Source organism: Triturus cristatus, chromosome 10 (assembly GCF_964204655.1).
Source record: "Triturus cristatus chromosome 10, aTriCri1.1, whole genome shotgun sequence".
Lineage (NCBI taxonomy): Eukaryota > Metazoa > Chordata > Amphibia > Caudata > Salamandridae > Triturus > Triturus cristatus.
In genome coordinates this window covers 1,178,323,853-1,178,395,941 of record NC_140593.1, presented here as the reverse complement: position 1 = coordinate 1,178,395,941, position 72,089 = coordinate 1,178,323,853, and the positions used below count along the sequence as shown (strand labels likewise).

Genomic DNA, 72,089 nt, shown 5'->3' with positions numbered 1-72,089 from the left:
ATGTACACCCCAGTACGTTCGAGTCCTACCCCCACCCCTGTACGTGTCGTACCACCGTGTATGTACACCCCAGTACGTTCGAGTAGTACCCCCACCCCTGTACGTGTCGTACCACCGTGTATGTACACCCCTGTAGGTTCGAGTCGTACCCCCACCCTTGTACGTGTGGTACCACCGTGTATGTACACCCCTGTACATTCGAGTCATACCCCCACCCCTGTACGTGTCGTACCACCGTGTATGTACACCCCTGTATGTTCGAGTCGTACCCCCACCCCTGTACGTGTCGTACCACCGTGTATGTACACCCCTGTACGTTCGAGTCATACCCCCACCCCTGTACGTGTCGTACCACCGTGTATGTACACCCCAGTACGTTCGAGTCCTACCCCCACCCCTGTACGTGTCGTACCACTGTGTATGTACACCCCAGTACGTTCGAGTAGTACCCCCACCCCTGTACGTGTCGTACCACCGTGTATGTACACCCCTGTACGTTCGAGTCATACCCCCACCCCTGTACGTGTCGTACCACCGTGTATGTACACCCCTGTACGTTCGAGTCGTACCCCCACCCCTGTACGTGTCGTACCACCGTGCATGTACACCCCAGTACGTTCGAGTCCTACCCCCACCCCTGTACGTGTCGTACCACCGTGTATGTACACCCCAGTACGTTCGAGTAGTACCCCCACCCCTGTACGTGTCGTACCACCGTGTATGTACACCCCTGTACATTCGAGTCGTACCCCCACCCCTGTACGTGTCGTACCACCGTGTATGTACACCCCAGTACGTTCGAGTCCTACCCCCACCCCTGTACGTGTCGTACCCCGTGTACCTACACCCGTGTACGTCAGAGTCGTACCCCCACCTGCGTATGCATGGAGCGTACCCCCACCACAACATCCTAAGGACGGAGCGCACCCCAGGCCCCAACATCACAACCGAATGTACGACTCGTACCAAGCCACACACAAGGACAGCACTGTACAACAAAATGGCCCATGTACACACCGTATACACGTCAAAAAACGCACGTACACAACCAGGACAAACCAAAACGACACAAGAATACACCATTCGAATGGCACAAAGCCACAAAACATGTCCAACAACTACCAAAACAACACATTCACTGACCTGCAATAGCCAAAAACAAACAGAGGCCCAAAACACCACCACTCCTTATAACACACCCACCCAAAGTTCAAACACAGCCACACCCACCAATGGACCAATAAAAAGGGCCCACACACACAAACCATGAGCCTTTGCAACGGACTCACTGCTGCCAGACCCCACAGACAACCTACAGCACCAAACTAGAAGCTTCACCGCACCTTACACTTGCACACCTTCACACAACCACCTTCTCAAACACACCCTCATCACATTCACACACACACCTGCACAACCACACCCACAACCATCCACACACACCCCCCCCACCATCCACACCCACACCCCTCACCATGCCCACTAACAAGAATCCAAAGTTCAGTAACCGAGAGTTGGAGGTCCTTGTCGATGAAATCCTCAGAGTCGAGCCACAGCTCTTTGGAACCTTGGTCAGACAGACCAGCATGTCAGAAAGAACAGCCATGTGGCAGACCATTGTCGATGCTGTGAATGCTGTTGCGGACACCAGAAGGAACAAGCAGGAATGCCAAGCCAGGTGGTACGATCTGCGGAGGAGGGTCCGAGCCAAGATGCTGGATGAACACAACCAGGTCAACGTCACTGGAGGAGGGCCGTCCCGCAGACCCGTACACTACCATCCCTGGGAGGAGAGGGTGATGGCCATACTGCCGGTGGAGGCAGTCGAAGGATTAGGAGGACTCCGAGACCCGGGTGAGTACACAAACAACGCACCTCACATGGGGGGAACGTCATCCACAACCAAAATCACAAACAGGCACGCAACCACCCCAAGCTATCGCATGACTCAACCACACTCCATGAACACGCACATGCCACTGCCGCCACCATGCCCCATGCACCCAGCTGGACAATGTCAAGTCACAGGCCACAGAAGACACCAACACATGACACGGTAACCCGGATGGCGGAAGGGTGGGCCCCAAAATTCACATAGTGCAACTCAGAAGAAGCAGACAACAATGCCCTCTGCCCATATGGCCTAGGTCACAGCCAGACAAACAGTGTGTCCCCACACAGGAAAGACTCGCCAGCAAATGGCGGACGCCTTGCATCAACACATGGGGGTGAAGGCACTGTTTTGCACATGACAGCAGCTAATGAACAGCCAACATTGTGAAAGAGTGGCAGCACACACCACCACAGCAGCAGCGCAGAGACACACACTACACCCAATGGGTGCCTGGAGATCAGAAACAAACTCACATCAACAAGCCAAGGGCCATTCAAAGATCTGCTAACAGTGTGTGCCCAGGAAGCTGGGCTGAGGTGACAGAGGGGGACACACAGAGGGAGGGAGAGGGGGACAGAGAGGGAGGGAGAGGGGGACAGAGAGGGAGGGAGAGGGGGACAGAGAGGGAGGGAGACACAGGAAGACGGACAGAGGGAGGAGGCTGACACACAGAGGGAGGGAGAGGGGGACAGAGAGGGAGGGAGAGGGGGACAGAGAGGGAGGGAGACACAGGAAGACGGACAGAGGGAGGAGGCTGACACACAGAGGGAGGGAGAGGGGGACAGAGAGGGAGGGAGAGGGGGACAGAGAGGGAGGGAGACACAGGAAGACGGACAGAGGGAGGAGGCTGACACACAGAGGGAGGGAGAGGGGGACAGAGAGGGAGGGAGAGGGGGACAGAGAGGGAGGGCGACACAGGGAGAGCAATTCAGTCCTTTGGTGTGTGGGAATGTCTGCTCGTCAGCAGGTGGACTGCGTGCATGTAGACAAGGGTGGCCAGTGCCAGCACCCCCCCTCTCCTCCATGGCAAAACACAGGGCCATGTCACAACCTGTGCACGAGCACAACGACAGCTACCTGCATCATTGAAGTGTGTGTAACTACTTCATGTGCCCACGTACAGTGCAACACGGAAGGCGCCAATGCACGGCTCGCCACACCTGCCCACTCCACTGCTGACTGCAGTCACACTTGACGCAGCAAGTAAGACTGTGCCACACATAGTTAAAGGCGCCAAACCTGTGCCCAAGGGACACACCCATGCACAAGTGCACTGTGAGTGGAATGCCAGACAGATCCAAATTCCCAGAGGAAATGTTCCAACTTTGAAACTGATGTAACATGGATGTTGCATGGACCAAAATTAACATTGTCTCTCTCACACACAGGTCAACCTCGTGGTCCACCCCCCAACACTGGGGGGGAAGACTCACAGGACCCGGCTCTGCGGGAGGCCGATCCCACCGGCAGCGACGACTCTCACCACTCTGTGGACGACCCCGACCAACCTGGCCCCTCTGGTGTCCAACGACCTGCAGCACCTGCGTCAGGTACAACGGGGCCAACCACCACCCCCACTCCTGCCACATCCCAGGAGACACCCAGGATCCCTGCCCCACCACCACAAAGCAGCCAGGCTGGCCAGGACGGACACGGTGTCCCGGGCACCCAGGAGGAGGCAGGCGACAACGCCAATGCCACCCCTCAGGGGTCCCGGAGACCCGATGTGCCCACAAGGGCAGGCCAGGTGCAAGTGGGCAGGGGTGGTGGGAGTGGAGGACGGCGGAGGCGCCAGCCTGACCAGTTGGCTGGGGACCCGGTATATTCCCATGTCTGAAACATCCTGGACACATACCGGCAGGACACCACGGGCCTGGCCCAGGATACCTGTGCAGCGGTTGCAGGTGTGGTGCCAGTCCCGCCGTCAAATCCAGAATCAACCGTTGGGGGAAGCGGTAGCACCGGATACAATCATTCTCCCGCATGGCAGCCAAGTCCGGAATTGCTCGGGGAAGAGGCGCCGCTCTGCAGGAATTTGGAAATGACAAGGAGGAGTGAGTGCACCACAACAACAAATAATTTGTCCTGAGCATATGTTAATCTGTCTATACACATATGCGACATACGGAGTGAGGTATGTGCCACATGCCCTGGACACGTATGGCTGGCAGGTGACACTCCTCCCAAGACCCAGCGACACACGCAGATTGAGAACCTCCACATGCCATGACATGGGATTAGCTGTGTCCCAGTGCAAGTGAACAGCCAGACGCAAGACAGGAGTGACATACACCCACACATCAGCAGAAGTAGGATGTCGATTGCAGAGACTGGTAGCGGAACACTAGAGCCACAGGTCACATGACATCACACTAGGACAGGCCACACACATTGCCATGAAGGTGCACATGTGATGACTCACCACACATTCATAGAGAGGATGCAGACATGTCCTTGTTACGCTACTCCGTGTCCCATGCATGCATACGCACGTCACATCCGATACCACATGTGGCCTGGTGTGCGTAACAGTGTGCCATGGCCATCTACACACAGACACATGTTGGTTGCTGCAACGGCTGCAGCTTTTGAGGGAGCTCAAACATCTACCTAATATGAACCCCCCACACATACATGACATAGTCACATCGTGCACCGTGGGTAGTGACATGTCAGGTGTGGTAACCCCTGTACCGGGCCTCAGGGGACACTTCCATGAGTTGGTGCCCGTGCCATGCCAGTGACGCTCATGCCAAGTGTGCAGTACGACATGCACACATGTCAGAGGAGTCAAGGGCATGCCTGGCACACATTGCACCATCACACATTACATATGTACACATCTCATCATACATCTGGTGCCTTCTCCACTCAGGAGTATTGTGCCACATCACACCGTTTCACACCTGTGCCCCACACATGTAGTACTGCCCAGACAATGCCTTGATGTCCATCCATGGACAAGTATATCAGCCCTATCCCTTCCTGTGTGCTGCCTGTCACCACTGTGATGTGTGAAAAACACCGTACTTCTGCTAAGAGGGCCTGTGTACCTTCCCGTATCACTATGGGAGTGCTGCCGTATGTGTACCCATCGTGATGGTGAGCGTACAGGCGTGTGTACGAGCCGTACCACTACGAGTACGCATACGCAAGAACACTCATAGTGGTACGGCCCGTACACACGCCTGTACGCTCCCTATCACTATGGGTGTCCAAGCGTATGCGTACTCGTAGTGATAGTGAGCGTACAGGCGTGTGTACGTGGTATGCGTTGTAAAGGTAGTATGCGATGTAATGGAATGCGTTGTAAAGGTAGTTTTTAAAAATGCGTTGTAGTGTCATGCGATGTAATGGAATGCGTTGTAGTGGATGTTGCGTGGTAAAAAATGCGTTGTAAGTGCATACATCCCTGGGCACTGCTGGGAGTGATAGGCACCCACCCCTCCTGTCTCTGGGCACTGCTGGGAGGACTCAGCACACACCCCTCCTGTCTCTGGGCACTGCTGGGAGGACTCTGCACACACCCCTCCTGTGTCTGGGCACTGCTGGGAGGACTCTGCACCCACCCCTCCTGTCACTGGGCTCTGCTGGGAGGACTTTGCACACACCCCTCCTGTCTCCGGGCACTGCTGGGAGGACTCTGCACACACCCCTCCTGCGTCTGGGCACTGCTGGGAGTGATAGGCACCCACCCCTCCTGTCTCTGGGCACTGCTGGGAGGACTCTGCACACACCCCTCCTGTGTCTGGGCTCCTGTGTCTGGGCACTGCTGGGAGGACTCTGCACCCACCCCCCCTATGTCTGGGCACTGCTGGGAGGACTCTGCACATACCCCTCCTGCCTCTGGGCTCTGCTGGGAGGACTCTGCACACACCCCTCCTATTTAACAATATGTACGCTTTGTCCATACACGTGTGTGGGTTCGCTCCATGGGGGTACGGGTCGTACTTACGCTGTTGGGGTGGGGGGTACGCTCAATGCATACGGGTGGGGGGACGTGTCGTACTTACACTGTTGGCATGGGGGTACGCTCCATGCATACGCGGGTGGGGGGACGTGTCGTGCGTATAATGTTGGCATGGGGGGTATGCTCCTTGCATACACGGGTGGGGGTACGTGTCATACTTACACTGTTGGGGTGGGGGGTACGCTCCATACGTACACGTATGAGGGTACGGGTCGTACGTACACTGTTGGGGTGGGGGTTCACTCCATACGAACGCGGGTGAGGGTACGGGTCGTACTTACACTGTTGGGGTGGGGGTTCGCTCCATACGTCTGCGGGTGAGGGTACGGGTTGTACTTACACTGTTGGGGTGGGGGTTCGCTCCATACATCCGCGGGTGAGGGTACGGGTTGTACTTACACTGTTGGGGTGGGGGTACGCTCCATACGTACGCGGGTGGGGGTACGGGTCGTACTTACACTGTTGGGGTGGGGGGTACGCTCCTTGCATACGCGGGTGGGGGTACGTGTCATACTTACACTGTTGGGGTGGGGGGTACGCTCCATACGTCCACGTGTGAGGGTACGGGTCGTACATACACTATTGGGGTGGGGGTTCACTCCATACGAACGCGGGTGAGGGTACGGGTCGTACTTACACTGTTGGGGTGGGGGTTCGCTCCATACGTCCGCGGGTGATGGTACGGGTCGTACTTACACTGTTGGGGTGGGAGTACGCTCCATACGTACGCGGGTGGGGGTACGGGTCGTACTTACACTGTTGGGGTGGGGGGTACGCTCCTTGCATACGCGGGTGGGGGTACGTGTCGTACTTACACTGTTGGGGTTGGGGGTACGCTCCATGCATACGGGGTGGGGGTACGGTCCGTACATATCCGTCCCCACGCTATGTGATGCTTGTGCGGCCCGTACCCAGGCCTTTGCCACATGGGTACGAGCCGTCCCGCCATTGTTGGGGTGACGTAGGTGTGGGCGTGGTACGACTCGTACCTACGCTCTTAAGGCGTGGGTACGGGACGTACCTGTCTGGTTGTGTTGCCGGTTCGCGTCAACAAGAACTTCCGTTGTGGCGGTCGCTGGCTTAGCTGGACACGCCCCCACCCCCTCGTAGTGACCAGGACCTGAGGGTCAGGTATGTCCAGGGCATGTGTGCTGTGTGACTATGGTGGGGGTTTTGTGGCCTGCCCCTGGTCCTGCCCCCCCCCCTTTCCCCCCTCCCTTTGTTGTTCTGACCTTCTGCGGCGTCTGCGTCGTAACCTGTAGAGGAGGTCGACTGCTATGAGGGCCGGGATGACACGTAGGTTCGGGTCCATGTCTGTCCGTCGCGTACGGGTACTCCTTGTTCGCGTCGTCCTGTCTGTCCGTCGCGTACTGGTACTCCTTGTTCGCGTCGTCCTGATTTCCCGGCAGTTTTTGGCTGCCGGAAAATATTCACCGTGCGGGATGACGTCGGTGCGAATCGTAATTCCTGGTTCGTGAATGGCAGGCTGCGAGCGTCCCGACGTCAGGTCGGCGCTTTCCCGGATCGCATTTGTATGTTTATTTTCGTCGGTCGGGGTTTTGTACGATTCGTACGGAAATGGTGTTTCCGTGCGAATCGTAATTCCATGTTGGTAGATTTTGACGACCGGGTACGCGTCGGACGGAGAATATGCTCCGTCTGACGGTTCGTACCTGGTTTTTACAGGATCGTGATCGGCGCCATAGTGTTTCATACATGAACTGAACTTAAACAATGGAAATGGTAAAGTGATCAATCCATGGATAAGCCACACTGAGCTGAGTTCGATTCGGCCACAGACAATGGTAAAGGTTCCAACTTTTCAATATGCAATAATGAGTATGTCGCATCTTTCATGGACATGAACTGTTGTTTATCAGTCAGATTAAACAGCAGGAATAAAGACGATGTGTTCATGTAGTCCCAGGGAACTTTCCCAGCCTTCAATGTTTGTAAAGTCCATGCAAACTGCATTATAGAACGCAATTGATTTTGACCATGGTATAAAACAGACATATCATCCTGTACAATATCCACAACAGATGAAACAATATTATCTAATGTGTCAGTTCTGGATGAAAGGGTGTTAATGCTATTATCAATGACGGCAAGCACTTTTTCCAAATTTGCTTGATCAATAGCTCTTAATCTAGAAGCAGCTTTAATTTGAGATAATTTCCAAACCTCGATGTAAACAGCATACACCCATCTTTTGGACCTGCCACCCACTGGGCCTTTAACGAAATGATTCAAATCTACTTTATCATTTAATTTGGATAAATGAAGTTTAACAGATGCCAAGATGGAGTGTTGCAGCCAGTTTTGACATAATTTACCTATGGAATGAGTAGTGACTGAATGGGAAGATTCAAATCGGGGGTCTACCCTAACCAGAAAACGATGTTGACAGGAATCTGAACTTTTCTGACATAATAGCCATCCTTCAGGATCTAAGTTGGAAATATTGAAGGATGTATTAGTAATGAATGACTGCAATTCATCAAGGAACAGATCTGTGTGATTATCCCAGGTCGGATAAGCACCCAGATCAGGAATAGAAGGGGAATTCATCATTTTAGAAGTAGCCAATCAGAAGCAGGTGGTCTGAAAAGTGGTAGAGTTAAAAAAAAACATGTGGTTCGGGATAAGGCATGCATGATGCAAAGCCTCAGAACCTTGTACCTGCCAGGTTTTAGAACCCCAAACAGATTTAAGATCAATGGTATCTTTCCACAGCTCATAGCCCCCTACAGCTAGTTCACCCATAAAGGACTTGGAATACAACGATTTAGTATGGGTCAGTCTAACTTTGGAAGCTGGCTCATCAGCTGTTTTGAAATAAAAGGCTTCAGGTTTAGACACAATGAAATCAGTAAAATATGTACATTTTTTGACTAGAGTTTTGGAGCTGCCTTCAATGGGAGTTGGACAATGTTCCCATTGTGTAAAGTTAACAATATTCCTAAATGTGTTCACCTTATGCAGGAAATGATTGCCATAGTATTGGTAGCAAAACAACTCTCCATAATTTGCTGTGTCTAAATACAAATCTTCAGCATCAAAAGCAGCATAATATTTCAAATCAGAAAAAAGAGCCTCTACGGCTTGGATATCCCAATCATCAGAGCGTATGTTTTGTTTCACAACATCCCCCATAGAAACACGAAGTACATTGGGGACATTAATCACCTCTGTGGGACCATGAATTTGAAATTTTACAGCATCCCATACAATCCCATCCAACACAGGCCAGGCAGTAATATTAGCAAAAGTCTGGTCTCTCTTCATGATATGTGACGTGGAGTGGAGTGCCAAAGTTCCATCAATTAATCTAATTGCAGATCTTTCAGTTAGATAGTGTCCATTTACTAGATGAAAAAATACAACCACAAATCCAATTGACATAAACAAAAAAATAGATATGAGCACCAGCCAAATGTAAGTCCAAGGGGGAATTAAAAAATGTCTTTTAAACCAAACAGCAAAAATAGAAATTTTCGATGGGGCATTCGATGTTGTAGAGTTAGTTTCAAATGAAAAACGTGACTGGTCAACTGCACTTCATTGCACACCAGGTAACAACACATCTGTGGCATAGGTATAGTCAGTGTCTTCAACGGGACCACCAGCCGGTGGAGTCAATAAAGGATTAGTAACTGTATGCATCTCGATAGCAATGTCAGGCCTGTTGGTATTTGCCAGAGCCAAAACAGAATTTCTCAGCTTTGCTGGACAAGAGACCACTGGAGTCATACTAAGAAGAATCGGCAACTCATTGTAGTTTGACATTGTCAATGGAGATGTACCTGTTATCCTTGCGACCAGGAAGTGGAGGTAAAATGACTGTTCTTGTACCCTGCACACCAAGCACTTGAACTGGAGCACGATAAGAGGGGCCAAACTCCTTCTTGTTATCCACCTTCTCATGGACCAGGTCACCAACTCGAGGTAGCAAGCCAACTACCGGAATCTGAAGTGCAGCATCAGTTGTGGAGGGCAAGTTTTCCTTTGCAAGACTGTCTTCGGTCTCTTGTAGATTCTGTAATACAGCAGAATGATCATTTACGTCAAAGGGTGCGGCCGCCGCCGCCATGTCTAGACCATCAAGGTCCAGGACAAACATCTTTATGCCAACGAGCATTTCGTATGGGGTCCACCCACCCAGAGACCTTCTAGGGAGATTATTAAGTGCACGTTGAACGCAATACAAATGGGTCAACCAGTTCCTGCCAGTATTTCAAACCCTAGCTGTCAGGGATTGCTTTAAGCCACGGTTCATTCGCTCCACAACACTATTGCTCTCAGGCCGGTATGGAGACGAAAATTTGACTTGGACCCCAAAAGATCTCATGGTACCCTTGTACGCCTTAGAGGCGAATGCTGGACCCCGGTCAGAATGGAGGGTACCACATGCAAAAATTCCCACAAAGACACGCAAATCCCTGATGACAGTTCGAGCATCAGCACTCCGTTGTGGTCAGACTCATAGAAAACGTGTGCACAAATCCACTGCAGCTAAGATGTACTTATACGTAGTATCGGAGGAGAAAGGACCGCAGGGACCTAAATAAACACACCCAAGCGGTTTATTAGATATGTACAACTGTGTTTGATGAGAACGTGCAGCAGTCGAAGGTTTAATCTGCTGGCAAATGTCACAATTAAGGACATAAGCACGAGTCTGTTTATACAATCCACGCCACCAGTAACGTTGTTGTAAGTTAGTAACAGTCGCTGAAATGCTGGCATGGGCAGAAGCCATACCTTTGTGAGCGGCTGTTATCAAGGAAAGTCTGCAGTCCACGTTGGGAATCAATCTGTCACCAACGTCATTAATTCTCACATAGGGAACTTTATCAGAACTTAAATGATAAGAGTACTTAGAAGGGTAACCCAAGGGTAATAATCACCCTTCTCTGTTGCAGCAATTGCTGCCAAGATGTCATCATCAATTTTACTTTTGGATCTTGTAATTGCTGCTACTAGATATGTTGCCACTGCTGTTTTTGCTGCTTCGTCAGCTAAACTGTTGCCAACAGCATGGACACCTACGCGTTGGTACCCAAGAGTATGAATTACATTCACGAGTGGCAGACATTGTTTAAGTTGTGCAACTCGAACCCAAAGCCTTTTATGCTTTATTGTGCTACCTTTGGAATCACGATACTCATTTTGAGACCAAAAGAATAAATTGTCGTTGAAAGACTGAACACAGTAAAAAGAGTCACTCACTATAAGAGTAGTCACTCGAGGATCAGCAAACTCCAGTGCAAGCACCAGAGCACAAAGCTCTGCCATCTGGGCGGTACAATCACCCAATCTCTGCATATGCACAACATCAGACTTGAATTCACCATTTACAAAAGTACCAGCCACTATTGCGCAGGCCGCTGAATAAGCATGTTGAGATTCCGTTGCCGGTTGCGCCGAACCATCAGTGTAAATGATACAATGGTAATCCTCAAGCGGGCACAAGGACAGAGGAGTTGGATGAACAAATTCATTCTGCAAATACTCCTGAGTCCACAATGAGGCATCAAAGATGAAAGTGACATCCGGTGACGTCAAAGAAGTGGCCCATTGTATCCAACGTGGATGCAAAGCTTTTGAATTCGGTACACTGGCTTTTGTCACTGCCTCAAGGGCAGGATACGGTGTGACAACCAACATGCGTTTCCCACAAAGCGCATTTCAGCCGAAGTGTACAGGTGTGACTTGTAAGCAATAGGGACTGTATCTCCCTCATTAAACGTTAAACGTCCTTAAGCAAGGGTTGTAGCCCCCAGTGCCACTAGTGTGGCATTAGGAGGAGACCCAGATGATGAAGCATGTCAGCACTGGAAATAATTTTTCTTTACTGAGTTGTTGAAATCAGATCGATCCAGTTGCTGGTTTCTGATGTTTATCTTGCTTACCAGACCCGTGGATATTTGTGTTGTTTATTCATAAGTTTTTGGGGAATATATCCATGCTAGGTCTATAAACTTTTCCCTGAGACCCTTCTTCACCTAGTAGTTTTTCCTTATAATTTATCCCACCCAACCTGAGTACGGTACAACGCCGGAGCAAGCACCTGTGCCCCCTCTTCTACAAAGTTCTGAGCTTGCTCCTTCGGCACAGTGTGCGCAAAAGATGGGAGGATTACCTCCTCCCGTCTAGGAGTGCCCAAAACTAAAGCTGGGGGCCAGTCTGCCTCTGCTAACAAGATGTCATATGTAGAGGTCAGATTTTCCCAAAAATCCCTTTTATGTATGTCACCTTCAATTAAAAGGACTATGTCATATAGTCTGTCAGGGGGAGCTACTCTAGTGTCAGCAGTTTCTACAGTAATAAACGTGTCAGTTGCTGTCACCTTCGGATATGGAGGCAGTTCTTGCCGCACTATTGTAACCTCCGCTGCGCTGTCTAGCAGTGTTAGTGCCGATGTCAGCTTCCAAAGCTGTGTTCTCACTATCTGTGACATACCTCGCTGTTAGTGCAGCAACTTTCTTTTTCTGAAACGGAGGTCTTTGACGTGCAAATTCGTCCTGCTTGCCTTTACCATCAGCCGGGTGGGGCTGCTCTTGTCCTTGAGGGGCACCCAACCTTTGCCACGTTCTCCTCCACCGGATTCTGAGACCGATGTTTCCTGTGAAGAACGAGGAGAAAATTGTTCAGCAACCTGAAATCTATCAGGAGACCTAATTCTAGTGCGATCGCGCAATTCATAAGTGCGTTCAGTAGTCACTTAAACCGGTGACACGGGACAAGACCCCTGTTTCTGTTGCTGCTTTCCCTGTTTCTTAGTTTTCCAATTTTGTTTATGAAAAGCTGGACGGTCGTCTTTAGTAGACTTAACCATCTGAGTTTGCGGTTGCGTTGTTGTTTTAGCAAAAGGCTTAACACTATCACGGGCAGTGGTCATAATAAGCCTCCGCAATAATTTTCGGTAACTGCCGGGGTTCATCGACGTCGTCGACGAGGTGCAGGGCATTCAACACTTGAAAGTTAACTGCATCTCCCTTGGCATTAGCAAGGATGAGATCAGCAACTACGTCAAACACGCCGACAAGCCTCATTCCCAACTCGACCGCCACCTCCGGACCGTGCTAATCCCGAACACGCTTGATCACGGAGGGCAGTACAGTCATAGACGGTGTGCCAAAGCACTTCACATAGACTGCTGCAACCACTTTACCCCAGTTCTCGCAATCTGTCACCTCTGGGACTGAGTCTTTCTGCAAACTAATGGTAAGGATCCTGTGTTTTTCCACAGGAGTTGAATTTGGAAATACTGCTTCCAGCTGGTCGAATTTCTCAGCGAGCCAATAAGGCATATCGTCCTTATTCTGGGGGCGCTTGCCCATTACCGAATTAACCATGACGGGACTAATAGTAATCCCGGCCGGGCCAGCTGGTTGCGCCGCAACCACAGGTGCCCCCACCTGGACATTGCGAGAGACGTATTGCACTAAAGCCCTATGTACCGCAATCAAGGCGGTGTGGAGGTGACGTAAGTCATCCAGCAGGGCTAGCAAATAACGTGGATGTGGTGCAAACCCAGCCAAGACTGGCCAAGTGGCCCCTGGGATAGAAGAGGGCCCCAAACGAACCGGTGTAACGTTGTGGGGGAGGGCAACATTGAACCAAATACGATGCTGCCAAGCAGAAATGGGAATTTCCTGCATCCTATACAGCGTGTAATTTGCTGGGATAGGCGTAGGAGTGTATGTGTGAAACGTCTTATCATCCGCATTCACCTCCGGAAAAGTAACCCAAGAGTAAAATAGCTCATAGGGAAACGATGCATCTGCACTCACTACAAAGATAATAGACATCCCATCGTCTGGCACCCCGAACTGCGTCAAGTGACGCCGGAGAGGTGCGCAACTATGCTTTGCAATAGCGACTTTAGCCATAAGGACGCAGAAAAGAAAAACAATCTATAGTAAACCATAGCACAAAATGGGCAGAATTTAAAATGAAACCTTTTTAATTGTCAAGCTTGAGAGAACCTATTTATCAACTATTTAGGTAGGTTTAAACCGTCACTCCTGTCAACCGGAAACAAGAGTGAGTGTGTTGTGGGCAAATATAAGCACTACTAAGGCGTCTCAATCATAAGACCAAAACTTTAGGTGTGCCATGTTGCGGGGATTCTGCTCATGCACAGAACTATGCACAGGAAACCAGGACCTCAGTAAATTGTGGTGTACCAAAAAACTCACCTCAGTACCCAGAACCCCTATCCGACTAGCATCAGTGTCTCATTCGTTCTCCGTATCCTCTCGAAGCTACCAATGATTAGACAACCCAGAACAAGCGACTTAGAGTCCTCTCAGGAATGGTGGGAATCAGAAACATCTTTTCGTTATTATTCTCATATCAGTCCACAACAAGAGTAATCAGAGACACGGAAAAGTTTAAAATGTTTATTTTTAACTAGGAGCTCTAAGGTGCAGTACTTTGGCTAACATAAGCAGACAAATGATTAGAAATAAAACTATCAGCATTGTTACAATTTCAGAGAAAATGAAGGGAGAAATCCTATTAAAAATGATAGTTGAAAACAAGTCCTATAACACTTTGTGAACCACCCTCCCTTGGCTAGTAAACTAGTTTTATAAACTAATAGCAGGTCTCTAGGTTTGAATGCGGAACCCCATACCTCAAAGATCAGCTTAGGTGAATCACATCACAGGATCAGCTCTGCTCTCTGTGTCTGTAAAGGTTTTCTCCAAGTGTCCGAATCATGCATGCAAAATGCAATATTAAAGGCACCCAAGTTTTAGATATTTGCAGCTGTGTGCTTGTTGTGTCTAGAGCGTGGGCCGATCAACCTGAATTCAACAGCATGCATTGTTATTTGGCCTTGACGGCTTCTGCAGACAGTGTTCAGACTAAGGTCGCGGGGCACGTCTAGGGATGTGAACAACAGACGGTTCTCATGTGAAGAAAAAGCAAGCAAGCAGTTGTGCTTGTAATAACAGCTATCTATAGTGTCGTGTGCAAAATCAGCAAAGTGGCAAGATGGCGTTTTAACCTCTAAAGCGCTTATGCTAACATAGCAATGTGTGCACATAAAACCCTGTTTCCACTACAGTGTAGGGAAGGTATGGTCTCTACTAGCACATATCCTTAGGGTGACGGGTGGGCGAAGTAGGCTATGGGAAGACACTAACCTCTCTGTTCAAAACTCTCCCCATGGTGATGGGGATGCAAAATAGGCTGTGTGGGTGACCTGGCTTGGATGATGGGTGCGTAGGGTAGGAGGAGGGGCTCACCTCTGTTCACAGCTTTCCACGGGTGATAGATGTACAAGTAGGGTGTGAATAGGAAATGCCATCAATGCTGAGAGGTCTGTGTAGGATGATGGATTTGCTTAGTTGAACGTGGGGAGAGACTGACTTTGAACTAAGGCCTCTTCCCATGGAGACAAGCATTCATAGTAGCATGTGGATAGGGAGTTGTTTCTCTCCTGATATCTCTCAAAGTGATGAGAAAGCATAGGAGGGTGTGGGAGAATATCTCTATTAGGCCATGAGAAATGAGATACTACTCTAGTGAGACCTTTCCCCAGGGGAACAGGTGTGTATAGTAGGATGTAAAAAATATTGCCCTCTCTGTTCAAACCTCCTCTCATGGTAACACAAATACATGGTACAATATGAATAAACACTTTCTTCTGCATTCACACCTTTTTGCATGACAACTAATGTATTTAGTAGCATCTCAAGAGGAAAAATCCTTTCCACTCCTACATATCACTGGGGTGACAAGCATAGACAGTAGGGTATGGAGAGACACTACCCTGTCAGTTGAGGCTTCAGCCTAGTGAGCAGATGTGCATAGTAGGCTATAGATAGAGACAGCTCTCTCTACGCATACCTCTATTCATGGTGATGGATATGTCCCATGAGGACAAGCATGTTTAGTAGGGTCTTCACAGAGACAGGTCTCTCCACTGAAACTTCTTCCCAGGATAACAAGCATATGTAGTAATATGTACAAATGGACTGCCCTTACCTCTACCACATCCACACCAGGTGACAGCTGTGTGTAGTGAAATATGAAAGCATACTGACCTCTACTAAGACCCCTTTCTACTATGAGAAGTCTCCAATCTACATTGTGGACATGAACTGATCTCTCTATCGAGACCTTAGTTTTGCATTACATTTCAGTGTAGTAGGAAATACTAATAATTGGCTTCGCCACAACCCCCTCTCTATGGCATAAAATATGTCCTTAGTTTAAGATAAATAGACATACATGCAAGAATGCCTGTGCAGTCCGAAGAGATGGAACTGTCAGTTTCAGTGAACATTCCAATAATATATTATTGAAATCTAAAATAACTAGTGAGCAAAAAGGAAATCACACTTACACTTTCATATTACAATAATTTGATAGCATTACAAACCTACAACAACTCTATCAAAAAACTATATCAACAACTTTAAAACAAAGAATATAAACAACTTCACTCATTAATAATTTCTTCTTCTGAGACTGATTATCAGACACCAGCAGTTTCAGAGCAAGAAGCAAAAAGGTATCCGCCAAGTTTGTAACTTGCAAACTTTGAAACAAAGAATTCAGCAGAGTGAGTAAGAAGCAGTCCAGCATGAGCGCTACTAGTATGTAGACACATTTAAGAATTATTCATCCAGAGAGTCTTGCCAGTGCTCAGATGGCTTACTGTTCTCCAATAGACAACACTTCAGAAGGCTCTACATCTTTTGTACCTCGATACTACCGCCTCAGGTATTATCAATTCAGACTGATACCAATCTAAACTAAGGAAGGCTGTGTTTTATCCTTATGTAAGCAAATTATTTCTTCTTCTCAAAAAAACCACCTCCCAGGATAAGCTTCACAGGAACATAAAAACTTTTCCAAGAAATTATTTTTCTGATTTTCCACAAAGGTATAATTTCCGGATACTTCAAAAATGAAAATGTTTCATTTTTCCCTCCATATATTGTGTCACATGGTGCTTTTCTTTCAGAAGATCCCTGATTTCCAATTTCCATTTTCAAAAAATAAAATATTCAAAAAATTACAAGTTACATACTATTAAATAAATGATAACAGTGATTCATCACTATTTTGTCTAAACTTTCTACATTTTTCACCCACAATACCATATTTCTATCTAGTGCACCACTAAGTTGTTATTTCTTTCTCCTGAAACGTTCCACAGCTTCACTTCAACCACATACTTGAGTGCATGGCTTTAAATATGTAGTTGAGCTACCTACAAACCCTTGCAATATCAAAAAAGATAATTAACCAGGAGTTGTATAATTTAAACCTACAATGTTTAAATTACCTGGCCTCAGAGACTCATCAAGACCATCAAAAACATTCTAAACAGAGCTCAAAGTGGCAAAGCAGGTGAATGCACCTATATTTCATAACAAATACTTTCATTATCAACACCTCCTTATACGGTAAAAGCTGGCTCCATAAAAGTTTACAGCGTAAGACATTTCTCTTGACCCACCTTTGCTGACAGTGAGCAGGGTGTTCAACTGTAGAAACAGCAATGTATCCACTGAAACCCCTGATAAGGGTAAAATATGTGGGGGGTGGAGCTTGCCCGGCTAGAGAATGGCTGCCGCGATTTAGAGCTCCTCCATACACCGCTAATATCTGGCAGAAATCTGTGACTCTACTGACCTGCTCCGTCGGGGATGTGTCGGATTCGCTACCCTGTGACCTCGGTCCATCTGGGGCTGCTTTTTCCTCCCACGAAGCCCTGCTGAGGATTGTCAATCAGGGAACGGTCCATTGTGGCGTGGCGCGGCCTCCCGTTCGCGAGCCTGGGGAAGGAGCTGGCGGAGATTCCTGTGAGGCGAGCCGCGCTGGTGAAATCAGAGCCGGCGGCTGCCTTGTTTGCGCCCACTGCCCCTGCTGATGCCTTGGACCGGTTTGCTCCGGTGTTGAGGTGGTCGCGGCACTCCCGATGCTGTAGACCGGCCTTGCTCCCCTGCAGTTTTGAGCATCTGGGACTGCCTGTCGACAGAGCTCCTGGGGAGGTGAGACATCCTCGGACTGGGCTGTAGGGGGTCCAGATCTGTCCCCACTCTGCTGGATGCTGTGTGGCCTTTCCTGCGGCCTACTCCCCCATGCTGCTCCTTGCTTTGGGCCTGACCTGAGGGGCTCTCTGGGGTGTGATCACTGCTTTCCGTGGATTCTTCCCTAGCACCGTGCTCGGAGTCGTGCTGCGGCCGGTGTCGTCCACTCCTGCATACCATCTGGCGCTCCTGTCTTGGCACCTGGTCTAGTGGTGTGGGCTGCTCGCTGCGGTTTGGAACTACTGGCTGGGGGGTGCTGTCTGCCTTATCACGGAGGTCACTTTTACCCTGATACTGTCCCGCACCCCATGTTGCCCCCTTCGTCCGGGCTAGATTGATGGATAAGTGGTAGGTGGACATCCTTCCCTGTCTGTTGTGCTCACGTCGCCTCTCCTGGGCTTGCTCTGTTTGTTTGACTGTCCCCCATCCACATTGCTAACCTTTCAGTCACATCTGGCAAGTGGGGTGCTCACTGCATGTAGGCAATGGGGAAACCTGATAAATCCCAACCCAAGGTCACCTTTGAGCAGCGCAAGTCTCGGCGCAACGAGGAAGCGGCGGACAGTGCGCTCTCCGAGTCAGAGGCCCCTACTGATGACATCAAGCAGATCATCACGTCCGTGCAGCAGGGCCTCACTGCTATTGATTCGAAAAATCGATATGTTGGCCTACAGAATGGACAGGATGTCCAAGAGGGTCGACAAAAGTTCAGAGCGCATAGACATGGCAGAGTGCCGCATAGCGGAGGTAGAGGAGGCGCAGACTGACGCAGGTGGCACACAGAAGCGTATTGAGAGCACTTTGACTGCCCTACAAGCTAGGCTGAAGATCCGGAGGCCCGGTCGTGATGCAGTAATCTCCGTATAACGGGCCTTGCGGGATCTACGTCAATGGGAAATATGGAAACTTTCGTGGAGAAACTGTTGACCACTCTCTTAGGTGCGGACACTTTTTTCTCAGTTATTCGTTGTGGAGCGTGCGCACCCCTCACTCGGCCCTCGTCCTCAGCCTGGAGCCCCTCCTCGGGCTATAATAGCGAAGCTCTTAAACTACCGGGACAGAGATGCTGCACTGCGCAGAGCGAGAGAACTGGGAACTTTGCAATACAAAGGCTCTTCTATCTCTCTGTTCCCGGACTTCACCCAAAAGGTGCAAGCGGACAGGCGGCAGTTCATCCCCTTAAAATGCAAACTGCGTGACCACAACATTGAGTACGCTATGTTATATCCGGCACGCCTTAAAATCCTATTTGATGGTAAGCCCAGGATATACTCAGACCCTACAGAAGGCATTCTGGGACTGGGAGAGGGCTGGCAGACATACGAAGTATCAGAGTGCCACCCCTGGTCTGAATGAAGTCCCTGAAAGTCTTGATGACAAAGACTGAGTCGCTGTAGACAGTCCATATCTGCAGTTCTGCTTTGTGGGTATATATGTATTAGTAATGATAAGTTCTACTGTGATATGTGCATTGCTGGCCCGCTCTCTGCGGGTCGGGTAACATGTTTAGGTAGATAATGTGCAATATGCCTGCTATAGGTCCTCTTCTCCCTTATAATATTATTTCCCATTCCTACTTTGTTCCCTGGATTGTGATGACCAGATTCTACATTATCTCTTTAGGAGGTTATACTTTGGTGTGTTCCTGCCTTCAACATGGCGTATATTTACTTGAGGCTTGTCAATGGTTTACTGCTGCATGCCATGGTTTGTTTGTGGAGTTTTGTCATTTGCAGGCGGCGTTGTTGTGTTGGGTTGGACAAGTTTGTGCTGCTGGGTAACATCTGCCCCACTGCGTTAACCGCTGTCTCACTTCTTGTTCTTTGGGTTTATTTTTCACGCTATGCAATCTGTGTTTGCGGCATGGTTGTCATTTTTTTGTAGTATGTGGGTGGGTGGATGCTCGCCTTTGCAAAGTTGGGGTGTGCAAGGCGTGGGTGGGGGTGCATGTTTATTTGGGCTGTTTTTTTCTTTTTCTTTTTTAAGGATCACATGTTTACCTTTCGCATTCATGGTGGGGGGCGTGGATGGTGGGCCTGCGTGCGGGCGTTACATTTTGTGCACTTGTGGGCGCCATGACAGAGACCCAGGCTAGGGCTAGCTTGCTCAAACGTATGGCCTTCATGACATGGAATGTCCGGGGTTTAATTGACCACCCTAAGGTGCAGAAAATGATTGCCTATTTGAGACTTAAGGAGATTGACGTGGCATTGCTTCAAGAGTCGCATCTGCCTCCGGGGACTGCGCTGCTAACAGGTAGAAGATTGCCTGGGACCTCTCATGAAGCTTGTTTTACTTCCCATTCTAGAGGTGTTTTGACATGGCTTAACCGCAAGGCAGGTCTAAAGTTAGAACCACTGACGTCAGGCAGATATGTAGTTTCTAGATGCTATAATCCGAATTTTTACACGTTAACTCCTATGGTCCTAACTGTGATGATCTGGGGTTCTATCGCTCCCTGTTCACATTGCTCAAGGATTGGCGTTCCCTTCCGATATTCTGGGGGGTGATTTTAATTGTATAATGGATACGGCTCTTGATCGCTCAAAGGGTCCCGTGTGTCCACTTTCTGCCTCGGCAAAGGCGGTGGCAGACATTGCTTTTCAATTGCAGTTGGCTGAAGTATGGAGGTCTCGTTCAGGCGCCCGTGGGGTTTATACACATTACTCGGTGCCACATGATATCCACACGCGCATTGACTATTGGTTTATTTCGCAATCTCTGCTGCCCAATATGTTGGTTTGCACTGTATTGGCCCGCTCCGTTTCGGACCATTCTCCGGTCATGATCACTGTAGCAGTGCCCCCTCATGCCCCGCCTTTTTTGTGGTGTTTCCCCCCGTATTCTTTATTGGATTCCATCTTTCACCCTGAGTTGAATGCCGCGATCCCTGAATTCTTTGATATTAATGTTGGATCGGTCGACTCCTTCTCTACGGTGTGGGAGGTGTTTAAGGTCTATATTAGGGGTGTTGCCATTAGTAATCATGTGGGCTTTCTTCGGGCCATTCGCGGTCACCTTGCTTTGCTAGAAGCCTGTCTAACTGACCTTGAGCCACGCCTGTCCCTCACTAACAACCCCGATCTGCGTGAACAACTCAAGGCCACGCTAGCTGAATTCCATGAGGAGGCTGACAGTGAAGTGAAGCATATGGGCAAGTATGCATCTGCCTGAGCTTATGGTGAGACCGACCGGCTGGGCTCAGTGCTGGCTACGTTGGCCCGCCGCCGTCTGGACGCTGGAGGTGTTGTCGAGCTGGAGGGCGATGATGGGTCGATTCTGACGGAACAAGATTAAATCAATGCTCAGTTCCGCTCCTATTATCAGGAGCTGTTTGCTCCGGGCTCGCCCCTAGTGATGACAACATCTCTAACTATCTAGAATACATAAAGCTCCCCTGGTTACAAAACTGGCAACATGAGTTTCTGATGTGCTACCATTGAGGTGGCGGAGGTTCGGCTTGCTCTGGGGTCGATGCGTGTGGGCAGTGCCCCAGGGCTTGATGGCCTCACGGTCACATTCTAAAGGGCTTCAGTGATCTTCTCATTCCACATCTTATTTCCTTATTTTCCGAGATAGCCGCAGACGGCATTATGCCCTCTTCCATGCGTGAGGCGTTGATCATCACTCTTTTGAAGCCCAATAAAGACCCTCACCGGTGCCCCTCTTATCGTCCACTCTCACTACTCAAATTGGACACCAAGTTATTTGCAAAAATGTTGGCGAACCGTCTGTCGCTGCTCCTTCCTCAACTGATAGGCCCTGAACAGGCTGGGTTCATCACTAGTCGCACGCTATCACATAACCTCCGCATGGTTTTTGGTGCTCTGCAATATGTTCGACCCGAGGTCAAGGCCGTTGCTGTTCTGCTAGATGCCGAGAAGGCTTTTGATTCGATTGAATGGAAGTTTATGCAGGCTGTGTTGCATCGAATGGGGGTTGGAGAGGTTTATTTGCAATTGATCTCAGTATTGGTACGTACGGGTGATGTGGTCTCCACTCTGTTTCAAATTTCCCCGGGCACTCGACAGGGGTGTCCGCTTTCCCCGTTGTTGTATGGGGTGGCTGCCGAACCCTTGCTACGGGCATTACGTGAGTATCATGGGCACAGGAGGCATCGTTTTGCTTTTTACAACCTCATCACCTCTGCCTGCGCTGATGATACGCTGTTATACATTAGCGTTCTTGAGACACATTTATCCCCCGTAATACACAAGGTGCTGAGCTTTGGTGGCCTCTCCCGCCTACAGATTAATTGGGATAAATCTATATTGCTCCCTTTGACGCCCTCCATGCTGCAGTTCCTGCTTGACTTTCCACTACAGTGGACCACTGAACCTGTCTGCTATCTGGGCATTCAAGTTCATTCTGATGCAGATGTGGTGATAAAAGCTAATTATGGTAAAGTGGTTGATAAACTCGGTGATGACATAGACAGATGGATACGACTCCCATTGTCCTTGGTTGGGTGAGTTTCTTTCAAGAAGATTGTGGTGCTCCCTCGCCTGCTCTTTCTTTTTGTTAATATTCCAAAAGTGGTTCCACAGCATCTATTTCGAGAACTCTGTTCTCTAATGACCAAATTAGCGTGGGCCGGCAAGTTCCCTAGGGTTACTTCGGACACACTCAGGCTTCCGTACGCTGCCGGGGGCCTGATTGCCCTGAATTTTGAACTGTATTACAGGGCTGTGCAGGCCTCTCATGCATACGGTTGGGTACACGGGCCACATAATTTACCTCACCTTCAGATAGAGAGGGTTGCTGCTACCCCATTCTCCTTGCCTCGCTTCTTAACGCAAACCCCAACAAGGTGCTGCGGCATTCTGGCCTCAATAAATTTGGTTGTTCATGCGTGGAATGCTTTGCTCAGAATGTGTGATGGGGCGCAACTATACTCACCCCGAATGCGTGTGAAATGGTGCCAATGGTTCGCGCTCAGCTCGGAGAGAGGGACCCTGAACTCCCTCAACAAATTACGTATACATACCATGGGTGATCTATTCAAGCATGGGCAGGTGCGTACGTGGGAGGACGTTGCTGGCGCTGACAATGCGCATTCGACTCTGACGAGATTCCACTATTTCAGAACTCAGAACCCGACATGCTTTGCGGGCGATACTTGGGGAAGAGCTACAGGAGCCCGTGGACATTCTCCTTTTGACTGTTCTTTTGAGTGCCCAGACCCTGCGCAAGTTAATTTCCAAGCTATACGCCTTAGCCCTGGTCACGAGATCACATCCCTCAGGAGGGTTAGGCAGGCCTGGCAGCTGGATATTGGTGTGCCTATTACAGACGATATGTGGTCCTACTGCTGTGAGTTTACTCGTAAGATTTCTATTAATGGTCGCCATAGACTTGCCCATTTTACATTTTTAAACAGAGTTTATCATTCCCCTTTGCGCCTTTTTGGGTATGGGTTGCGGGATTCTGATAATTGTGAGCGGTGTCACACGCCACATGCCGTTTTGTTTCATCAGACATGGCAGTGCCCACAGGTGGAACACTATTGGGGAACGATTTTCCTAAAGCTGAATGACATTCTTGGGCTATCCCTCACTCCAGACCCCGTGTTGGTGCTCCTGGGTTATACTAAAACATTTAAGAAAAATGTGCGTAAGTTGGTGGCTATCGGTCTTCTCCTGGCCAAGCGCCGACTGGTGATGCGATGGATGAGGGGCCCCATGCCCACGGTGTTAGAGTGGGAACATGACATGGTATACTGCAGCACTCAATCTGATGTCTATAATGAAATGCTCCCTCCTTGTAATCATCCAAAGAGTTTTTGGGGTCTCTTTGCTCAATATCGTGCAGCACAGGGAGCATCGGCAGATGCTGCTGAAGGCTAATATATAATTTGTTCTATCTTGGTATAATTAATGCCTCAGGATGTTACTGAAGATGTTTTTATAGGACTCAGTGATGTTATTATGTCCACTTGCATTCTCATTAACAGTACACTACCCGCCTTGTCATTCCATTGTAGATTTTTTTATGTTGCTGAAATATTGTTCGCACTCCATCTACCCTCCCCTACCCGTCACCATGCTTTGTATCGATGTTGTTATGTCTCGTATTCGATTTAGACTTATGTGATCCAGATTTGCATTATCTCATTTTCTTTTGTATTATTGTATGGATTTTTTTTTTCCATTATGTTTAAAAACTGCAGTAAAATAAAATAAAAATAAAAATCTAGGCCTTGTATTAACAAGTTCCAGATTCTTTCCTTTTATACTTTGAAAAAATACTGCCTTTTTTACTTACTAATGTATACAGGGTGAACACTTCATATTTTTATACAACATGCAATCCCTGCGGATAGCTGGGTCTGAGGAACCTACACCTATGCAACCAGCTTTTAGCTTTTTACTCAGTAATCACTCAGTAATCATGACGTACAATATGTGTATAAACAGTAGGTTACCTATTGATACTTCTCAACAAGTACATAAACTATAATTATAATTAACGGAACTTTGAGTTGTTTCTTTAATGCAGTTGAAGACACCAGTCTCTTTTAATTACAAATACAATCACCTCTGCTAAACACAAGTCAAAGACATTTCACCTCCAAACCCCCAAGCACAATCTCAGCTACCTGCGGTTATGCAGCTAATCACATCACAGCATTTTTTTCAACCATGTAGTGACAATGTTAAGTATTGGTTGACCTGGTTCTTTTTTTTCTACTTCTCCCTATATGATGTTGCAAGACTCTCACAGAATCGTTAACAGCTTGTGGCAGACTAACACAGTACATTTCCATGTGGGTCCCAACAGACTCTCACAGGATTGTACAAGCCTCATGCTGCAAGCTTCATTTTCTGAAACTTGACAACTACTCTTGTGAAACCTCTGTGGGATCACAATAGAATTACAAACTCATTGAATAACTGTCTCCTTTACAAAACTGAATAGCCCACTCTTCAATGATAAATATGCAAATTAGGGAGTGTAGAGGGATTGCCCTCTCTGCATGGTGTCTGTGTGTGTAGTAGGGTGTATGAAGGGACTAACCTCTCCTTTAACAACCCTCCACAGGGTCATAAGCATTCATTTAGTGTGTGGGGAGGGACTAGCCTATCTACAAATACCTTTCTCATGCATGACGGGTGTGCATAGTAGAGTGTGAGGAGAGACTGGCCTCTCCATTAACAACTACGGCTCAGATGACCGGAGTACATAGTAGGATGTGTGGAGAGACTGGCCTCGCCACTATTACCCATGTCTTGAGTGACTGGTGTTCATGGTAGAGTGTGGGAAGTGACTGGCCTTGACAATGAAACCTCTCTCTTGGATGACAAGTATGTACTATGGTTTTGGAACGGTCTAGCTTCTCTACTGCCAGATTTCCCCAGGGTGTCAGGTGTATGTATTAGTGGTGGGGAAGAACTTACCTCTCTACTAACACCCCTCTACAGGATGTTAAGCATGCATAATAGTGTGTGGCAAGGAACTAGCCTCTCTGCTGGGACCTCTCTCTTCCATGATAGGTGTGCATAGTTGAGAATGGAAAGGTACTGGCCTCTAAACTGACGCTTTTCTCTTGAATGACAGGTGTGCATGGTATGATGTGCAGAGAGACTCGACTATTTGCTGAGACCTCTCTCTGAAATGATAGATGTGCATACTAGGCTGTGTGTATATAAGGTTTTAGCTCAGACCTCCTCCCAAGTTCTTGGAGGTGCATACAAAGCTCTAATAAGCAACTACCAACTCAAATTATTTTTTCTTCTGAAAAAAACACCTCCGATAAGCTTCACAGGAACATAAAAACTTTTCCAAGCAATTTTTTAAAGGTATTATTTCCTGCTTTTTCAAAAATGTAAATGTTTCATTTTTTCCTCCATATATTGTATCACATGTTACTTTTCTTTTCCCTGATTTCCAATTTCCATTTACAAAATATAAAATATTAAAAAAATACAAGTTACATACTATTAAATAAATGATAACAGTAATTCATCACTATTTTGTCTAAACGTTTCCATATTTTTCACCCACATTACCATATTTATATCTAGTGCACCACTAAGTTGTTATTTCTTTCTCCTGAAACGTTCCACAGATTCAGTTAAACAAGTGCAAGATCAAAAGAGACAATTAACCAGGAGTTTTATATTTCATACCTACAATGTTTAAATTACCTGGCCTCAGAAACTCATCAAGACCATCCAAAACATACTATACAGAGCTCAAAGTGACAAAGCATTCGAATGCACCTATAGTTCATAACAAATACTTTCATTATTAACACCTCCATATATGGTAAAAGCTGGCTCAATAAAAAAAAAAGTTTACAGAGTAAGACATTCCTCTTGACACACCTTTGCTGACAGTGAGCACGGTGTTTCACTGTAGAAACAGCAATCTATCCACTGAAACCTCTGATAAGGGTAAAAGATGTGTGTACTAGAGTTTCAGATCTCCTCCCAAGTTGATGGAGGTGAATACAACGCTCTGATAAACAACTACCAACTCCAGTAAGACGGCTTTCTACAGTTACAAGTGTGAATATCAGCATGTATTCCGAAATCGCCTACTACATTCTACTTTTCATGATCCAATGAGAGTCCTGCTAGATTTCAAGATTTTCAAAAAAGAATTCAACGTTTTATTCATCACAGTACTTATGCCTTACACAACTCCTTTAAATAACTTGGGTGAATACTTTTTTTTACTTTTCATTATCTCCTCAGTGTCAGGTGCATTATCACTTAATGCACAGGAGCAGAATAATGACAATTCCCAATACCCCTCTCCAACTCCCCCCGTAATTCAATGATGTCATATAGTGACAGAGGAACTTAAAGGGGGGAAAGGGGATGGGGATAGAGAAGCGACAGCCAAGCCTTCTTTCGGGTTCTCCTCCGTTTCTTCTGGAACTGGAACTTACCCTCTCGCTGTATTTAATCTTCAGCGAGGTTCTCTTGGAAATGGAACGAAGGACTGCAATAAATGCATTCAACAACCTTCACTCTTTTATTTCGATACCATTACATTTTAGAAACAATTTAAATATTAATAAATGAACTATTTTTCATGCAAATGTGTTTACATACCCCAAATATGTTTGACCAATGCCTCTCTTCTATTCCTTTTCACTCTACTTAATAGTGGTTTTCCAAAGCAGAGACTCACTGCTTCAAAGGTTCTTTAGATTGTTAAGATTTATACGTATATTAAGTCATGCTCCATTTTTCTAACTGCTAAAGAGTGAATTGGCTGTATTTAATAATAATCTTTTCTTTTTATGTTTTAGGGTGTGAAGCTTTAGTTGAAAAAAAGGAGAATAGAGTAAAAGTCCCAAGAACGCTGAGACTGCTAAGTATTTGTTTTCTTCAACTATTAAGCCTTAGTGGTTGCTAATTAACAATAAACCTCTTGTTTCTTCTGTAAACTATTTACACTCTACAATTTTGCTGTGCCCTCCTATAGTACCTAAGAATGTGTAGCACTGGGAAGATACTTCTCAGGGGGGGAATAAATGTGGAATCTACACTTACTGCTGGTTCTAACTCTTAAAATGCAAATTCATAAATGACATGCAAATATCGGAACACTAAACCCCAAAGAAACGTACCGCTCCCTCTAGATGACAGACAACAAATTACAAGGAAAACCTTATTTGGTGAACTCAGTACTGTGACACTAATCTCTCTGTAGCTGGGAACTCGAAAAAACTACCCTGACTAGCTTGGCTTCCTACTCCTCAGGAAACTCAGGTGAAGTGCAGGGTTTTAAAGGAGAGCTCACCGAACATTCTATCACTGCCTTTAGGTTAGAAACACTAGAATGCTGTACTGGAAGTCCCTTCTTGGCAGCCATCCTAGAATTTCTCCTGTTCCAGTTTAAACCCCATTGTGCACATTTCTTAGTTTTAAGGGATTTTTCAATAAAATTACATTAACTGACCTACTACCTTTATTGAAACGCTGAGAGGTTCTGACAGTACACCCTCGCAAGATAGGTCCTTCCTGCCTGGGTTTGTAGGGAATTTTTTAATGAAAAACTCTACTTATGCGTGCGGCATAAACATCAGAAAATAACTCCCAAGATCTTTCTTCTGGACCATATCCCTTCCAGTCTATTACATGGTAGACCTGAACATTTGTTTCTTTAGAATCTAAGATTTGTTTCACTTCAAATTCAGTTCCCTTCTCTGTTCGTAGAGGTGTTGGGGGCAAGGTTTTTCTTAGATCTTTTGATACTCTCTTAAGCAGTGAAACATACAATGCTGAATGCTGGACTTGTGGAGGACCCCCATAGAAATGCCTTGCTGTCCACGGCTTGCTGTGTATTTCAGAAGACTGTCCTGCTGCACAACCAGGATTGTCTTGCTGACTGAAAACAGCCTTGTGCCCTCAGAGGACTGCCCTTCTGCTTGAACCCTGCATTTCTGCTTGAACCCATGAATACGAGAGTGACTCCAAGGGCTAGTTGGCTGGCCTTCTGATCAGAGCCTCAGGGCAGTGGCGTAGCAAGGTGGGGTGAGGGGGTGCACCCCAGGCGGCACAAGCTTTTCGCATGGCATCCTCCACCCACTCTCACCTGCTGTCGCCACCTCCCCACTCTTCAATCTGCCGCCAGGGGTGGCAAATGGAATATATCTAGTCAGCACTCCCGCTCTTTGATGTCTTTGATGCGGCCGCAGTGGAGCGTGAAACACGGGGACCACCACGGGCAGCCAAAGGGCTAGCTACTCCACTGCCTCAGGGACAGAAAAGGCTCCACCCATCCTGAACCTGTACCTGGACCCAGCCTGAGTGAGGCCTGACCCGTCAAATAGTGTCCATCCAGTCTTTGGGTCCTATATGGTTTTTGGAGTTTTTTCTAGGACAGGGGACTGAGTCCTCACGTCCTATGATGACTCCTGCCACATCTTTCTTAATTTGGTAGCAGCTATCCAGAACTTATCTTGAGATTGGCCGGCTCCGCGGATCCTCTTCAGCATGAAACATAAATACATTTCTAACCATAATTTCTCTAAAACTACTGAACATATTTCCACAAAATCACAAAAAGCACAATTTGATAAAAGTCCATTCAGCCGCTTTGGCTGTAGTTGTGTCTAATTTTCCTATGGACAATTGCATGGAGAAAACGCATGTTGGGACCCCCACTTTTTTTTGTCGCCCACTTGACAGATTACCCAGAAACTTTGTAGGAAGGACCTATCTATCTATCTATCTATCTATCTATCTATCTATCTATCTATCTATCTATCTATCTATCTATCTATCTATCTATCTATCTATCTATCTATCTATCTATCTATCTATCTATCTATCTATCTATCTATCTATCTATCTATCTATCTATCTATCTATCTATCTATCTATCTATCTATCTATCTATCTATCTATCTATCTATCGATCTATATATGTACAGATTCAGAGAGAGATAGAGTAAATACATTTAGTAATAATTTTTCATTAGTTAATAAATACCAGATTCAGAAGTCTATGTAAAACAAAATATTAAAATTTACATTAGTAATTATATTCCTAAAAAGATTAAGAAGTACATATTTTGAGATTTATTGTTCCAACTACAGGTCAATAAGCATTGATGGAAGTGCATGCAGATTAAATGGGTCATGTTTACTATTAAATCCTTTGGGAGGATAAAGTGAACTATTTTATCTCAAGGCTAAAGGCCACACGCACGAATGGAAGGGGTGAGATTAACTATTTTAACTACAATCCAACTATAATTGGGGAAGTGCATAAATGAAAGGATGAGTTTTGTTTCTAAGTTAAATTAAACTAGAATTGGGAAAAGTGTGTAATTGAAAAGGTGTGATTTAATATGTAAACTCCAGTTCTACAAACATTGGAAGCTAGTACATAAATAATCCAACTAAAATTTGGGAATGAATTTAAATACTTAAAAGGGGTATGGTTTACTTTGGTACCTCCAAGTTAACTGAAGGTAACACTAACTGGATACAGTGCATATATTAAATGTGGTAGGACTTACTGTTCTTACATGAGTTGTACAAACATTGAATACATTTCATTAACTGTAGGGGTGAGATCCTCTATTATAGCTCCATTTCAGCTAAAATGTGAGGACATGGGTTTATAATGTATTTTAAATGTATTATTCTAACTTCTGTCAAATAATAATTGCATACGTGCATACATCGAAAGTAGGCCTGAGTGAAATTTGTATTACTCAGGAGTTATCGAAGTAGGTATTACTCTTAAGTGAAATTATCGAAATTATGCGATTACACCATCTTGTGTAATTAAGAGTAATCTGGGGCAAAAATCAAACCAGAGGAACACAGGGACTACAAACTAAGACAGATTGATTGTCTGTAATGCTGTTTGTGTCCTGAAGCATTTAGTGCTATTTTCTTATGGCAATATACATCATTGGGCCCATTTTGGATGTGAGGGTGCATTATTTACTACAACAATAGTGCTAAATGATGGATTACACTTCTCACACAATTATGCATAAATACGAGTAATTTTGATGTAATTACAAGTAATTACGCTAGAGAGAATTACGCCAGTTATGCCCATCCCTAATCAAAGGCTCTGAGAGTTAAAATTATAACTCCATTAAAAAGTAATTCAAGAACATGCCTAAATTAAAGTAGATGGGAGTTACTCTTCGAACTCTATCTCACAAACACTGGGAAAAGTTCATAAAGGAGAGGGGCGAGATTTAATAGTCTAATTCCAGAGATACAAGCATGAGACATTAGTCACTGGAGTGGAATTTAATAATCTAATTCCATATCTATTCCTACAAACAATTGGGCTAGTGCCTAAATCTGGGTTATGGGAAATGGTGAGCTTTACTTTTTCAGCTCCAATCTCATAAACAGTGTAAAGTGTTTATTACAATCTGGTCCCACGAGAATTGGAGAAAGTGAAAGGGGGAATTTAGCATGGTAATTCAAATCTCACAAACAGTGGGGACAGTACATAAGTGGGCCGGGGGAAGTGGCGGTACTGATATTATTCTGTAGTCCATCAAATATTGGAGAAAAGGGTTGAAATTGACTATGCTTTCTCTAGTGTATAAATATAATTAGATTTTAGTAAAGAGTGGGGCTGGCGTCTAAATTTAAGTGTATTTCACAACACAACTATTGCTTGTAATATGTATCATAAATAACAAACATACTTTCTTTTTGAAGCAATCACCCTCAACTGCAAAGAAAAAAAATATCATGACATACACTTTGGTGTAGACATATTTTCTGATGAGAAAGCACAAAATGCTCCCCTTCATCAGAAATTATATTATCTCTTCCTTCCCCTCTACCCCATTTACCTCCTTTACTATCCACCTCACCAAGACCTCCCCACATACATTTACCACTGCTTAGAACAGGTGGTAAATGCATTCATTATACCCCCTGGAACCGGAATGTTTGTGTGATCCTATGAGCAGAAAAATTGGTTCCACCCAATAACTCACTAGTCCATGAGGTTTAACTTGTAATTTGACAGTACTGTGATGGATTTACAGCATAGTAACAGTAAATTACCATGGAAATGCACTGTTCCCCTAGCACCGTTGAATTCATGATAAGGGCCTAAATACTAGTATTGACAATAATATGCCTTTCTGCTTATTTTTGTTACTAATGGACTAATCACCCATTTATTTGCATTTGGAGGGAACCATATACCCCTCACATATGTAGAGAGTGCAATTATTTTGAACTGGGCTCATGTGAGTGCGCTCGCAAACACACACACACACACACACGCACACACACACACACACACACACACGCACACACACACACACACACCTACACACATGCACACACACAAACACACATACACATCATATAGTGTCTTGTAAAGATAAATAAAAACAGATTCCCGAGTCACACTAACCCTCCATACCCGACTAATTAATGACTGCTTTGCCAGATATCTGACTAATTCAATATGCATTTGCAGTTTTAGAAATGTATAGTCACAGCTGAGTGTGCACATTACCTTGATCTGTTTGGCATTAGTACTTATGGTTATGGAATGAGGCAATAATTTACAATCAAATACAATTGAATAACATTTGATTTGTATTCATTCTACAGGATAAATTAATAAAAGATATGAAGAATAGGAGCCACACTGCAGAGTTCACTCTCTTGGGCCTCTCTGACAATCTGAAGCATCCAAAAATACTTTATGTATTCCTTCTGTTTACGTACATAATAACATTGCTTGCAGATGTGACTATAATAACCCTGATTAATATAGATCACGAGTTGCATAGCTCCATGTTTTTTTTCCTCAGCCACTTCTCATTTGTTGACATCTGTGTTCTGTCCACCACAGTCCCCAAGCTCCTGGCCAACCTTATATCTGAAAGAAAAAGTATATCCTTCTCATCATGTATCACACAGTTGTATTTCTTTCTATGTATTGAAAATATGGAGTTTTTCCTCCTGGCATCAATGGCCTATGACCGGTATGTGGCCATATGCCACCCTTTGCACTACACCTCAATGGTAAACAAGAGAGTCTGTGTGCAGCTTGTGGCTTATTCTTGGGTGATCACAGCTGCGCATGCATTATTGCACACACTCATGACATCACTGCTGCCCTTTTGTGAATCGAACCAGATCCACCACTTCTTCTGTGATCTGCCTCCTCTACTCAAACTTTCTTGTTCTGATACTGCCACTAATGAATTAGTCATATTTACAGAGGGAGGGCTAATGCTGCTCTGCCCTTTTCTCTTCATCATAGCATCTTATTTTGGCATAATCTCTGCCATCCTGAAGATCAAGTCCATGGAAGGAAGAAGCAAGGCATTCTCCACGTGTTCATCCCACTTCACGCTAGTGGCACTATTCTACGGCTCTGTCTTATTTATGTACTTCAGACCATCAACCAGTTTTACTCTGGAATATGATCAAGTTATCAGCGTGGTTTATACCATCCTCATTCCGATGGCCAACCCCTTTATCTACAGCCTCAGGAACAAGGACATAATAAGGGGCCTCCAAAAGATGATAGGGTGGAAGAACAGGTCCCACAGAATGTAAAATATGTGCATTTATCAACAGTATCTATTTATCTCAGAATCTCTAAACAATTAAATTGTGTTTAATGTGGTGTACTGATGTTGCTTTATACCTTATGCAGCACATGCAAATGTATCCCAGAACTGGCCACTGTTCAGACACACTAATCAATTCATAGAAAACCCAAAGAGTATTGTTTGGGTTAGGATCCTGAGATTTGCCTTATGTCTCTTTACATTGGCTCTAGTGAGTTCAGCCAATGCTACTTATTCAATACCCTGGCATTAGATCTGAACTGGGGGGCAGGAAGGAAGGGAAAGTGTTCTCTATACTACTAAAAATTATGTAACTTCCTCTCAATTAAACATTGAATGACTCAAAATCTACTTCAGTTCCTTGATGCCACGCCATTTTTAACATGCTATTTCTTGAAATTCCTCTGTCTTATGCTGCTAGTCATGCTCTAAATTTTACATATTATGCTACGTCATGATTTGATATGTTATGATATGTTCTTTGGTTGGTTTATGTCATGGTATGCTATACTATGTAATATTATCCTATTATTCTAAAGCCCAACATTCAGCTCTACAATGATATTGTTGCTGATGAGATAACAAAAGAAGGGGGACTAAAGGGCTTGGTGACGGGGTCCAGCATACATGCCCAAACGATACTTAACATGAAAGGTATGCTGCTCCCCATGGCGGACAACGTGGTAGGGGGATAGCAAAAGAAATACACAGCAAAGGTGCTGTAGGGTACATGCAAAATAAAATCACCTTTATGCCCTTTTGGAATTACACACAGTTCCATATCTCCTTCAGCTGAAGGAATAATGTTTTTATAATGGGATCACTGACACAATATTGAAGTAAACAATACAGTTTGACACACATATTGTTTACCATAATATTGTGTCCCTATACTTGTAATAGTAAGTGCAAAAAATATCAGAAAAAAATATAGTTGACACTATCTTAATAAAATAGACAAAACTATAGATTTTTTAAATAGAAACAGAGTTTAACGTATATAGTTACACATCTATATATGTTCGTGTTTTATATCATTACATTGTCATATTCAGTATTATATATTATTGTTGTATATTTAATTTACAATATATTACACTTGTATATTAAATTACTTTTAATTTACTACTTTACTACTGTTGTATGAATGCCCTGAATTTTGAACTGTATTAAAGGGCTGTGCAGGCCTCTCATGCATACGGTTGGGTACATGGGCCACATAATTTACCTCACCTTCAGATAGAGAGGGTTGCTGCTACCCCATTCTCCTTGCCTCGCTTCTTATAGCAAACCCCAACAAGGTGCTGCGGCATTCTGGACTCAATAAATTTGGTTGTTCATGCGTGGAATGCTTTGCTCAGAATGTGTGATGGGGCGCAACTATACTCACCCCGAATGAGTGTGAAATGGTGCCAATGGTTCGCGCTCAGCTCGGAGAGAGGGACCCTGAACTCCCTCAACAAATTACGTATACATACCATGGGTGATCTATTCAAGCATGGGCAGGTGCGTACGTGGGAGGACGTTGCTGGCGCTGACAATGCGCATTCGGCTCTGACGAGATTCCACTATTTCAGAACTCAGAACCCGACATGCCTTGCGGGCGATACTTGGGGAAGAGCTACAGGAGCCCGTGGACATTCTCCTTTTGACTGTTCTTTTTAGTGCCCCGACACTGCGCAAGTTCTTTTCCCTGATTTCCAATTTCCATTTACAAAATATAAAATATTAAAAAAATACAAGTTACATACTATAAATAAATGATAACAGTAATTCATCACTATTTTGTCTAAACGTTTCCATATTTTTCACCCACATTACCATATTTATATCTAGTGCACCACTAAGTTGTTATTTCTTTCTCCTGAAACGTTCCACAGATTCAGTTAAACAAGTGCAAGATCAAAAGAGACAATTAACCAGGAGTTTTATATTTCATACTTACAATGTTTAAATTACCTGGCCTCAGAAACTCATCAAGACCATCCAAATAATACTATACAGAGCTCAAAGTGACAAAGCATTCGAATGCACCTATAGTTCATAACAAATACTTTCATTATTAACACCTCCATATATGGTAAAAGCTGGCTCAATAAAAAAAAAAGTTTACAGAGTAAGACATTCCTCTTGACACACCTCTGCTGACAGTGAGCACGGTGTTTCACTGTAGAAACAGCAATCTATCCACTGAAACCTCTGATAAGGGTAAAAGATGTGTGTACTAGAGTTTCAGATCTCCTCCCAAGTTGATGGAGGTGAATACAACGCTCTGATAAACAACTACCAACTCCAGTAAGACGGCTTTCTACAGTTACAAGTGTGAATATCAGCATGTATTCCGAAATCGCCTACTACATTCTACTTTTCATGATCCAATGAGAGTCCTGCTAGATTTCAAGATTTTCAAAAAAGAATTCAACATTTTATTCATCACAGTACTTATGCCTTACACAACTCCTTTAACCCTATTAGTGCCCATTGCAAATCCTTCAGTGCCAAGCCATTTTATGACTTTTTGTAATGCATTGCTCTAACATGCTGTAGTTTCTGTAATTACGATTATAATGTTGGTAAACTATATATTTTTGGTTTCAGTACTTCTTGTACTATAAATTTATATCTAAAACATACATTTATAAAACAGCCTGAAGTCACATGACACAATTCAAGATGGCCGACAGGTGACTGTGAAAATGATAAGTGTAAATGACCGCGTTGGTAGGGTAATAAAAAAAATTGTGTTTTCCAAATGCAGATACACATAAATATTTATTATTCTGTTAGCTCACCAGGTAAAAAGGCAGGTTTTGAATTTATTTTATGTTTTCGCGTTTTTTAGGGCTATCTATCTTACTATGACATACATATAAGGCACATACATTTTTCACGAGTTTCTATTATTGTGCAGAATCTAAAGTTATAAGCCTAGTCAAATTGGTGCACAGTAGTAAAATTGATGTTTCAGACATGGTGGTTAGTAAAGACATGAAAAATCATATTTTTCCTGCTTTGGACAGCACTTTACGTACTACAAAATGGCCGACATGCTGTTTCGTCTGTTGTTGTTTTTCATATAATGGTCTCAATTTTGTTATTGGACATGTGTTTAACATCTCAAAATGTATTTTCTGACTTTTATGCAAAGCAGTGATGCCTATTTTGTGAATAGGTGGCAGATGATTTCATGCATAGTCTCTTGAAGGTCACAGTCCTTGACCTTTGACCCCAAATGGTAGCTCCTGGAAGTGTGCAAAGGATGTATCTTTGTAACACTGATATTGTTTATGCAAAGTGAGGTATCATTTGAAAAGTCATTGTCTGATCTCAAGGGTCAACTAGTCAATTTTTTTAAGAGGTTAAAAAACCGTGACCTTTGACCCCTAAATACACATTTACTTGTAACTTGTTTTAGTTTTTATTCTGTTACCCTTGGATCATTTCAGCAAGTGTGGTATTATCGGACTTGTCAAGAAAAGCAACAAAAAAATATTTGTTCAAATTGTTGGAGAGGTCATAATATTTGACCTTTGACCTCTATTTGCACTTATTGTAAGTGTTTCAAGTTGTTTATTCCATTACTGCTAGATCATTTTTGGCAAGTATTGCAGTGTTTGAATTGTCATGATAAGGACATACATTTTGCTTAAATTGTTATGGGGGTCATGTGGTTTGACCTTTGACCTCTATGTTCACTGTTCTAAGTGTTTCATGGTCATTAATCCAATACAGTTAGATCATTTGTTTCAAGTGAGTCATTATTGGACTTATCATGACAAGTACTTAATTCCTATTTAGTTACTTTGCTGCAGGAGGTTATGCTTTTTGACCTTTGACCTCTAATTATACTTGTTTAGGTGTTTCAAGGTCGTTATTGCACTACCCATGGATCATTTGTTACTAGTGTTGCATTGCAATTGTTTTGAAAAATGCTTCCATTTTCATTGGTTTAATTGGTGTTGGGGGCTCATGTCTGTAGACCGTTGACCTCTAATTCCACTATTCTAAGTCTTTCAAGGACATTAATCCATTATGGATGGGTCTTTCCTGCCCCTACGCCCCCTACACCTCTACTTACCTCTACTGTCATTGGTCTCCCTCCTGCAATCTCTGTAACGAGGCCTGCAGCTGGTTTGTCAAAAGAAGAAACTCCACTGAGAAGCATTAGGTGCCTAACGCTGAAGTGGTACCCTGCACTCTGCCCCCCTGTGCTGCTGGGGGTGTATGTTTGGTGCTGCTTTGTCCCCTTCCCCATGCCACCCCCCAAAGTTAGCCTCCTGAAACCTATATACTTACCTGTAAGTAGTGTGGCTCCAGGCACCCCAGTTTCCATTGAAACACACTGGGCCGAACTCCAACTTTGACCTCTGCACCCAGCTGCCCCTGTGTACTGGAGGTGCAGGTATGGTACTCACCTGACCATTTGCCCATGCTGACCTTTGGCCTCAAAGACTTTAACTGTAAGTGTGGTACTTACCTGTTTAGCCACAATATTGTTTCCCCCATAGAATAACACTGAACTGTTGTGAAAATATTATAATTGTCGACTTTTGAAAGTGAAAAGTATTTTTATTTAACACATCTGATTGTGAAGATCTAAGTCTTAAAATAAAATACAAAGTATATGTTTCTAAATTGTTGTGGATCTCCTTTTTGAGTCATGTGTCTATTATTGATCATTTTCGAGCAATAAATGTCCAACACTCTTCTGTGTTAGACCTAAGGCTCCTTGCCCACAGTACCACTAATAGAGCGTTTTGGGTTTTACATTGACCCATGTACACTTTTGGGGAACCCCTGGACGCTGTGCACGGTATTACCACCTAGTGGCAATACCATATGCAGAGCCAACTTCCTACACTCTTTCACATAATTCACTATAAAAACTCTTCTCACTTTAAAGGCAGAGAAAGAAAAGTAAACATCAATGCTGCAGCAATTTGTCAGAAGACATAGCCAGATATTTGACCTCTGTCTGTGAAGCACCTTCAAATGTGAAAAGTTAAACATAGAACTTAAAGCCATCTTAATTTTTTTCTAGGACTTTCAAAACCCACAAAAGGACACAATGTGTGATTGAGAATGACACCTTTTCAATGCGCCATTCACCTATGCCTAAAAACACCAATGTGCCCAGAGTCTTGTTCAATCATGCTCTGCTGCTTGAATGCAAGTGTAATGCTGCGGACCATTGTTAGTCTATGGCCAATTAAAAACAAGAAAGTAACAAGACAGCATGAAATAAGGAATGCCATGGAAGAATGGCAGTGTCAAATGTAGTTATAGCCCTTTTTAATCATGTTCAAGTGCTTGTCAGCAAGGGCAAAGGTGGATACAATGGAGAGATTCGAAGTGATTAACTACCAGGAAATGGAAATAAGGCCATCATTACAGTAGAGGTTAACATTACAATCTAATTCAGTCACCAGTATTAAAAGTAGTATCAGCTATTCAAAACTAACAGTGAAAATATATGTAAATACCTATTTCGCTATAAGAAGAATTAGCCGAAGAAAAATAAGTCATGTCGGTAATATCAAATTTGTTTTAGGCTATCTTTTTCAGTTTGTGAAAACCATATATTGCTGCAATGCTTTTCTAAATTACCTCAAACAGTTATTACAAAATGGTCGACTCTTTCCACTGAAAGGTGCACTGTGTCTGCTTGTCCTTCTTCTCTGTCAGCATACTCTGCCATGAGCAGCCAAAAAGATACATTAGCCCCCTCGCTGACAGAAATTTCTCTGACAGGGATTTGGGTGTGCTGGAGAGTGGTTGGGTTTTTAGGAGCTTGTGAGAGAATTACTGATCTACAATTGTTTTGTTTTTTCAATGGTACAGATTCTTTTTTTGTGAATATATAGGGTGTGTTAGGTTTAATTTTTTAATTATTATTAGTAAAAATTGGGCAGTGTGAAGGAGGGTTTGGATTGTTTATCTGTGTGGTTTGTTTTTTAAATTAACCATAGTCCTCGCCAATTTTTTGGGTGTAGGAAGTGTTGGTTAATGATTTTTACCTCACAGAAGTTACACAACTAAGGCTTATGAGGGAGGGTGCTCATTTTTTCACCTGTGCTTTTTCTCAAACTAACAACATGAACACCAAATGATTTAAGATTGACACAGAGGAATCTTTGTTCAAATTTTTGGATGAAGCTCCAGATATTTATTCAGAGGGTGACAGTGACATTGAGGTGGATTCTGGGGAGGGGCAGGAGTCCAGCAGTGGGGAAGAGAGTGTAGGTGATGAGGACTTTGGTGAGAGTGGAGAAGGAGAGGAATTATCTCAAGAAGATGTGTATGAGACTGTCTGGGATGAAATTGCACCAGGCAATGATAACAACAGTTATGGTATTGAGTTTACTGTGAGGAATCCAGGAGTCCGGAAAGTTCCACCACGAAATTCCCCCCCAGTTGCAAATTTGCAATTGTTTTTAACTATGGAACTGCTTGTACACATAGTTCGTGAAACAAACAAGTATGCAAGAGATTTGCTGGACAAAATGGCAAACTGGATCAGTGAGCATCCCCATTCACGGCTACGCCGATGGATGAATGGGGGCTTGACTGTGGGCCAGTGAAAAAATGGATTGGTTTATCTATTAACATGGGCCTCATAAAGAAACGTAATGTGAAACATTACTGGGATTTGTCACACCCTTCTCAGGCCACACCTTTCTTTGGGCAAGTCATGCCATTGTGGCAATACCTTATTGTCACAAGAATGCTTCACATAAATGACAATGCCACTGCAAAGGTGAGGGGAGTTGAAGGTTATGACCCGTGGCATAAGATTAGGCCAGTACTTGATTCACTAAACCATGCTTTCAAGCGGTACTATGTTCCACATCAGGTGATTTGTATTGACGAATCAATGATTGGCATAAAAAATAGGGTGGCTTACATTCAATACATGCCTAATAAAAGGCATGCTAGGTTTGGCATTAAGAAATTTGAGGTATGTGACAGCAGTAACAGTTATGTCCTTCATGTAGATTTATATTCTGGGAAGGATAAAACAATAGGAACAGAAAAGGGGTTTGTGTTCAACAAGGTGATGAGTCTTCTCCGCTCATGTGATTTACTAGGTAAAGGGTATCATCTAATGACTGACAACTATTACACAAGTGTCAGTCTAGCGGAGGACCTACTTGAGAACAAAACTCTATTAACAGGCACAGTGCGGGCAAACTCTAAAGGGCTGCCTCCAGAGATTGCAAGGGCCAAATTACAGGCAGAAATGTCTAAGTATATGAGAAAGAAAGGGGTATTGGCATGCGCCTTTAGAGAAAAGAAAAGCCAACGCAAGCCTGTTCTACTGCTGTCCACCTCTAGCCTAGCAGATGATGTGACTGTACAGAGAAGGTCTGGGAAGTCAATCATCAAACCTCAGGTAATTCTAGACTACAATAAAGGAATGGGTGGGGTTGATGTAAGCGACCGCAAAATATACGAATTCGCAGCAGAGAGATCAACACACAGATACTGGTCCAAAATTTGGCGTAATCTGGTTGATGTGTCGATCATGAATGCTTACGAATTGTATAAATTGAATACTGATCCATGCAATGTTCAGAGTCACCACAGTTTTATAGTGAGTCTTGTAGAGGCACTTTGTCTACGGCAGGATGGTGTTTCTCAAGCACAAATATCTACAACACCACTACTTTCTCCTTGTAGTGAGGACCACGGCTTTGCGCTGTTGCCTGGGCGAAAAGAGAGAGACTGTGCTGTGTGCTCTGACCGGAGTCAGCCTGGGGGGAGAAAAAGGTCCCGCCACTGGTGTCCTGCCTGTAAACTTGGTGTTCATGAGCAATGTTATCTCCAGTTAAGTCACTGTCATCCCTCTCCTAGTGTTCAGGAGGAACTAAACTAGCTTTTTATTGCCTTACATATTTCTTAATAATTATCATAATATTTTACATTATCATTACTATATTACTAATTTAAATATTTCAGTGTTTGCAGTTTATTTGAAGTAGTTGTAGGTTGTGCAAGTAACAGTTATAAAAAAATAAATAAAAAATAAAAATAAAACAAATATAAAAATATAAAAAGTAAAAAAAAATGTTTCTTTTTTTGGTTCTTTATAGTTCAAACCTGTAGGATAGTATGTGTAAATAGTTTTTGAGTACCTTTTACTTGAATGGGTCACAAGTTACAAATGAAGTCAACCTCGGCCAAATTAGATATATTTTCAGCAGAAAGAAACAAAGCCCATGGGTAAATAATCTGTTTTGGGGCATGGTATCTGAGATTATGATACTGATTCCAGCTCTTTTACAAAAAACACATTTAATGAAAGGAAACATAAATGTATAAATGGTTGCACAGGTGTATAACACTGGAATCTTAACCCTGCTCCAATCTCACCTGTCCTTTTGCCTAGTAAAATTGTGAAATGGCAGGCCTGTAAGAGTTTAATTTGGTTGTAAATGTGTACATAGAGTCAGATGCATCTCTGGATGGAGTCTGGTGTAGCCTCATGGCATAGCCTGAATGCAACCACAGACGGCCTGCACCTTTGAACCCCCTTACAATACTGAAAAGGCGAACACAAAAGAAGTCAGAACTTGGTTCTTAGTAAGCAATACACTTTCAGCTGCATAAAGTAGGGCATGAGAATTAGTCCTCTTTTTCACAGCATGACCAGAGAAACCGGGTTTCACACGGGAAAAAATGTTTAGATGGATCCACCACTTTGAGTGCATAGGCAGCCGACAATGAAGTTTAACCCCGCTTCAGTACCAATTGTTCCTTTGCCTAGCAAACTTGAAAAATTGGAGGCTGTAGCTCCATAAAAAGCCGGGGAAGCCCATGCTGCAGCATGGATGTCCTGGAGATAAATGGTGCAGATAGAGCTAGATTTAGCTCACCCTACTTTATGACCATATGGCCTCCAGACTTTACAAAGCAGAGTCCATCTCCTCTTTGTGATGCATGATGAAATTGAGGATGTGAGTTCTCCTTCTAAATCATCATAGCCATTGGTGTATGCTAAAATAGATTTTGGAGTTCAAAGACAGACATCACAGAGACAACCTATGCTTTCCTGAGTGCCCATGAACCAGGAAGATATTGACATGTTAGCCTTACTTACCCATTTCATACAAAGTCTCACAAACTTCCCGTTTGACTCTCCCCTAGACTTCCAACAGGCTAACAGGATCCATTCAAGACACATGACAAGTATGGTAGGAATACGTTTAGATAGTCGCTTGTTTCCTCCGACACCAACATGTGCATCTGATCCTCACAGAATTGAGGAAATGGAGGCACTTAATCCACACAGAACACATAATATTCACCTTCAGAGAATTCTCGCAGGAAACTGTGCATAGACACAAAAGAATCCTGAAGAAACAGCCCTGTCTCTAGATGATGGACATCCAAATGGCTTGCAAGACCCTAAATCAATGTTAATCAGCCATGTCAACAAGACAATATATTATGATGACCTAGGCCTGCTGGAAAGTTTTTTTGCCTCAGTGTTTGATACAGACATGGACACTTCTGATAGAAAATCTCGACCAGCCCTCAACCTAGCATGACAGATTACGCTCTCATCAATCAGTAGATGAGCTGAAGTAGGTGGGAAAAGGAACAAGGCAATGGTCCACTGTGAACAAATAGAAAAAACAGCATAGGCCTCTTCTGCCCAGAGACAAGTCATGATTGTAGTTGAAATCTACATAACATGATGAAAGGGGTGCGGCAACTTGATGATCAGGATTCTTAAAACACTGACCTTGGAATGTCACCAATGAATGAGACCTATCTCCTTGACAGTACCTTACTGGTCTCCCTGACCACCATATATGCAAGTTTTCTGCATTACAAAAGAAGTGACATGCTGTGAAGACTACTGGATATGCAATTGAGACAACAGGTGGCCTGTCATTCCATTCCTGCAAATTAAATTAAAACACGCAGAACGTCTGACTGCACTCCATATTGAAATCTTATACATGTGTCCGTGACTTTTATAAAGCTCATTCTACTCCTTGGAATGCCAGAATATGTATTTAGACCTGATACTGCGGCCTGACTGGAGCCCACCAAGGTGAGATATCTCTTAGAATTTGCACCACTGCCCTACATCATATACGGAGAGGTATCTGAGAGGGGCAGGCCTAGACCCGGAGGCTGAAGGAGGGGCATGTGGCAGCACTGATGGATGGAAGGTACCTACCTGGGACCTGTTGCTTGTGGGAGGTGACCCTCGGGGCGATGCTGCCTTCGTGGTAGTGAAGACCAGGTACCACAGGACAGCACAGGGATGGGCCTGCGTGCTTGAATGTAAATGAGGACTTCTGCTGGAGGTGGCTATTCTCTTAGTGCTGTGCTCAACCAGATTACCCACTGCTGTGCAGTGAGGAACTTTGACTACAGAAGGTGCCCAAGATCAATAGAGGGATGCCCTGATCTGCCTGCTAAACAGACACAGAGCATTGCAGTCACGGGTGCCCACAGAGATGGGAATTTCTTACAATGGACCAATGGCTTTAACTGGTCCATGGTGCAAAAATGAGTGAGAGGAACTCTACTATACTGGGGTGCATAGGCAAGGTGCCCTCCCCCTTACTCCCCATTATTGTACAAAGCTGTACTACAGAGTTGGTGGATGTCTGCTCCGTTGCTGGCCCGACTCAGTGCCCCTTACCTAGAAGGAAATAAAACTCTCCTTGCCTAGTGGAGAACACTACTGCCGACCCTGAACCTACTTCTATAACTACAAAAACTTGTGACAGAGCTACAATGGGTTAGATAAGGTCTAAACAGCCAACAATGCAGCCCAGTTCTGAGGAGTCCCAACCGCAGTGCTGGTTATGGACATCCATGATACACCGGAGCCTTCTATGCAACTTCACTTTGACAAGGTGCTGTCTGCCATCATGGATACCAAGCTAACACTCCAGCAGGAGATCAGTGCTGTGTCGATGGGGTTGGGATTGATCTGGGAGGAACACAGCAAACTAGCAGATCAGACGGACACGTTGAGAATTCTCTGAGTGAGTTATAGCTTGAACAGAAGGCAGTGATCCCTAATGTAGGGACCTCTCAGAGAGAATGTGCGTCCTGAAATGACACGCGGAAGATGTGGGGGGGCCTAACCGGCGCAAAAATAACAAGTGGACCTACTGTGCCAAATAAACATTTACAAACCCAACTCAGGGAGGCCAGGGAACTCTAACGAAACAATGGAGCGTTTATGGTGCCACGCCTTTAAAAATTACATTCAGTTGTTTTATTTGTCCGCCCAATTACAGAGGGTGGCTCAGTGGCCGGCTGGTTCCTGCTGGGAGGAAACGGGCCTGATGGGTAGATTTACTCCTCAAGAAGTATTACTAGATAAACCTCTGGCTTCAAAGGCTGAACTCCCATGGCTGGGGATTCTGTTGTCTTTGGGCCTGGAGTGTTGGAAGCGATTTATATGACAAACAGCTGGGAACCCACTATACGGCCCAGAATTACCACTGATAGGAATGTTTGTTGTTATAATGTTTACCCTTTTTTTGTTTTGCTGAATGGCCTCTGCAATAGTTCCTATCTGAGACACATGTGGAGCACTGCAAAATGGCAAAACACCTTATACCGTTTCCTGGTATCCCGGTAACTCCCTTAGAGGTATTTTACACACAGTGTTAATAAATTACTGACATTAAGGTACCTGTATAAATACGTCAGACAGGCAGTGTTAAACCTGTCAGCCCTAGGGTGGTCTTACCCTGTTTTTTGCCCTTGTCGCCTCATTTTTGCCACCATCTTTTTGTTGGCCCTATGTCTCTGGGCACCTTACCACTGCCAAACAGTGCTGAGGTGCAGGTGCTCTCTCCTAATAACATGGCTGCCACAGGCCCCTGCTACTGCGGAGTGGCCATTACATACATGCACTAGTGGTTAGGAGAAGGCTGGGACATCTTGATACTGTATCTTAACCATCCCGCCTTTTTGTCCCATAGACAGATATGTGGAAGCTCCTGGAACCTTCCAGCCCTGGGAGGGATAATGCTTTGCCGCCTTTACAGGAGGGTCACCTGACCTAGGGGTATAAGAGGAAAGGAGGGAAACTGAACTAGTCAGTTGGGGCACCACTGGACCTGGGGGAACCTCTGCATGAGCGTAGGCAGTTGGGCCTAGGGGAGAAACCTACACTACTGGAACTGACTGAGTTTAGGCCCTGCTACACCCAAGTTAGATGAGGGACTCTGCCTGCCTACTGATCTTGCCCAGTGAGGGGGAAACCCAGGGGACCAACTCCAGCGTGCTGCAGGGAACCACCCTGCCCTCCTAAGCCTGCAAACTCAACCCCTACTCTTCCCCTCAAGAACCTGCACTGAGACCTGCTGTGAACCTCCCCCCTGAGACAAGCGCTGTGCCACCCAGGCACTGTGAAGAAGAAGGGGACTTCTTGCTGTGGGCGTTGCTGATCAGGAACTGCCGATAAGCGCTGTGCCCACCTAGAGCTAATCCGCCAGAACTGAGCCCCCCCGCGCCATCTGGTTGGAACAGCTGTGCCCCCTACATGTTCATAGTCTTAGGCGCTGCGACTTCAAAGCACTGCCAGCCCATCACCGCCGCAGCCCAGGCCGTGGCTGAACTACTGTGATGCCCCCTACCTGTTAAGACTCTCCAGGGCTGTGCCCTTCAAGCGCCGCAGGCCAGTCATAGCCGCAGCCCGGTACCTACAAACTAGCGCTGTGCCCGGAAGCGCCGTAACTGCCGGAGAGTCACCGCCACGGCCCGGCGCCCGCTACTCTGAGGCCCCTCTGTCACCCAAGTTCACCGCTGCGGCCCCCGAAGCCTGGGAGGGCCGCCGCGGCAGTGAGGAAGGCAGCGCTAGGCCATCCATTGGTCCCCACAGCCGCGCCCCCTGGAAGCTGCCAGCTCATTGACTTCCGCGCCCGGCCCCCAGAACAAGGCAACCTCATTGGCTCCCGGGTTAAGGGAAGGCCCAGAGCCCACCAGGAACATCAACACGGGGGCTCCAAGGACAGCGGGAGCCCCCGACCTGCCCCCCAGGCTGGGACAGAGCCGCGCCGGACTTTTGAGGTCCGAAGGCTACAGGTAACCCCCGGGGGAGGGCAGAAATCATAGGGGACGGCGGGGCTGCCGAGGAGCCTCGCGTGATCAGCGTGGCAGCTCCTTGACTGCCCCTCACCTCAGGGAGCTGCAACGGGGCCCTGAAGGCCCACCTGAACCTTCCTTGTGGAGCGGTAGAGCAGGACTGGGCCTCAGACTGTGCTAGTCCTACCACATGGATTAGCCCTTGTTCTATGCCCTTCGCAGAGTGCTCCTACACAGGAAATGTTGCCTGGAATGTCCCTACCAACCCAGTGCAATCCTGATTAATGTGAACACCGAAATGTTGTGCCTACGATGCCCCTGGTTACCGAGAACCTTGTTGTTATGGGCCTGAAGTTTTAGAGAGGAATTTACGCCTGTTTTGTGCAGAAATGAATTACCTGTCATCTTGAGATTCGCTGACCCATTGATGAGAATGAACTGACTGTTGCCCTGAGATTCACTACTTTATTTGTAGGAATGAATTAATTGTTGCCCTGCGATCACCTGTTTTAGTTACTTGAATGAATTTACTGCTGTTGTGAGATTATCTGCATTATTCCTGAAATGAATTGATTTGCCATGATGTGAACTAGATAAAAGATCTTGTTTTACCAAACAGCTTGGTGTGGTGTCCTTCATTGTGTGTGCATTGCTGAGTCCATTTGAGTGAGTGCTGCACAACCGCTTTACACATTGCCTTAGGGTGCCTTCCTACCTCGCGCCAAGCTACCACGTCGGAATTGGTGACCCCAGTTTTAACAGGCAGAATCAGTAACCCATGGACACATGTTGAAACCCTTTTGGCCCACCAGCCGGGGATGCATGTGGGGTCATTTCTCATACTGGGGATAACAGTTAAGGATATTGATTACATCCTTGAGAAGTGCTATGAATATATGATTGGAATATATGTTGTAACATTTCTATAAAGATATGTTAAAAAAATAACAATCTTGGCAAAGCCAGGAGTGACAAAACAGGAGCGAGTTTACCTTGAACCAACTTTACAAAGTGGTGCTGTGGGTCTCCTGCCACCAAAAGCACCTCAGTGAGGGCATTAGCACAAGGCAAGCTGCCATAAACCTGCAAGCTGTCCCTAGGCTAAACATGTGTTCTTGACGGTTGTTGAAGACCTGATCCACCTAGAGGGAAAAAAGAGAGAGAGTGTGCCTATAATCTGACCCTTTACTAAACATTGTTGGTACAACCAGGAGAAACCAAAGGAGACGGAGGTTGCCTTGAACCAACTGTACAAAGTGGTGCTGTGGGTCTCCTGCCACCAAAAGCACCTCAGTGAGGGCATTAACACAAGGCAAGCTGCCATAAACCTGCAATCTGTCCCTAGGCTAAACATGTGTTCTTGACGGTTGTTGAAGACCTGATCCACCTAGAGGGAAAAAAGAGAGAGTGTGTGCCTACAATCTGTCCCTGTACTAAACATTGTTGGTACAGCCAGGAGAAACCAAAGGAGACGGAGGTTGCCTTGAACCAACTGTACAAAGTGGTGCTGTGGGTCTCCTGCCACCAAAAGCACCTCAGTGAGGGCATTAGCACAAGGCAAGCTGCCATAAACCTGCAAGCTGTCCCTAGGCTAAACATGTGTTCTTGACGGTTGTTGAAGACCCGATCCACCTAGAGGGAAAATAGAGAGAGAATGTGCCTATAATCTGACCCTTTACTAAACATTGTTGGTACAGCCAGCAGAAACCAAAGGAGACGGAGGTTGCCTTGAACCAACTGTACAAAGTGGTGCTGTGGGTCTCCTGCCACCAAAAGCAGCTCAGTGAGGGCATTAGCACAAGGCAAGCTGCCATAAACCTGCAAGCTGTCCCTAGGCTAAACATGTGTTCTTGACGGTTGTTGAAGACCTGCTCCACCTAGAGGGAAAAAAGAGAGAGTGTGTGCCTACAATCTGTCCCTGTACTAAATATTCATGGCAGATCGAGTCGATACAAAATGAAAGGCAGGTTGCCTTGAACCAACTGTGCAAAGTGGTGCTGAAGCTCTGCTGGCAGCAAAAACACCTCAGTGAGGGCATTAGCTCAAGGAAAGCTGCCATAAACATACAAGCTGTCCCTAGGTTAAACATGTGTAGTTGACGATTGTTAAAGTTCATGGTCCACCTAGGAGGAAACAAAGAGAATGTCTATAAGCTGACCCTATGCTCCTCTTTTTGCAAGAGTAAGAACTAGATCCGGATTCCTAGAGCGTATACCAAGATGCTTCACAGGACGCCCACAGATTTGGTATACCTTCTAGTCCCCGACTTACCTGAATGATGTTTCTTTGGCAACATCCAACAGTCTTGCCAGCCTGACGTGATTGTTCATCTTCTTCATCTTCATCACAGACATCATCAAAGTGTTCTCATGAGTTCGTTTTCCACAGTGATAGGAAAAAACATATTTCAATGATTAAGTACTACTAGTCACACATCCCCAAATTGCACCCAACCATTTCTATTACACTCACCCTCTTACCACGCAAGTTGGATAGTAAGTAGCACTTTCAGAGGCAAAGCATCCTATCAGAAGCTCTCATGCAGAAAATGGTTGATATTAGTGAAACCATGCAGTGCCAAGCCATGGGCAAACAAATCACTACCAAAAAGTCATAGGTCACCCTCTCTCACCCCCACATCAAACATGACTGACTTGCCACTTCTTTCTTTCAACCCACTTGTCAGTCAACAAAGCATGCTTCTCTGTGTACTTTACTGTTAAGTTAGACTGCTATTTCTTAGAGCCATTCTATTTACTCTGCACTGTCCGCAAGGTCATGCAAGGCTAAGCTCTTTGTTCCAAGCCTAGATCAAAAGATAATCACAGAACAGGACCCTGCCTTCTAGACTTACAACCCACCTGACCATCCCCCTTACAACAAGATACCAAGAGACCAATGCTTGCTTCAGGTTCACCAAACAATCCATGTAGCAAGAGGCACAAAGTCAGATACCTTTGCAGGATATCAGATATCCATGTTTTGTCATGTTATCCCGGAAGTGTATCCTGGTCCTGCAGCAGGAAATGTTTAGGCCAGAGTAGGGGCTATGTGAAGAGTCAGGTCTTCAATTTCTTGTGGAATTCAAAAACTGAGGAGGTTGCTCTGATGTGCAGGGGCATATCATTCCAGGCTTTAGGAAGGAGAAAGAAGTCATGACTGCCAGTTCTGCTTCTCTATATGCAGGATTGTGTGCAAGTAGGAGTGTGGCTTATTGGAGGGTTCTGATAAGTGTGAGAGTTTATGTGATTGTTGAGGTATATGGAGCTGTACTCCTATTAGGCACCTTCGAGTGTAAGGAATAACTGAAATAAAAGAAGATATCTGGCACATTACTTTGGAGCAGAGTAGATCTTTTTTAAGTCTTGTGGGGTGCAGCTTTTCATATCATGAGTACAGAGCAATGCAGAAGTTACATCCTTGGAAGTCGTTCCAGTAAAATCACTCAAAACAGGAATGCCTTAGATGTCACTCATCACCCCCACAAACTCACCTCTCTCCCAGACACTGACAATACATTCAGACACATTTACAAAGCAACCAATGCAATCCCATGCTCATGTTATTCTTATACTTTCCGAAGTCCCATGACCTCATAAGATATTACATCACTCATGACATCTTCTATGACATCATTGATAATATAACAGTAACATTTGGAATAGCATTATTGATGAGAAAACTGTGCATGGCAAGGGTGCGAGTTTTAATTACCTTAGGTCACAAGTTATAGTTACATGAAATAACTCTCTAGAACAGCTGCACTTCTATGACATTGTGCGTGTAAAATCTGAACCTAACTATAAAGTCTGTGTAACCTTTGGTGTTTTAGCAAATATATCTATATACACACATATATATATATACATACATAGACACACACAGACACACATGCATACCAGCAGACACCGACACTCATAATAATCAGGCATCAATGCATACCAGATAGCCCATAAATTACTCCCCTACATTCATAAGAAAAAGAAATATAACACATACTCTCTCACACATCATTAAATAGCCGCACACATGATTAATCAGTACTGTATCTATGTTCAAACATCATCAAATGTGATTTGACACCCATGCACACCAGCTATCAGTATTAATGTGTCGAATCACATACACCACAGACAACCATTTATACCGTCTAACCCTTACTCAACCCAAAAAAACAACTTTCAAACACCCAAGCAAGCCAACAGACAATCTTACAGGTCACCAGTCACCCTTACGGGCCGTCAGACAGCCATGTACCATATCACGTATGCACAAAAGGCACCTATGCAACATGCACCTGTCCACATTCACAAACACATATGCATCATACATATTTAAAAACACAGAACCTACCTGAATTAAATGCATGAGTGCAGAGATGAACCTACAGAAGTAGCACTGCGTCATCAGACAAAATATGCGAAGTGAAGCAGTTTCAGCTGGGAATCATCTATAATGACACAAAGTATTATTTTAGATAAGAACACTTTTCATAGTGTATATCACTTATGCTTATAGTCAAATACTAATGTTCACAGACACATATTGAGGAGTCAGGCCAAAAACTGAATTTCTAAGGACAGACCAAGAGTGGGAAATTGAAAAAGATAATAGTGAGTAAAAGACACACAGAGAGCAGTAAGGCTGTTTAGGCCACTATAGGGAGATGAGAGTTTGGGAAATTAGCTGGTTAATTAGTGTGGTGCATGACTTACCTTGAGACTGCCTTTACCTGCCAATATGCCATCAGATACTCTAACAATGCCAAGCCCTTTCACAGGTGGCTCAAAAACAACACTCTACCAGCACTCCCAGAACTCTAAAATGCCTCTAGGCTCCCTTTCCACAATCCCATACTCTCATAATGCACACAGAGGTTCTCCAAATGAGGTAATACATTATCAAATTACCACAGACCTATTCAATGCCTCATGCACACTAACACTCAAGCAAACAATCCCAAAGTACACAAGATTGCCTCATGCACCTCCACCTGACACACTCTGAATGCCCCCAAACACAATCAAAAGACCACGCAACCTGATACACTTCACAGTGAACTTAAAGTCATCCCTCTGAAAACCTCACATCACCACCAGTAATGCCAACAATGAACATACAGGGCCCTATTCTCAAAGCTACATTTGCAAAGGAAGTCATGTGTACATTTCAAAAACAGTCACCATCTGCTCAGCCAATTCCTGGTGTTCAGCATCTGTGAGCTTGGTCTTTTGCAGCTAGCTTAAATTCTTCCCTGTCCCCCAGCAACTTGGGTGTTTCCTTCAACAGCAGTCTCCTGTTTTTATCTTTCTTTACCTAGCACCACAATAACTGCAAGATTCCAACTGTTCACCACCAAGAGATCATGCAAACACCTTCCATCCAGACAGCCAAAAGCCTAGTCTCTGTGCGAGTTAGGGGAATATTAGAAAGCTTCAAGCACCTGCTATGAGCTCTTTCCCAAAACACATCACTCCCTCAATAAAATTATCAATGTTGCCGTATTATGCATATTATATAACAAGGGCTCCCGGTTTTATGGTATTTATTTTTTTGCCATTTCCATCTGTATTTATCCATATTTATTTTTTGGGCATTTTTTCTGTATTTATCCACATTTATGTTTGCCACAAGTAAAAGGCGAAGCTACAGCTAGTATTTTTCCACATTTATTTAAAATGACAATGCACACATGCGCTCACTTAAACTAGCGATTTGTTGTGGCTTTAGCAGTGCTTTAAATGGTCCGGTACTGAGTAATTTGAAAAGGAGAGTACCTGTGCTTCTCAGTTCTGCTATAAAAACACTTTAGGATAGGGTACAAGCACTTATCAGGAGCAAACATGTGCCAGCACTTCTGTATTTTCCATCTAAAGCCAGCTAGAAATCTGCCTTCAAATGTCTATGGTTTTCACACAGAAAGTACGTAAGGTTACCTATATTGGTGGTGGTGTGATTATGTGTAGTTAGACAGACAGATAGATAGATCCCAAGCTACACACCACGTGCCCTGAAAGTTACTATCTCAGTCTAAGGTTCACCAACTGAAAATAGATGCTAAACCACTCTAGGGTGATCCCAGCGAGCAGAATACATTGTCACTTATTCCACTCCATCCATGTTTTCTCACACCCACAGCAAAGTTCGAAGGGCATGAACATATGAAGCTGTGCCAAAAAATGATCATTCTCAACCACAGACAGAATGCTGTGTGAAATTGGTATTCCACAGCAGATGGCCATTTTTTGACAAATTGAACTGCATTTGATCTGCCTCATGAAATGCTTCATCACATCAAGCTTTCCTTTCAAATTTAAAATATAGACAGAACTCCTTGGGTGAAAAATTACCTGATGCTGGTTAACAGAACAGAGGCTGTTCTTACAAAAATGCAATAATTTTCTATTATTCCATGCATTTCACATTTTACCTTTCCCTCATTACCTCTGTCTTGGGTAGTCTGACATTCCTTCCACCTCCCCTCGTTCGCCACCACAATCTGCTCCACATTCTCCTTCCTTTCCCTCACAGGCACGTCCGTGAACTGGAAGAACACAGAACACAGCCCAGGGCAAGGAAACCTTCAAGGTCATGGGGAGGTCTTTGTTTCTCTCCTCTTCAGTCACCCATCCTGCTGGGACACAGAAGGTTCACCATCTTTATGTTCCAGCACCTTGATGTCTTTTCTCGTATTGACATGAGCTGCAGCCCCTTCTAGCAGTATATAGTGAAACAGCAGAAGGAAGGCTCAGTCTGGTGGTAAAACTGTGTCAGCTTTCCATCGTCCTTTCTAGCACACTAAAAAGTTATGCCCATGTATTCAGCTGTATTCACAAATAGCTGGGCAAAATCTTGCGCAATTCTATTCTGTTTTATGTATATGTAATACGGAACCCCAGCTGACCAAGAACTCCAGCGTGGATCGTGACACTCCCCTCCTCAACATGGCGGTTAGCGGTCTAGTTGGCGACCAGCGCTCCCCGATGACGTCAGACGCTGGTGGAAAAGGAGTGGAGAAGACGGACTCAGTGGTCATCGGAGGAGAGGAGGACACGGAAGAGGGAGACACAGACAAGACGAGGAGCCCAACGGGACACAAGACAACAGAGGAGGCTGCTGGAGTAGAGGGAGAAGACTGCAGTGGAGGCTTGTTGTCGGAGCGGAGAGACGCTGTAGTATCCGGGCGTCCCAGAGAGGAAGAGGACGCCCCGATACCCACTGCTACGGTCCAGGAGAACCGTAGCTCCAGGCAAGTACACTGGTTACAGATATTGAAAAGGCTTACGGGGCGGGGAGGTCAGAAGAAGGAGACCGAATAGCGAGCAGCAAAAAAAGGAGGGAGTGTCAGGGGACACCGACTATCAATCGCCTCCTCACACCTTTTTCATCACCGTTAGACTGATCCCATTTCCTATTTCCTTTCTTTTTTTTATCCTCATCACAAGACGACTGAGTCAGCCTAACCTCCAAGAGAACCAGAGAGGAGGAAGAGCAAGAAAAGGCCAAAAGGGACAGAGACAGGAGAGATATCCACTCAGTCTTCCCTGAGTTGTCTTGAAGGACAATCCAATAGTTTTCGTTCTGAGCAAAGACGCTTTCTTTTTAGTCTTTTGTCCTGGACATTAATAATGTATTCTGCAGTCATTTTTTTTCATCCTTGAGACGTGGATAACCTCATTACGTAAGCCACCGACTGCTGGACTTCTTTAAACCTCATAAGCGAACCCCCCGATATAATACAGTATATTATGAATACTTTTTCACCAAATTAATTTTCACGATTTTTCATGAAAATCTCACCGGCTTAAGACTGGCTCAATAAGAAAATAGAAGACCTGCACACCTGAGGTTTACCTGTGCGAGACATTTTCTACTGAAAGCAATACTCCCGAGCCCCTGACATCTCGCCTTAATTCTGTACGCCCTTGAGTACAATTTTCTTGTAATTTAAAAAAGCCGGGTGCCAGGATGCGCTGCTGCAGCACTGTGAATTTAAGTGCTTAAAACGTGCGCTGTATGGGCCTGGGACAGGAGGAGTCAGGGGCGTTGGAGGAGGCTACGGCATGGGGTGAAAGAACAATAAAGCCTCATTAACAAGTAAATGGTCTTTCAAAAGACCTGTGTGTGTGTGCCCGGGACGGAATTTCCAGCAGCAGGAAGGGGGCCTGGAGAGAACTCTGGGTTTGAGCATGGCAGCGCGGCAAAGTTTTCTAGTATTTTGCCGTTTCTATATATAAATACAGACAAAGGAAATATAGATTTCCGTCTGTACTTATATGTAAAAATCGGTAAAAACAGAAAACCGGGAGCCCTATATATAACCTACCTCATCGTTCACTAACCACTGCAATCGACTGGTTGGTTCTTTCCAGAAAACATTGCACAATGCAAAGTATTAACCATGTTTTTGGGGCCAGGATAGCAAAGCCCTCTCCAATCTGCCACTGCTCCTTACATTTCATGTTGCCAACCACTGTTTATGCCGAGGCAGCCTTTACTTTATCACAGTCAAGGAAGCATGATGTGTCCCGCCAACGTTCCGATCCCCCTGACCATTAATCCAACTGCTTTGGGATACCCTCTCCACTTACACTCATGCCACTGGCACTCTCTCAGAGCATAGGCATGATCTATCAGTTTGCTTTCTTGAAGCACAGAGCCCAGACTAACAATAGCCAGGAAACAAACTGTGGGCTCCTACCACACTAACTTGATATGTATAAATATGTCTATACCAAAAAGATCAGAAAAATGTAAATGTTATACAGCTGAATCTTTTTTTTGTTATGCCTGCATATCATGTTACATCCACCACCAGTCTTTATATTCACCTAAACCTTTTCACAACTCCTTTGGACAGTATTGAAATAATGTTAAACAACTCTGCTAGGAGGGATAGTTGCATCTCTTTATAATAAAGCAGCTTCCATAAAGCAGTTCTTCTAGAACAGGGGGGACCACCACATCCTGGGGTCTTACTGTAGGTACATAAAGAAGAGGAGAGGGAGGAGCGTGTGTGTTGTTCAGACCGAAATGGATTAAAAAGCCTGATTTACTTCAGCACTGTCAGTTTCAGGTGACAGACTCTCTGGAGAGAGGAGGGTGTAGTAGGACCCCGCTGCAGCACTTTAATTCTTTATGAATATTGGTGCAAATGTACAGAAGACCTGACAAGCACTGCTGCTGATCTGCCTTTAAGGTTTGGCTAGTCCATAGTACATGCAGTGGCCTAGAGTGGTGCCCCTAAGAGGACAGACCTGCTGGGAATGGCATTTCTACAGGCAACAGCTGGGAAATGGGTGGCTACCAATTTCCCACTGCATTTTGTGCCACATATGCTCCACACCCAGCCATGTAAATCGTGGCCTGGTACTAAGACCTTTTAGAAAATAAAAACGAGTGTGTTCTCAGCCTCTGGGGCTTTCCCAGTGGGAGTCATACAAGTGCGTACCTTAGCATACAGGGTGCCTATCTTTACAGCTACCATCTTGTGCAATGTCGCTGCTCCACTTCAGACCCATCCTCTCTGCCGTTGTGCTTACCTTACCTTTGGTGTGTGCCATCCCTTGGTGATGCCTGGCACTGCGCCCAAGGTAATGGCTCACCTGGCCCATGCCTACTGCAGTGGCCTGAGAAACTTTCCACAGCACAATAGATGCCTAGTAGTACAGATGCAGGGTGTGTGTGGGAAGTGAGCAAAAGTCATGAGCTGCTGAGACCACATGCTGGGACATACACCACTTGCAGGGCAGACTTCAGAGCCAATAGCTGCATAAAGCTAAAGAGTTTATGCGTCCCCAGCTCGAAGTTGTCATCTGACTGCAAGCTGCCAATTTGTTCCAAAATCACATTTGCAGCCATAGTCGCACGTACAAACGTGCAACCATGTATTATTGCCCATCAGTCCGAGCCTCTCTCTGCACATTTCTTGTATAATTGTTCATTTCATGAAAGCAGCTTTTTTTTACTCAGACACATGCTTTTGGTTGACGCCGATTTTCAGATTATAGGCTGAACTGGCCAGCCCAGCAAACACACATATTGATAAAATTTCATGTTACAAATACACCTGCAATGATTTTGAAGGAAAATGCTACGACATTTCGTTGAGCTGTTCTTTGAGGAAATTAGGTCAGGGACATCTTAAAGATTTTTGGGGCCCTGAGCCAATCATATTTTGGGGGCCTCTGATCAGAACAGCTTTGAATTTATGACCCAATTTCAGCCCTTTCATGCCCTCTTTGGCCAGGCTACTGGCAGTGCACTGGGACAATGGTTCAAATTTTAAATGTGTTTAAATTTAACATGACTGAATAGTGACGCATTTTCGAAATTGTGACACTGCAGCAGCTAGCTAATATTACTGCAAATAATCTCTGTGACAACCTCGCATTTCTCATATGAGGTCCTGCTTTGATGTAAAAGAAACTTTTTTGATGGATGTTGCTTGAAACATAAACACATTTTTTTCAAAATGTCTATAATATTTCTCACAAATTACACACTCTAAAAATAAATGTAAAGAAAACGGTATTTAAAACCATCTGTTTAAATACTAGTCGAGGTCTTCGGGGCAAGACTCTACAGAACAGAGCTGGCTCTATCACGGGGGCCCCTGAAAGGCTGGGTTTTGCCCATGCCTTAAAACGTAGAGAAAAGACTCACCCCACCCGACCAGGTGAGCTGAAGTATACAGAAAATATGTTCACTGATATTTTCAAGTGCCCCATTTTACATTACTTGAAAGTCTTAACTTTCAACATAATAACGTGAATAATGCTGGGGTTAGAGCTCCAAGGTCAGCATAGAGGTAAACGCAGTGACAAAGTACAAGAAATGAAATCTATATCAACGTGTTTTTATTGCCATACAAGCAATTTCATTTCTTGCATTTTGCTTACTTCTCTGCCGACTTTGAAGCTGGGATTCGAGTCTCGGCGTCAGCTCCTGGACTAATCACAATTTCCCAGTGCCTACCAAAAAATGAATGTGTGCAAGCGTAATGTAACTGGTGCTCATGTAAAGCGCATTAATCTATTCGGGTACAGTTCGCGCCATAAATAAGTTTTAAAAAGCATATAATACTGTTGTCCCCGCCCACCTTCTCCACCCCTGTCTGCAGTTCCTTTACAAAGTGTATTCTGTCGTGAATGTTAATTTAAAAGGTTGCTGACAGTGATTTTCTATCCTGAGGGTATGAGATACAAGCTAGTCAAGGATCATTCACAGCAGCGGCGTCTTTTAGATAAGTAAAACACGTGCTAAAAGCCAACCAGCCTCCTTCATTGCTACCTCGATTGTGGGAATGTCTGTTACAGGCCCAGTTATAACCCTCAAAACTTTTGCAAAGTATTGTAGCATAACGCTGGGCATCTAAAAACATCGTGCAGATATTGCAAAATAAGGAAACTTTTTTTACATATGGTGTAACCTTGCCTCCTTTGCAGCCGTTCGAGTATCGTCTCTCTAACTTTCTCCAGGCTGTCACTGGGTACGTATCTCAGCTGCCCGGAACAAAACACAGATTATGTTGATTCAAAACTCCTTTACAAATGAGTGTTAGCTCCTGGGCCGATCTGATCGGCCTGAGCACTCTCGCTTTTAACACAGGGCCGTGCATAAATGAAAGGATGAGTTTTGTTTCTAAGTTAAATTAAACTAGAATTGGGAAAAGTGTGTAATTGAAAAGGTGTGATTTAATATGTGAACTCCAGTTCTACAAACATTGGAAGCTAGTACATAAATAATCCAACTAAAATTTGGAAATGAATTTAAATACTTAAAAGGGGTATGGTTTACTTTGGTACCTCCAAGTTAACTGAAGGTAACACTAACTGGATACAGTGCATATATTAAATGTGGTAGGACTTACTGTTCTTACAGGAGTTGTACAAACATTGAATACATTTCATTAACTGTAGGGGTGAGATCCTCTATTATAGCTCCATTCCAGCTAAAATGTGAGGACATGGGTTCATAATGTATTTTAAATGTATTATTCTAACTTCTGTCGAATAATAATTGCATACGTGCATACATCGAAAGTAGGCCTGCGTGAAATTTGTATTACTCAGGAGTTATCGAAGTAGGTATTACTCTTAAGTGAAATTATCGAAATTATGCGATTACACCATCTTGTGTAATTAAGAGTAATCTGGGGCAAAAATCAAACCAGAGGAGCACAGGGACTACAAACTAAGACAGATTGATTGTCTGTAATGCTGTTTGTGTCCTGAAGCATTTAGTGCTATTTTTCTATGGCAATATACATCATTGGGCCCATTTTGGATGTGAGGGTGCATTATTTACTACAACAATAGTGCTAAATGATGGATTACACTTCTCACACAATTATGCATAAATACGAGTAATTTTGATGTAGTTACAAGTATTTACGCTAGAGAGAATTACGCCAGTTATGCCCATCCCTAATCAAAGGCTCTGAGAGTTAAAATTATAACTCCATTAAAAAGTAATTCAAGAACATGCCTAAATTAAAGTAGATGGGAGTTACTCTTTGAACTCTATCTCACAAACACTGGGAAAAGTTCATAAAGGAGAGGGGCGAGATTTAATAGTCTAATTCCAGAGATACAAGCATGAGACATTAGTCAATGGAGTGAAATTTAATAATCTAATTCCATATCTATTCCTACAAACAATTGGGCTAGTGCCTAAATCTGGGTTATGGGAAATGGTGAGATTTACTTTTTCAGCTCCAATCTCATAAACAGTGTAAAGTGTTTATTACAATCTGGTCCCACGAGAATTGGAGAAAGTGAAAGGGGGAATTTAGCATGGTAATTCAAATCTCACAAACAGTGGGGACAGTGCATAAGTGGGCCGGGGGAAGTGGCGGTACTGATATTATTCTGTAGTCCATCAAATATTGGAGAAAAGGGTTGAAATTGAATATGCTTTCTCTAGTGTATAAATATAATTAGATTTTAGTAAAGAGTGTGGCTGGCGTCTAAATTTAAGTGTATTTCACAACACAACTATTGCTTGTAATATGTATCATACATAACAAACATACTTTCTTTTTGAAGCAATCACCCTCAACTGCAAAGAAAAAAAATATCATGACATACACTTTGGTGTAGACATATTTTCTGATGAGAAAGCACAAAATTCTCCCCTTCATCAGAAATTATATTATCTCTTCCTTCCCCTCTACCCCATTTACTTCCTTTACTATCCACCCCACCAAGACCTCCCCACATACATTTACCACTGCTTAGAACAGGTGGTAAATGCATTCATTATACCCCCTGGAACTGGAATGTTTGTGTGATCCTATGAGCCGAAAAATTGGTTCCACCCAATAACTCACTAGTCCATGAGGTTTAACTTGTAATTTGACAGTACTGTGATGGATTTACAGCATAGTAACAGTAAATTACCATGGAAATGCACTGTTCCCCTAGCACCGTTGAATTCATGATAAGGGCCTAAATACTAGTATTGACAATAATATGCCTTTCGGCTTATTTTTGTTACTAATGGACTAATCACCCATTTATTTGCATTTGGAGGGAACCATATACCCCTCACAGATGTAGAGAGTGCAATTATTTTGAACTGGGCTCATGTGAGTGCGCTCGCAAACACCCACACACACACCCACACGCACACACACACACACACACCTACACACATGCACACACACAAACACACATACACATCATATAGTGTCTTGTAAAGATAAATAAAAACAGATTCCCTAGTCACACTAACCCTCCATACCCGACTAATTAATGACTGCTTTGCCAGATATCTGACTAATTCAATATGCATTTGCAGTTTTAGAAATTTATAGTCACAGCTGAGTGTGCACATTACCTTGATCTGTTTGGCATTAGTACTTATGGTTATGGAATGAGGCAATAATTTACAATCAAATACAATTGAATAACATTTGATTTGTATTCATTCTACAGGATAAATTAATAAAAGATATGAAGAATAGGAGCCACACTGCAGAGTTCACTCTCTTGGGCCTCTCTGACAATCTGAAGCATCAAAAAATACTTTATGTATTCCTTCTGTTTACATACATAATAACATTGCTTGCAGATGTGACTATAATAACCCTGATTAATATAGATCACGAGTTGCATAGCTCCATGTTTTTTTCCTCAGCCACTTCTCATTTGTTGACATCTGTGTTCTGTCCACCACAGTCCCCAAGCTCCTGGCCAACCTTATATCTGAAAGAAAAAGTATATCCTTCTCATCATGTATCACACAGTTGTATTTCTTTCTATGTATTGAAAATATGGAGTTTTTCCTCCTGGCATCAATGGCCTATTGTCAAGAATTCCTGTCATGCGAGGGGAGGAAAACGGTAACCAGCGAAAACGGACTACATCTCCCAGGATGCTTAGCGGTTGAGAGGTTATGTAAACAGGAGAACTGTTACATAACTCAAGGAAAACACGCCCTTATGTAAACAGGAGAGCTGTTACATAACTCAAGGAAAACACGCCCTTATGTAAACAGGAGAGCTGTTACATAACTCAAGGAAAACACGCCCTATAAAGGGAGGAACCGGGAGGTACAACGCTGTCTGATATTGTGTTTACACCGACGTACCTGCTTCGTGAAGAGCAGTGTTCCGGAGTGGTGCTCCAGTAAGGCAAGAACGGAGGTAGGTCGAGTCGTTACTCCCTGGGCCGTGTCTTGCCCCTTCGTCACCTGTGAAGGACCCGGAAGCTCTACCGGTCAACCTTTGAGCTTCGCTTTTTGACTCGGCTGAGTCAAGGCGCAGTGGCGCTTTTGCTGGTTGGAGTCGTAACTCCCAGCCCGACCAGAGATACAGGGACTGCCAGCTGTAACGCACACCAGGAGGTGTTTGCCGCGTTACAGACTCGGAAGTCCACAGGATCGATCGAGCGGCTGCTCTCGGTTCAGTCTTCTTGCTTTTGAGTGGGGTATCGGTGACGCATCACCAGGAGGTGACTCCGCGTCCCGGTGCAGTCTGAGGAAGAGGTTGAGCGGCTGCTCCCTTCAGGTAGAGACCCGGGCTGGGTGTTTCCCTGACTCCTCGATTCTCCCCAACACTCTTCGTGCCCCTCACAGCCTACCGATTGACATTGTCGGCCATTTCATTTCTGCCCTCTGTTGGCATACGCCGGGATCGACGTATATGCAGAGGACGGTTAGGACCATCCGTGCTGTGGGCTTGTAACGTACTTAGCCTGGAGGATTCCAGTGACTATAACTTTTGTTTATTCTTTGTATTAGTTTTGCCTTCATTAAAATAACTAACCCTTCACAAGTGGTTGCGTCCTCATTATCGTGTCTGTTAAACAATCCTGAGACGTTCAGGGAGTTACAAAATATCCGACCTTAATAACACTAACTGTCTCCCGGTCGATAACAGACATGGCAACACTTGATGATGTGCTGGCTGCTTTAGCGACCGTGCAAGCTGAAGTGGCTGCCTCTAGGCAAGAAACCGCCGATGTAAAAGCCAGACTGGATGCTATCCAATTGGACCCGCTCACGCCCAGCACCTCCCTCTCGAACCAGACCCCTGCGGTAGTAGTGGAAATGCCGGTAGCCATCCCCTTGGCAACACCAGAGAGGTACAGTGGGGATCCTAACACAGTGCAGGTATTCCTCACACAAGTGGCGCTACATTTATCGTGCAAACCAAAGGCGTTCCCCACGAGCCAGGCTCGTGTGGCTTTCCTTATTTCCTATTTGGCTGGAAACGCGGCACAATGGGCCGTACCCCTGGTGAGCAGGGACGACCCCATCTTATGCGATTGGGGTGCTTTTCGCGAGGAATTCCTGAAGGTATTCGACAGAAGGGCTGACTCGTACACGGCGGACCGTGAAATGCTTGAGTTGAGACAGGGATCCAACGACCTGGTGCAGTATCTCAACGCGTTCCGAAGGCTGGTTGCGGAAACCAAGTGGCCTGTTGCTAAACAGACGGCGCTCTTCCATCAAGGGCTGTGCGATGAGCTCAAGGACGCCGTGGCTCATATTGACCCTCAACCCAAAACATGTGAGGGCCTTATCAACCTGGTATTACGGCTGGAACATAGGCTAAGTGAAAGAAAGGGGGATCATGGGAGAAAAGGAAAATCCTTTCCATCCTATGTAACGGTGGGAAGTCCTGAAACTTCCACCGCATCCAAGGGAGAACCCATGGACATCGGCGCAATACGAGCGAGCCTCACAGCCACGGAGAAAGAGTCACGCCGTAAACAAGGATTGTGCCTGTATTGTGGCAAAAAGGCCACTACGTACGTGAATGCCCTGCCAAACCGAAGACGTCACGTTATCGGGCCAACCGGTCGGTAACAGCCGTGGTGGACATACCGGCGGAAAACTAGAGGACTCCCAGACCAAAGAAGGGGCATCTCGGAGTCACTCATCCATCCCTTCACTTTCCAACTCGGTCTCTAAAGGACAACGACACCTGTTTCTCACGGTGCACGTGGGAGTGCATGACCAGTGGATACCCGTTGTGGCCATGGTGGATTCAGGGGCCACTGGCATGTTTATGGACCACAACGAGGCATGCAGGCTAGGGCTAGTGCTTCTTCCCAAAGCTGTACCCGAAGACGTCTATGCTGTAGACGGAAGGCGATTGGTGATGGGACCCATCGGGCAACACACGGGGGTCCTTCCGATGAGATATGGGAGGAACCATTTGGAACAAATCGATTTTAACATCATCCGAGCGCCCCAATATGGCGTCATATTGGGATTGCCGTGGCTACAGAAACACAACCCTGCTGTGGATTGGCCAACACATCGCATCGAAATGACGTCACAGTTTTGCATCTTGCATTGTGGAATGAGAACGGAATCCCTTGACGCAGATGAGAGCGGGAGTCAGACGGTGGCTACAGCGGCAGAAAAAGATGTGGCTCTCCCCCATGCTTATCACAGTTTTGCGGACGTATTTGATGAGGTGAAGGCGGAAGTGCTACCACCACATAGACAGTTTGACTGCCAGGTCGACCTGGTGCCAGGGGCCAGCGTTCCCAGCGGCAGGCTGTATGCCCTGACGGAGCCTGAAAACGTGCATCTCCGGGGGTACCTGGATAAACTCCTCAAGCTAGGATTCATCCGCCCGTCCAAGTCTCCGGCCACCTCGCCGCTCTTCTTCATTCCGAAGGCTAATGGGGAGCTGAGAGCCTGTGTGGACTTTAGGGCATTGAATGCGATAACCATAAAAAATCGGTACCCCTTGCCTCTCATCAGTGTACTTCTGGAACAGGTCAAGAAAGCTCGTATCTACACCAAGTTGGATTTGAAAGGGGCATATCATCTGGTGCGCATGAGGGACAGAGACGAGTGGAAGACCGCCTTTAAGACAAGGTTCGGCCTTTTTGAGTACCTCGTCATGCCGTTCGGTCTGTGCAACGCCCCGGCAGCCTTTCAGTACTTTTTGAATGAGGTATTCAGAGAGGAGTTGGATATCTCCGTGGTCGTATATATCGACGACATCCTCATCTATTCGTCCAGTGTGGAGGAGCACGTACACCACGTCAAAGCTGTGCTCCAAAAGCTGAGGGAAAACCTGCTGTTTTGTAAACTCAGCAAGTGTGACTTCCACGTCACATCCGTGGAATTCCTCGGAGTGATGCTGAGTCCGGAGGGACAGGAGATGGCAGAACGAAAGATCAAGGCGGTGAAAGAATGGCCGGTGCCCCAAAGCGTGAAGGACGTCCAAAGTTTCATTGGCTTCGCCAACTTTTACAGGCGGTTTATAGATGGATTTTCAGGATTGGTGGCCCCAATCACACAGCTACTGAGGAAGTCCAAGGAGTTTGTCTGGTCCCCTGAAGCGAACGAAGCCTTTGAGGCCCTGAAAAGCGCCTTTGGTAAGGCGCCGGTGTTGGCTCACCCCGATCCGGATCTCCCCTACGTGGTGGAAGCGGACGCATCGGATGTGGCGCTGGGGGCTATCTTGTCCCAACGCAACCACGACACAGGGGTGCTTCATCCCGTTGCGTACATGTCCCGCAAACTCAACGACGCCGAACGCAACTACCATATTGCGGAGAAGGAGCTTCTCGCAATCAAGGACGCCTTCACCGAATGGAGGCATTGGTTGATGGGGGCAAGACATGTGGTTTCGGTGTACACGGACCATCGGAACCTACAGTTCATGACGGCCACAAGACACCTTTCTCCCAGGCAGCTGCGGTGGATGATCTTCTTTGCGGGGTTCAACTTCCGCATCACATATCGGCCGGGGACGGAAAACCGGAAGGCGGACGCCCTGTCCCGTCAATCTGCAGTTAGTGAACCATTGCCTGCGACCGAGCGTTCCATCATTTCCCCGAGGATGGTATTGGGGGTTATCCAACCGGATACTTTCCTGAGGGGAATAAAGAGAGGGATCAGGACATTCGCATGGCGGAGGTGGCTCCTCAGTCACAGAGAATGGCAGCTGAAGGACGAGATACCCCTGAAGGGCAGGTGCCTATTGATACCCACGCCTAGGCTAAGGAAACAAGCATTCATCTGGTGCCATGACTCTCCATGCGCAGGTCATTTGGGCTTTGAAAAAACGGTGGCTAGCATGGGACGGCATTTCTGGTGGCCGACCATGAGAGTGGATGTCAGGAGATGGGGACAGGAGTGTCCTACGTGTGCTACCATGAAGGCCGACCATGGCCGAACCCAAGGGCTCTTACATCCACTTCCGACCCCGGATAGACCATGGGATAGCATATCACTGGACTTCGTGGTGGGCCTACCGGTAGACCAGGGGATGACGGCAATACTGGTGGTGGTGGATTACTTGACGAAAATGGGGCACTTCATCCCCTGCAAGAGAGTCCCTACGGCCGGGGAATTGGCGTCACTACTCCTAAAGAATGTGGTACGACTGCATGGATTACCTGGGGTGATCGTGTCGGACCGGGGGTCGCAGTTTACTGCGCAATTCTGGAAGACTTGGTGCACTGCGCTGCATGTTAAGACCGCCCTGTCCACCAGCTACCACTCTCAAATGGACGGCCAAACCGAGCGCCTGAACCAAACGCTCAAACAGTATCTGCGTTGTTTTGTGGACCAGGGCAGGGAAGAATGGGTCGACTTGCTATGGGTTGCAGAGATAGCCTATAACAACGCCACTCACAGCTCCACACAGTCATCTCCGTTCTATAGCAACTATGGCCACCATCCCAGGTTCTTGCCATTTCTACATCCGTTCAGAGAGGACAGGATTCCCGCCACAGCGGACAGGGTGGCACACATAAAAGACACGTTGATGCGCTCAAGGGCTGTCCTAATAGAGGCCAAGAGAAGATACAAGGCTGCGGCAGACAGGAAGAGAAGGCCCGGGCCACTATACCGCACTGGAGAATACGTCTGGATATCCACAAGAAACATGAGGTTTCGAAAGAACGGTGTGTTCCATCCCAAGTACGTGGGCCCCTATCGAATTACCAAGTGTATGGGTCCCGTGACCGTGAAGGTGTGCTTGCCCCAGTCATTGCGGATACACCCTGTCTTTCATGTATCCTTGCTCAAACCAGCACCCTCCAAGCCGTCTGGTACACCTAGGCCGGTATGCGTGGAGTCGGAGGTGGAGTATGAAGTGTCGGGCATACGGGCGTCCAAATGGCGCAGGGGGAGGCTGTGGTACCTGGTTGCGTGGAAGGGCTATGGCCCGGAGGAGCAATCATGGGAACCGGCTGAAGGGGTTCATGCTCCGCGCTTGGTCTCCTTGTTCCATCGGCGTTTTCCTGCCAGCGCTGGACCCGTGGGGAGCCGCTGAGAGGGAGGATGTACTGTCAAGAATTCCTGTCATGCGAGGGGAGGAAAACGGTAACCAGCGAAAACGGACTACATCTCCCAGGATGCTTAGCGGTTGAGAGGTTATGTAAACAGGAGAACTGTTACATAACTCAAGGAAAACACGCCCTTATGTAAACAGGAGAGCTGTTACATAACTCAAGGAAAACACGCCCTTATGTAAACAGGAGAGCTGTTACATAACTCAAGGAAAACACGCCCTTATGTAAACAGGAGAGCTGTTACATAACTCAAGGAAAACACGCCCTATAAAGGGAGGAACCGGGAGGTACAACGCTGTCGGATATTGTGTTTACACCGACGTACCTGCTTCGTGAAGAGCAGTGTTCCGGAGTGGTGCTCCAGTAAGGCAAGAACGGAGGTAGGTCGAGTCGTTACTCCCTGGGCCGTGTCTTGCCCCTTCGTCACCTGTGAAGGACCCGGAAGCTCTACCGGTCAACCTTTGAGCTTCGCTTTTTGACTCGGCTGAGTCAAGGCGCAGTGGCGCTTTTGCTGGTTGGAGTCGTAACTCCCAGCCCGACCAGAGATACAGGGACTGCCAGCTGTAACGCACACCAGGAGGTGTTTGCCGCGTTACAGACTCGGAAGTCCACAGGATCGATCGAGCGGCTGCTCTCGGTTCAGTCTTCTTGCTTTTGAGTGGGGTATCGGTGACGCATCACCAGGAGGTGACTCCGCGTCCCGGTGCAGTCTGAGGAAGAGGTTGAGCGGCTGCTCCCTTCAGGTAGAGACCCCGGCTGGGTGTTTCCCTGACTCCTCGATTCTCCCCAACACTCTTCGTGCCCCTCACAGCCTACCGATTGGCATTGTCGGCCATTTCATTTCTGCCCTCTGTTGGCATACGCCGGGATCGACGTATATGCAGAGGACGGTTAGGACCATCCGTGCTGTGGGCTGGTAACGTACATAGCCTGGAGGATTCCAGTGACTATAACTTTTGTTTATTCTTTGTATTAGTTTTGCCTTCATTAAAATAACTAACCCTTCACAAGTGGTTGCGTCCTCATTATCGTGTCTGTTAAACGATCCTGAGACGTTCAGGGCGTTACACCTATGACCGGTATGTGGCCATATGCCACCCTTTGCACTACACCTGAATGGTAAACAAGAGAGTCTGTGTGCAGCTTGTGGCTTATTCTTGGGTGATCACAGCTGCGCATGCATTATTGCACACACTCATGACATCACAGCTGCCCTTTTGTGAATCGAACCAGATCCACCACTTCTTCTGTGATCTGCCTCCTCTACTCAAACTTTCTTGCTCTGATACTGCCACTAATGAATTAGTCATATTTACAGAGGGAGGGCTAATGCTGCTCTGCCCTTTTCTCTTCATCATAGCATCTTATGTTGGCATAATCTCTGCCATCCTGAAGATCAAGTCCATGGAAGGAAGAAGCAAGGCATTCTCCACGTGTTCCTCCCACTTCACGCTAGTGGCACTATTCTACGGCTCTGTCTTATTTATGTACTTCAGACCATCAACCAGTTTTACTCTGGAATATGATCAAGTTATCAGCGTGGTTTATACCATCCTCATTCCGATGGCCAACCCCTTTATCTACAGCCTCAGGAACAAGGACATAATAAGGGGCCTCCAAAAGATGATAGGGTGGAAGAACAGGTCCCACAGAATGTAAAATATGTACATTTATCAACAGTATCTATTTATCTCAGAATCTCTAAACAATTAAATTGTGTTTAATGTGGTGTACTGATGTTGCTTTATACCTTATGCAGCACATGCAAATGTATCCCAGAACTGGCCACTGTTCAGACACACTAATCAATTCAAAGAAAACCCAAAGAGTATTGTTTGGGTTAGGATCCTGAGATTTGCCTTATGTCTCTTTACATTGGCTCTAGTGAGTTCAGCCAATGCTACTTATTCAATACCCTGGCATTAGATCTGAACTGGGGGGCAGGAAGGAAGGGAAAGTGTTCTCTATACTACTAAAAATTATGTAACTTCCTCTCAATTAAACGTTGAATGACTCAAAATCTACTTCAGTTCCTTGATGCCACACCATTTTTAACATGCTATTTCTTGAAATTCCTCTGTCTTATGCTGCTAGTCATGCTCTAAATTTTACATATAATGCTACGTCATGATTTGATATGTTATGATATGTTCTTTGGTTGGTTTATGTCATGGTATGCTATACTATGTAATATTATCCTATTATTCTAAAGCCCAACATTCAGCTCTACAATGATATTGTTGCTGATGAGATAACAAAAGAAGGGGGACTAAAGGGCTTGGTGACGGAGTCCAGCATACGTGCCCAAACGATACTTAACATGAAAGGTATGCTGCTCCCCATGGCGGACAACGTGGTAGGGGGATAGCAAAAGAAATACACAGCAAAGGTGCTGTAGGGTACATGCAAAATAAAATCACCTTTATGCCCTTTTGGAATTACACACAGTTCCATATCTCCTTCAGCTGAAGGAATAATGTTTTTATAATGGGATCACTGACACAATATTGAAGTAAACAAAACAGTTTGACACACATATTGTTTACCATAATATTGTGTCCCTATACTTGTAATAGTTAGTGCAAAAAATATCAGAAAAATATATAGTTGACACTATCTTAATAAAATAGACAAAACTATAGATTTTTTAAATAGAAACAGAGTTTAACGTATATAGATACACATCTATATATGTTCGTGTTTTATATAATTACATTGTCATATTCAGTATTATATATTATTGTTGTATATTTAATTTACAATATATTACACTTGTATATTAAATTACTTATAATTTACTACTTAAAACGCTTTTTCTAGTTTAAAAATCTATAGTTTTGTCTATTTTATTAAGCTAGTGTCAACTATATTTATTTCCGATATTTTTGCACTGACCATTACAAGTATAGGGAAAAAATATTTTGCTAAACAATATTTAAAGATCCAAAATTGTGTGTGGCATTTCCCATGTTAATTAAAAAGCATGGAGGAAGGCAATATACCCAAAGCAGGTCATTTGGGGGTAAAACGGTAATTTCTTTAATTCAAACAGACGCGTTTTGGGTGTATTGCCTTCCTCAATGCTTTTTAATTAAAATGCGAAATGCCACACGCAATTTTGGTGTGGCATTTCGCAACAGGGGCTCAGTGGACCTATTTAAATCCCCATCTGGGCCCCACTGATTACACATGTCCACAGAGCCACAGTCTCATGTATAATACCAGACTGGCCACACTGGTCCTCATTTTAAACAAAAGGGACAAATCATCCTAGGCGTGCTACAGGCCAATATTGTTGATTGATTCAACAACAAAAAATCTGGGGATGGTATTGTTGGCCCAATTAGAGACCTCGGCGAAGGAAAATAATGTCATATAAAATGTCAAATTTGGTGTTAAGCCAGGTATAGGCACAGTTGACCAGGCTTTAAACTTGCATTTAATAACCAGCAAGTATGTGATAGCCCAAAGGGGTGTGTTATTTGTGGCTTTTATTGATGTATCCAGTGTCTTTGACTTTGTCAATCGAGAGAAACTATGGGAGTGCTTGCCCTGCCCTGTGGGTACAAAAATAAAATGTTTGTACATGGGTGGACATTACTTGGACAAGGTTAGGGATTTCAATTACTTGGGGTAACTTTCAGTTTGTCTTCTTCTTGGAAATCCCTTTTGTATTTGAAAGTCCAACAAATGAGCAGGAATATTGAAGGTATCTCTCGCTAAAAAATGAAAACAAAACCCGGTAACGGAGCTTATAGCATTGTATAAATCCAAATGTGTTTCACATGCCTTGTATGGTGCAAGTGTGTGAGGTCTCTGTAAAGTTGAGGAGTTACAACATTTTGAAAATGGTTTCACTAGAAGGCTGTTGGTTGTTCCTGAAAATAAGGCACATTTTATATGTCTTGAAGAAGTAGGCCTGCAATATCTAGTGGATCTAATTGTTGTGATACCCCTGTTTTTATGGATCAAATGCTGGTTAACACCAGAAGCTGGCCTGATTGTTTAAATTTACCTAGCGTAAGAAGCCTACGATAATTGGCCTATGTTCGCTGTTGGTTGTTCCTGAAAATAAGGCACATTTTATTTGCCTTGAAGAAGTAGGCTTGCAATATCTAGTGGATCTAATTGTTGTGGCACCCTTCTTTTTATGGATCAAATGCTGATTAACACCAGAAGCTGGCCTGATTGTTTAAATTTACCTAGCGTAAGAAGCCTACGAAAATTGGCCTATGTTAAAAATATGGTCTACATTCTAGGCCTAAAGGAAATGTTTTTACATCCACAAAAACTTTATAAAGATGAAAAAGGGAGAGTAAAACAACACTTTCATGAATTTATGTTGGCTGAGAGATTAGAAAGGGTACAAAAATAGCTGTCCATTGAAGATTATATTCAAGCTGTAACTGTTAGCCTCAATAAACCCTATTTATTATGGTTTGAGAACTCAACATGTCGTCTTTTTCTTACTTATTTGAGGTTAAGCATGATCCACTTTAAGGTGGCCTTTCCAGATCAATGCTCTTACCACCATGCCGATGTAATAAAACCTGGTCTCAGAGCATTTGTCACTTTATGATGTTTTGCACGTTATCTTCCTACCCCAAGTCACTTTATCTTGGACCAGTGTAATGTAAGGCAAAAGTCATACAACGCCGAACAACTTTAGAGTTTTGACAAAACTCCCCATGAAAGAGGTCTGCTATACAGTCCTACATTTTATAAAGAGAGCTATGGGTATTAGGAAAAGATATGAATTATTATTTTCATATAATTTTATATGTACTGTATGACCAATAAGATGTGATGGTTTTTATGGTTTGTAATCTTACATGACATGTGTTTTATGCAATTTATGTTTGCATGTAGAACTGTTTTATATATTGTTTATCATAAAGCCCCTGCTACTGCATGATATGCCATGTACAAATAGCAAATGTTATTGTTACACAATTCCTTATAATCTTTTAGGGAAGAATAAACATTTGAGACAACCCTCCCGGAACTGATACCAATTTGAATGATACACTGAGCTCATCATTTGGCTCACTGAATTTCCTCACAAGCACTAAGAACATGGTCAACTGCAGGTATGAATATTAATGTATTGAGGGAGCCATCAGGCCTAAATTTCTATTTAAAACATCATTAGCAATTAACTACCCACACCAGGTTTCCTAACATTCTCTAACATTTTGAACACTGGAATGAACTCAGTGAAGGAGTAATAAAGCTAACAACCTTGGAAATGACTCACAAAACATTCCCTATGTGAAAGTGTGGCTTAGTCTACATCAAGGTGTGATGTGCTCCTGAATTTCTGCAAGTATGTCACTTCTACTCACCTAAAAAAATTTATTCTGACTCATGCTCCTTGTTCTGCTAAAGAGACAATACAATTTGTGTGTGCAGGACTGAGTTGAGATAGTAGAGAATGCTCTATATGTTGAATATTTGATGAATGTTGAGTAAGAAGTTGAATTTTGTCAGGCGCTGATCTAGGGCGCCTACCGGAAGTACAGTCAGAGGAGGACTACATCCCCCAGAATCCCCAGCTGTACGGAGGCGTGGCCAAGATGGGTAAATACGTGCATTGCGAGCCAATCGAGGCGCGTAATACTGGATTGTGGTTTGGTGCTGGAGAAGACGCCCAGCAGGGAACAAGGAAGACGCGGGTGTTCGCGTCTGCTACATTGTTGGAAGCGGGTGCCTGGCCATGGCAGAGGGCCGCCGCGAGGTACGCGGCTCCGGGAAGTCAGTTCCGGCTTCAAGAACTCCACGCGGGACGCTGACGTAAGCGTCGCCGCGTTTCAAGACCTCAGGACAGAAAAGAGGTTCGGAGCGGTTTCGTTCCATCGGACGTCGAGGGAGACGCGTTGGGACTATCAGAAGGAAACAGGTATCTCTGGAACCCGGGAGGGGCGGCTCAGTTCGGGACAGTATATTATTGCCAGAGAGGAGGAGTTAGGGGATAAGGAGTACGAGACATTTGGTCATCCCTGTACCTTCGTTCTGGCGAGGAAACAGGAAGCGCTAGAACTCTACATGGAATTAATGCTGGAGTAGTGACTTTGGGATTAGGGCATTTAAGCATCAACCCGAGAAGCGCTCAGTAGTGCCACTTAAACAGGGGAAGCAAACAGGGGAACGAAGGGGAGAAAGGTCTGACAGATCCTGCTGGTGTTGGAGGGGGCTTGTCCTCTCGAGTCTGAGGTTAAGGCTATATAACTACGGGTGCAGTGGTATTCCTGAAGTGACACATTTGGTATGAACA

General features: G+C 45.0%; 1 protein-coding gene and 1 pseudogene across 1 annotated transcript; both read left to right on the top strand.

Annotated features, from left to right (window-relative positions):
* The first annotated feature begins 32,013 nt into the window (after nucleotides 1-32,013).
* LOC146796948 (olfactory receptor 1C1-like) lies at nucleotides 32,014-32,958 on the top strand. The gene has a single exon (XM_085631461.1). It carries the CDS (start codon nucleotides 32,020-32,022, stop codon nucleotides 32,956-32,958), a length of 939 nt encoding a protein of 312 aa, XP_085487587.1. The 5' UTR covers nucleotides 32,014-32,019.
* A 27,034-nt stretch (nucleotides 32,959-59,992) lies between these two features.
* Nucleotides 59,993-67,474, top strand: LOC146796947 (olfactory receptor 1C1-like; annotated as a pseudogene).
* Nucleotides 67,475-72,089: the final 4,615 nt, after the last annotated feature.

Bases quoted from the DNA above. Each gene is read 5' to 3' on its own strand.
- LOC146796948 (XM_085631461.1), top strand. From the start codon at position 32,020: ATGAAGAATAGGAGCCACACTGCAGAGTTCACTCTCTTGGGCCTCTCT.